Genomic DNA, 72089 nt, shown 5'->3' with positions numbered 1-72089 from the left:
GTAAGACAGTAGTCTTACTGTCTTCCTCTTCAACTCCCCTCTACCACCCTGGTCATTCCCAGGAACACGCCCACCACCCGCTCTCTGGGCTCACTTGTGCCAGGACGGGAAGGTACAGGATCGGGGGTGGGGGTGAGGTGTTCCTAAACAGCTGGTAGCAGGAAACATAGCTAAGGAAGGGAACTGAGGAAATGTAGGGCGCCAGAAGCCAGTCTGGATTGTTCTTCCACAATTGTTTTGGATCTTAATCACCTTTTCAAAATTTCTAATTTAGGGACACCTGGGTGGTTGGTTAAGCGTCCAGCTTCATTCAGCTCAGGTCATGATCTCGCGGTCCGTGAGTTCGAGGGCCACATTGGGCTCTGTGCTGACAGCTCAGAGCCTGGAGCCTGCCTCAGACTCTGCATCTCCCTCCCTCTCCCTCTCTCTCTCTCTCTCTCTCTCTCTCTCTCTCTCTGCCCCTCCCCCACTCATGCTCAGTCTCTGTCTCTCAAAAATAGACATTTAAAAAAATAAAATTTGTAATTTATTTTGATTGTTTCTCTTTCTAAGTAAATACTTTAAAACCTCATTTTGTGCTGTCATTCTCAAAGACAGCCCCTAAGATGCACAAGGGCCCCACAAAACCTTGCTCTACCCCTGAGGACAGGCTGCAGAAGGACAGGGAAGGGCAGGAGGCTGCTGTGATGGCAGTGTCTGGTGGGGGTGGGGGGGGCTTGTACACCCACCATGCCGAAGCGGTCCCTATGGAAATGCCAAAAGCAAGAAGAGAGAGAAGGTCCAGCTGTGACACGCAGCCTGGGGCACTCATGGACCTTACATTGCTGGCCACGAAAACAAGGCACTGGCTGTGGGGGGGAGGGTATCTGGACTCTGACCTCGGCCCAGACTCAGGGACCAAAACCCAAGGACGTGACTCTCAGCCTCTGAAGACTCTGAATCTGAGGCACACAGTCTAAACCGGCTGTAAACGGCCAGAGACTGCCTGGGTCTCACCCTCCCAGGAGAGGGGAAGGGTTAGCCAGGGCCAGGGCTAGGAGAGGGGGCTTCTGAGGAGAGGTGAGTCTTGCTGGGACTTCAACCCCTGGCACCTGCCTCTGCCTCCAGGCCTCCACAGCCCTCTGCAGCAGGCCAGCAGCCCAGCCCAGGCAGGGGAAAAATGACTCTACTCCTGACCACCCACGGAGCCCCAGCACTGCCCCGATCTGCATGCATCTTGCCTGACAGGCGACCACTGGCCTGGCTGAGGCAGTTTTAGTCTCAGCCTCTTGCTGCCAGGTCCCTCCCTCCTCTCCACTCTGAGAGACCCCAGAAGGTTCTCCTGTACCTTATTTTTTTTTAAGTTTATTTATTCTCAGAGAGAGAGAGAAAGAGCAGGGGAGGGGCAGACAAGGAGACAGCAAATCCCAGGCATGCTCCACACCGTCAGCGCAGAGCCCAACACGGGGCTCAAACCCACAAACCACGAGATCACGACCTAAAGCAAGATCAAGAGTCGGACACTCAAGTGACTGAGCCACCAGGCACCCCTGACTCCTGTACCTTTAATCTACCACTGGCACTTCCACCAGTTAATCTCTGCCAGGTACTTCCTGGTGAACCGGAACTGACACAGGGCCCAAGTAGATTCTTCTTCTTGCCACAAGCAGAGTAATTAAAGGAGATGAAGAGCCAGTAACTCTTGCATCGTGTGATTCACCCTTTTCCAACGTGCTATCTAAAATGATACTGCATCTCATCTGATGTACTCATACTCAATCTTAGGAAACACAACTCTAGAAAAGAACCAGCTCTTCCCGAATGAATTCTTGTGCCCTGGCCTCACCACCAAGTTCCAGATCTTTCCATGAAGTAGTTCTCCCTCACTGCCACAGAAGAGGTGGGCTGGGGGGCCTCTTAATGGACCGAACAGACCTTCTCCTTTGAGAAGGGGTCTCCTTGCTGCCTGTCTCTACTTCTGGGCCTGAGGCACCTGCTCTGGTGCCCAATCTCTTCCCAGCATAAACTCACAAACTGGGCACTACCTCCCCCTGGAAATACAGGGGCAAGACCAGAGGGCCCAGCCAGACTCCCAGGTGCCCCTGAGCCTGGCTATGGATTCCAAACACCAGCCCTGTTCCAAGCCCTGAGGCCCCTTTTGGTACATGCTGGCTCTATCACAGCTTTGGCCTACTTCCCATTCTTGGCCACGATGGTGGCCTGTTCCTCAGCTTGCAGCGACCCCACTGTGACTCCACACCACCGGCCGGCTGGGTCCAGGCAGCAGGAAGAATGCAGCTTCCCCATCATGCAAGCCTCTGTCCTTCCCAGAAAAGCCTAGGTGATCCAGCCCAGGGGGCGGCAACCGGTCACCGTCGGTCTCAGCAGCCCTGGAAGCTTAGTGTCCCTGTGGTCTGCTCAGCTAAAGGGACCCAGATGAGCAGATGAGGTCACAGGTTATTGGATATCAAGGCACGAACCAGTGAGACTTTGTCCAACATGTGGTCCACCAAGAGTCAGAGGCACCCACCACCTGCAGATCCAGACTGGCACCGTCTTCTGGGTGTCCCTGGCCGCAACCCCAGCCAGCCCTATGGATCTTTGTCACTGACTCTCTCCATCCCGCCATCCCACAAAAGAACCCGCAGGCCCCCGGCATCAGAGGACAGCGGTTGAGACCCCCTTTCTGGGAGAAGGGTGTCTGGGAGCGTTCTCTCTGCAGCCGGCCTCATGTGCACACCCCGTCCTTTCCCCCAAGTAGTCCTCCCCACAGACCAGACGGCAACCCCTCGCGGGGCCAGGCCTGACCGGTCCCCCAGCCTCTTTCCACTTGGGAAAGTGCTTCCTTTCAAGAGCTGCGCTTAGCCTACTTGCTATTTAGTTCTCAAAAAAACGGTCCTTCTAAAATGCAACCTTAATCCGCTAGGCACCATGGTTGCCAAAGCCATCTGTAAACAAACAGACAAACAAACGGAAAGCACTGCCCAGGGGGCGATGGTTCAAATGAAAAGGTCTGCAAGCAAGGGTATCATCAGCATTCGCGGAGGAACACTCAACAGCCATCACAGCACACAACACACACCAAAAACCATCCCAGCAGCAACAAACCCCAGACAGCAACATTTCACCCCTGACCTTCACCCCTGCCTCTCGGTGCCGCTGAGTGGTTTAATAATAATTCCCTTCACATGCAGAAGAAACAGAAATAGCTTCCCCAAGCGCCACAGGCCGCTCAGCACAGTTGATGAAATCCTGGGGCTCTAATGCTCCCAGGCTCCCAAGTTTCCATTAAGCAGCTGCCAAATGGCTCTATCGTGGCCGGAAAGGCACCCTTGCCTCGCCTGCCTTGGTCCCTCCACAGACAGGCCAGAGGGGCGGACACATGTGTCACTCAGCAACCACGTAATGGGGAAGAGGTCCCTCTGGGGTCCCGGCCCTGCCACCTCTGCCTGTCAAAGCCAACTCGGATCCCCTTTATGATCTTTTCCGAGATTTAAATGTATGGGTACACAAAGCTCCCTTAATGGAAGGTCGCTCTGGCTTGTGTAACAAGCTGTGTAAACTTCATCTCTGCATTTACTCAGCACCAGCCTTGTTTAATTTCCTGTCCGGGGACGTTGGGGGAACGTGACTGCCCTCCCAGGGCTCTGAACATCTTTTGGAAAAGAAACAGTGCCCTCCCCACTTCGAGACCAAAAGACCCCCAAAAAAGGGCAAGATGCCTTCTCCAACTTTACCAAAAGGCAAGGCAGTTTGACCACATGCTTTTTTGCTGAGTTTCTCATTAGAAGTAGCCTAAGACCAAGGAGACGGGGCACCTGGGTGGCTCAGTCACTTGGGTGTCTGACTTCGGCTCAGGTCATGATCTCATGGTTTGTGAATTCGAGCCCCACATCGGGCTCTGTGCTGACAGCTCAGAGTCCGGAGCCTGCTTCGGATTCTGTGCCTCCCTCTCTCTCTGCCCTCCCCCTGCTCACACTCTGTCTCTGTCTCTGTCTCTCTCAAAAATAAATAAATGTTTAAAAAAATTTTTTTAAAGAGGGGACAAGTACAGGCTACAGAATGTCGGCTCCCTTGCATCCTGACCCAGCTGTGTGGCCTTGGCACATGGTGTCACTTCTAGAAGTGGCAGCTTCCTCCTTAGGGAAACGGCGGGATGCAACAGTACCTGTCTTCCAGGTCCCTGTGAGGAGAGAGATCACACCGAAGCCCAAGCCGGAGCTCGGCCTGTGGGGAGACGTCCGTGAATGGCAGCTACCCGCACCGCTCTGCCTTCGGAGGCGGTCACGCGGTCACGGCAGGGGCGAAGGGCGTGGTGAAGTGAAGTCTGGCTGCCCAGGTTCAAGCCTCAGCCCCACCACTCACAGCCTGCAAGCCCTTGCAAAATGCAATATGTTGCTGAAAAGCAGCAACTGTGGGGAAGGAATGAGCGTGTCGGGGACCCCAGGCTCAGGGATTTCCCCTCCCCCCATCGAGAGCAGCGGTACCGCAGAGAGGCTCCATCCACACCAAACCCTTGGCGGACGCCCCTGCTCCATGCTGGCTTCCTGGATGCTCACAGCGTGTTGCCAGAGCAGGACCAGAAATCACCTACCATAAACCCTCATCTTACAGCCCAAAGGGCTGGAGCCTGTCCTAGACTCTACTTAGGACCTCTCCACTGAGCCGCCCAGACTGCCTGCCCTAGCCTCGTGTCTGACCTGATCTCACGCGTGGGGCAGAGAGGAAGTAGAGATAGCAGGGTCTTGCTACCCCCCGTACAGAGGCAAAGACAAAATTCCGGGCAAAATCCCAAACCCAACTACTCCAGCCCTGCAATTCAAGCCTCACCGAGACCCAGGGAAATAAGACAGCAGTGGCTTCACCTGGATAAAAACTCTTCCATTCAACCCACACGCTCTCCCTCCCCCTGGCTGACAGCGTCAGTGAGGAAGCCTGTTCTGAGTTCACATAATGTCCCCTGGGACCCTGCTGCCTGAGAAAAATGCTGTCCAAAATAGGTCAGGCCTTCCAAGAGAGGGAAAACCTCCCCTCACCGGAGTCGCCCACTTGCACGGCTACTGCCTCACTTTCTTGTGGTGGCCGTCCTGTGCTGACGTGGGTAAACCCCGCTCCCCTCAGAGCCAGCTTTCCCATCTGGAGAATGAGGGGTTGACCCAAGAAGCATCAGTCGGGCATCAGGGCTCAGCGTCTACACCCTAGGAGGACACTGGACAGCTCCTCAGAACACTGGGCAGATGAGGCTGTGCTGCATCCTTCCGGGTCCTGCTGTCCCCTCCATCCCACACACATCCACCTCCTGGCCCCGGGGGGGCCCCCAGACGACTAAGAGGGAAGCACTCCGAGCCGGAGGCCTCGCTCAGCAAGCAGTTAAACACCGTGTAGGGTTGGGACTTGGGACCACAGTTTCGATGTCAGACAAAGAGGTTGCAGAGGTGTTTCTCCGGGGCTCAGACGGGATTTATGGGAATGAGCTCTGGCCAAGATTGGCCTTGCACACCTTGGTTTCTCGTATTGTGGCTGTGGCCAGGTGGGAGGGGCGGTGAGGGCGAGGGGGACTAACTCACTCATCTTTCCCCCTGTTCACTCAGCCAGTGCTCACCAAACTCCCCCATGCACTGCACCCCTTGATGGGATAAGAGACATAGCTATGAACTTGGCTGAGCCTGTGGGAACCTCGGGAGAGTGACCAGGCAACAGAGCTGAGACTACGGCGAGGGGTGAGGTCTCTAGGGTGCAGAACTTCACAACTTCATGCCCCAGGCCTCTCACCCGCCTCCCGGTAATTCTGGTCCTGTCAGAAGATGACAGTCCAGGCTGACCAGTGCTTCTAGAGAAGTGCAGGGGCTACCGTAGCCAGGGCAACACCTCCCATTCTAGTCTGGGGGGGCGGGAGCTTGAACAGTTTCTCAAAGGAAGAGAGGAATTTGGACCAGGAGAACCCCTCAGTCCCCCTGACTGCTCACTTCTGTTCTGGCCACCAAGTCTTTGCCTGGAATGGCAAGGGCAGGTGGGCCATCGCCACTATCACAGCCTCCTCTGCCCCCCTGTGCCAGAGGAGAGCTGGCTCACAGTTGGGGGGGGGCACATGTGCCCCCAGGGCACAGCTAGAGAGGCGCCTGGGCCCATGCAACCAGTCCCATCTAGTCTCGGAGTGCCTCTGCCACCGCCCGGGGCCTCCCCCAGAGGCAGTGTGCCCTGCCTGCGCTACCCAGCAGCCAGTGGGGCTCCGCGCCCACCCGGCCTCACCGGGAGGGAGGATATCGAGGAGAACGAAAGCAGGTGTCCACGTCCAGCCGCGCCCTGCCTCTGAGTCGGTCTGCTGTCCACAAGTCTGTTTTGCGCGTGTCTCTGTTCACAGGTCTGTAACCGTTTCTTTGCCCGTCAGTCTTTCTGTGACCCTGTTTTTCCTCCCTCCCTCTCTCTGTGTGTCCCTCTGGCCGTAAGTGATGTGAGGCCGGGCCGGGGCAGTCGCAGCCTGTCCCCTCTCGCCCTCATTGGTTGGCAGCCGCTCCCCGGGGGCAGCCGCTGTCAGTCCCGCCCCCCCTCCCGTCCCCCGCCCGGGACCTGAGCGCGCTCAGAGCCGCTTCGGAGCGCAGTCTCCTGCTGAAGACAGGAGCGAAGCAGCCAAAGCGAGTGGGGACAGACTCGCCGCACACCGGGCATCTGAACAGGGACTCGCGGCTGCAGGACCGCCTGCTCCGAGACGCAGCAGCCGCGGCGGCGCCGGAGGACTCCCCGCCACCCGCCCTCGGTGCACCTGGCGTCCCGGCTCCGAGCAGGCACCCGAGCTGTGGCCGCACTCCCCGGGCACCTCCCGCCGCCGCTGCAGCCTGGGGGAGCCCAGAGCCCGGAGCTCAGCAGAGCTGGGGGCCGGAGCCGAGAGCGCGGCTGCAAAACCGCAAGCCGGGTGATTGGGCACGGCGGGTGGCGACGGCAGGACACAGGGAAAGCCCGAGGGTCGCGCACTTGGGGCCGCCCGGCTGCGACCCGCAGGGACGGCAGCTGAGCGCGGAGGCGAGGGAGCGGCGCGGCCCCGGCTGACCCGAAGGCACCGGCTCCCGGTCAGGTGCGCGCAGCAGGGCGGGAGGGGCGCGCCATGGAGGCGCCCGGAGGCGCTGGTCCGCGCGACACCAAGTGAGGCGGCCCGGCCGGGGTCGGCGGCCTCGCGGGTCATGTACGGCGACGTGTTCAACGCCACGGCCGGCCCGGAGGCGGCTGGAGGCGGCGCGCTGGCCCTGGCGGCCACGGTCAAGGCAGAGGGCGCTTTGCCGCTGGAGCTGGCCACGGCGCGCGGCATGCGGGACGGCGCGGCCACAAAGCCCGACCTGCCCACCTACCTGCTGCTCTTCTTCTTGCTGCTGCTGTCTGTGGCGCTCGTCGTCCTCTTCATAGGCTGCCAGCTGCGCCACTCGGCCTTCGCCGCGCTGCCCCACGACCGTTCGCTGCGCGACGCCCGCGCGCCCTGGAAGTCGCGGCCGGTGTAGCTGCGGGGTGAGCCAGAGCCGGCCGGCGCAGTGTCCCGGTCTCACCCCCGGCCGCCAGTAGGAGCGGGGCAGGGCGAGCCCGACGCCGGGGGTCGCTGGCCCCTGGGCACGCCGCGCCCTGATCCAAAGACCCTTTACGACCTCGAGCGGCAAGGCGGGCGTAAAGGGAGTCGGAGGCTTCGCAGGCTGCGTAGGGTCCCGATCCCAGCAGCCGCGGGCTTCCAAGGTTCTGATCCCCTGGAGGAGTCTCTTCCCCCTCCCCGGACAGCGGGTCTAGCCGGGGTGCCTTCCTGGAAGACGGCGCGCCAGCCCAGACGCAGGAGCCTTCCCCACCGCCTGCTGACTCCCTTACTTTGAACAACGGAGGGGCAAGCATGGCTCGGCGAGAGCGTAACTAGCCAGGGGGGCTGCCTAATCCAGACTCCCTGGCCGGGTGGCTGTCTTCCCGCGGCTGCTACCGCCTCTTCCACCCCTCGCCACCGAGGACCCCAGTCCCCCGAGAATCCGAGAGTGAACTCAGCCGGACTTGCAAATGATGGCCTTTGGGGGCTGCGTCTCCTCAGGGAAGTGAGGGGATGCTGACTTTAAGTAGGTCTCGCTCAGGTCCAAGGGTTCAGTTTTCTTTGTGGGCACGGGAGGGGAAGCTAGTCTAGAGGCACAGGGTCGCACCTGCAGCACCCTGTGGTCGGAGATCCGCATCCCGCATCTCTAGGGACCACATTTGTACAATAAAACCTCACCGAATTGGACCCAGTGCTGAGTACGCTCTGGTCATTGGTCGCGCCACTTTGGAAAGGGGGTTAAGGGCAGAGCTAGCGGGCAACACTCAAGCTCAATCTGCCTCCTACTTCGCCGTGAGCCAGATCAGTTTTAATGATACTTTCTCCTCTCTAGCTTTTACTCAGCGTCAATCAGGTAGTTGTTCTGCGAAGTGTTTTCTCAGAGCCCCTCTCAAAAAAAAAAAAAAAAAAAAAAAAAAAAAAAAAAGGAATCGCTGCCTTATCTGCAGAAAAAATTCCCTGTAAATGCTCCATGGAGACCTTCTCTACAGGGCAGTTGCTTCCACCTGGCCCTCTCTTTTGCTCTCAGAGCCTTTTGGACCTGAACCCTTCTAAGAGCCAGTTGTAGACCAGCACCATGTGATGATGGAAGGGCCTGAGGGTCCAGCAATGGGATCAGCTGCTCACGACTTCTTCCCATAGTAGGCAGGGGCCAGCGCTGGAGAACATGGGGTTGGGGGGGGGGGCGGTGCGGGGAGCAGTGGATGAATAGAGCCAGCTGTGAGGAGCTGATTAGAAAGACCCTGAGAGGGAACAGAAAGATGTGTGATAACCTTGGCCATTTTCAAAGTTAACCTAATTCTAGGGAGTCTACTTTATGGGGGTTTAAAATAGTTTCAGGAGGTACCTGGCTCAGTAGGGGCACTAGAGCTTAGAGAATGTTTCACTAAAAATAGATTTGGTAGGTTATCTGATTCAGTAGGGCTAAACCATTGGGGGGGGGGTCACTCGGGTTTTGAGAACCTGAAGAATGCTAGGATGTTTCATCAGGCAAAATGCAGACAGGCACACAATTCCGCACACCGTTTGTGACTGATGTCTAAGGACCCAAGCTGGGGGGGATGGGGGGGTAGGGGAGATTTGCTAGGGCCAGAGTCCTCGGCCAGTGAGCGCCCAAGATCCCCTCCTGGCCCCTATCCAGGAAGCAGGACACATGAGCTGTAGACAGGGTCTCACCTGGATTAACCACGTCTTGGAATGCTAACCCCAACCACCCCCTGATGGTGTTAATTCTGTGAAAACCTCACAGAACATTTTAGTGAGGTCTTTGGAAATGTAGCCAAACCTCTCCAGCCTACAGTAATGGTAACCCGGCTAATCTGCATGACCCTCGGTTGCAGAGAAGATTAAATGGAATAAATGTAAGGAAATATGAGGGCCCCTGACTGGCATCCTGAAGTGGTGCCCAGCTGATAAGAGGAACCCCTTTTTTAGCTGTGATGTGGGGGACTGGGAGGGGGAGGAGACTGTAAAGAGACAGGACTCCTCCACATCTCCCAATGGGTACATCTAAAGGCAGTATGCAAAGTAGTCAGAGCACAAGCTCTGGAGTCTGAGCGGCTTGAAATCCCAGCTCCTCTGTTTGCTGGCCGTGGGACTCCACGCACATCATTTAATCTATTTCGGCCTGTTTTCTCATGTGTGAAATGGGTGCTCTTTCACCTAGCTCTGCAGGGTTGAAAATGAAATGTGCTAACAAACGTGAACACGCCAGCTAGCGTCCAGACGTTAGCTCGTCCTCTGAGCCTCAGGCTTGAGGCGGCAGTGCTGAAAGGTGAAGCTGAACCCAAAACAGGATGTGCTCTCACTAGGGCTCACTGTCTACTGTGACCACACACCAGTGTAAAGGGTCCCTGTAAGGGAAAATAGGAGTGGATGACTGGCTTAGAGGCTGCCTAAGCTTCCTGGGCCAGCATCGGCTACAGCCAGAGAGATCCCACGAGGCGCTTGGGATCCCTTGATACAATACAGGCCCAAGGCCTCCAGAGGTTAAAGCTGAGAAGTGCTAACGAAGACGGAGACAGCTGGCAAAGTATCTCTGTCTGCAGCCTTGCACTGGTTTCAGCCACCTAAATCAATGGCCTGGCCAGTTCAACTACACAGGCACTTTTTTTTTAATGTTTATTTATTTTTGAGAGAGAGAGAGAGAGCACAATTCGGGGAGGGGCAGAGAGACAGGGAGACTCAGAACCTGAGACAGGCTCCAGGCTCTGAGCTGTCAGTAGAGGCCCACGCGGGGCTCAAACCCACAGATTGAGCCCCACAGAGTTCACGACCCGAGTCAAAGTCAGGCACTTGATGGACTGAGCCACCCCGGCGCCCCTACACAGATACTTTTGAAATAAAGTCGTAGGTAACTGGGCCTATGTAGAGATCGAATCTAGAAACCAGGCAGGGTTGGTGAGAGGGACTGGACTGGGGCTCCGCTTTTGCCAGCACTGTGACCCTGAATAATTTCATTCGCTTCTCTAGGCTAGAGATAGACTGGTTGAGCAGTAATGGGCCTAGCCCCACATTCTCCCCTGGAAAGCAGGGATGTGGCTGAGTTCATGTCTGCCTTCTATTGATACGCAGGGTAAGCGCACTACAATGCGGCAATTGGACATTTAGATGGATAGCAGGGCGGTAAGTCTGTACGCACACATCCTTCTGCCCTTTGCTCTTCCATCAGTCCCGTGAAGTCTTGGAGCCACCTCTGGAGAGCTGGACCTGGCAGGCTAGAAATATGAACGGGACCCATGGCATAGGCATTTGGGCCGCTCTGCCCATAACCAGCCACTGGGAGCAGACAAGAGGGCTGAGCACAGGTTTCTGGATGGGGGCTTAGGGGGAGGTAGGGTGGAAATTAGGGAAGGTGCCTGCAGATGCCAGGGACCAGGGAGAAGCAGCATAGGGCAGTGACTAAGAGCTTTAGCCCTGGCACTAGGTAACCTGACTGTGGCCATCCATGCTACGCCTGGATTTTGTTTCTGGATTTCCGGGAGCCTCGCTTTCCTCACCTGTAAGATGGAGATAATAACAGGACCTGCCGCACAGGATTTTCAACATCGCGTGAGACATCCCGAGCTCATGTTTGACATGCAGGAAGTGCTCTGAAGGCGAGCTCTTCTGATCATTAACCAGGATGACCATTTCAGAAGTGTTGGCAGCAGCACTAACAGCAACTGCTCTTCCTCGGTGAGTTGAAGTTCTTCAAATGGGACATGCTTTTGCCAACCGGTAAAGGAGCCTGCCCCTTTCCGGCAGGTGTGCCCAGAGCAGGAAGGCAGCTGTCCCCGGTCTTTTCTCCCTCTGCACATTCTCACTGAACTAGCTCCTCCACTCTGATGGCTTCAGGTGCTTTTCAAATGACTCGCTCCAGACCTGTCCCTGAGCCCATTCGATTATCTTCATTTGGACAGCTCACAGGGAACCTCAAGCTCTGAAACTCGTCATCTTTCTATAAACATTAGATCTTCCTTCAGTCTTCTCCATCTCAGTAAATTGCACCAGCACCTGGTTGCCCGAAGTGAAAGCCACAGTGGTCCTTCTTGACCCCAAACTCTTCATCTTCCCACATGCAGTCTACCACCTTCCACAAACCAGCCCACTCCATCTATCCCCTCCATCTCCACCATCGCCACCCAAATTTGAAGCCCAACATTCATTTTTTTCCTCTCTCCGATCAGAGCAACATATGAGCCCAATGTCTGCCTCGGGCCCCAGCTTATACTCCAGTGGCTTCTCTTTGCCCTCAGGATTTGCCACAAAGCCCTAATCTTGGCCTACAAGACCCAGCACCATCTGCCCGTCCCCCCCCCCCCCCTGCCCAACCACTGCAGCCTCATTTCCTCATACTCTTTTGTACTTTTAACCCCTAGGGTCTCCCTGCCTGAGCTATTTGTCTCCCCTCCCTCATCTGGCGAATACCTTCTTATCCTCCAGGAGTAACTTAAACATCTCTCCTTCAAAAGGATGCCTGAGTTCTCAGAGAAGATCAGTTCCCTTCATTCATAGGCCCCAGTCAGCTCCCTTATCAGTCAGCTCCCTTATCATAGCTATTAAATAACTGTGTAATTTGGAGCCTCATGCCTCTCTCCCTGCTACCAAGTAAGTTGTATGAGGTCAGGGACAACATCCACTGTGTTCACTGCTGCCTTCCCAATGCCTAGCATAGTGTTAAACACAAAATGGACAATGAGTCTTTGTTGAATGAATTACAGTGGAAAGACAGAGCTAGCAGGTAAATTTGCCTGTGGGCTCTTCACCTGCACCCTTTGCCTTTCATTTTCGGCCTTAAACTAAACTGTGAGCAACTGACATCTCCTGTCTCCATCTATGTAACACCACAGTTATTACTGGGTCTCCCGCAGAGACTAAAGAACATGCAATTTAAGTTTGTACCCTTAGCTATTTCTGCTTGAATCACTCCTTTGCCTGCAGGGAAGTGGAGAGCTACTTTGTAGGATCATTCATGCTTTCTGGATTGTCTTGACTAAGAATCAATTAAATCGCTGCTTCACACATTGAGTTCCTCACCTCTTTGTGAACTTTATCAAAGATTTCCTTCTCAATGAGACCGTCCTGGATCCTTGATCTGAAACCTGAGCTACCTTGCCCAACCCTAGATGTTTCAAAGCTCCCTTTCCTCCTTTTTCTCCTTAGAACTTCCCACTGCTCTATATATTTCATTGTTCTTGTTTTATGTCTCCATCGACTAGAATGAAGATCCTTGAAGGAAAGAACTTTGGTTTTATTCAGTTTACCCTACACCTGACATCTAATGTTACTCAAATGAATGAGCAAACCACCTGGTTAAATGCTCAAAACCAGAACAAAAATAGAGACATTAAAAAAAAAAAGGAGCAGTCTTTTTCGTAAAGTCTCCTTCATTCTTCGTTTCTGCTTCTTCTCCACCTTCCAAACTGATCCGATAACCCTAACCAGATAGGGGTCAAAAACACTCAACTATGTTATAGCTTTGCCTCCCATGTGACAACGGACTCTCTTGCCACAGCTCTACCGCACTGCCTGGCATAAAGCTCGACTTGTAGTAAGCACTCGGGAAGGATCTGGTGAGAGTAAGTGAATGAGCAAGCAGTATGTACAGTCTGAACTGTCATAACAAAGGACAATCCCCACCCCTAAGTTTTTCATGTAACTTTCCAGGAGAACAATTTTGTCATCCTCACCCCTTGGCTTCCGTGTCCATCTCAAGGTGGCTTCTCTAGCTCCTGCCACCATATCTGCATCCTAGCCATTGGGAACGGGAAAGGGCCAAGGAGAACATTCCCCTTGGGAGCACGGCACTGAATGGTACCTATTTCTGCACCTATCCTTAGTCACGTGACCATCAGCTAGCTGAAAGGGAGGCTGGGAAGTGTGGTTTGCAGTTGGACACAGTGCTCCATAATTAAGGATGGGGAGGATGGGTATTGGTTAACTTCTGGCAGTTTACTAAACAGACAGTAAAAGGAAAATACCTTTGTTTTCGTATGAAGATCTTTGCAGTCTGACCATTTATACGTAACTAGCTGGTTTGTATTCACCATCTTCCCCCTCACTGCTCTACTTTGGCTGAAGCCAACTCTGTAAAATTTAAAGAATTTTATGTGAAGAAAATGCAATTGGGGAGTGTTTACCATTAATCTTACTAACGGATGCTGGGACAGCCCTTTGAACTCCTCTGTGCTTTTTCACCGCCTACAATCCCACATACACTCTTCAGCAAAATTAATCTTGTATTCGGAAGTACAAATATGGTCACTATGCTCTGTCTCTCAAAGGTGTTACTTGTGGTACCCGACCCAAATGCAGTTAAAGGCCTGTCCCTCATGCACAACTGGGGGTGCTATTATGAGATCTAAACGAGGGTGCTAAAATCAAGCTACAGGGTTCGTAACACTGCCACCCTCACAAGCCACGAAACATAAAAGCACTTCTTGGTTATTTCTCTGGTCAAACACATCCAGTAAACTGTGCCCTTCGACTTTCTGTGGGAAATATTAAGTGCCAACAGGGTAAAGCTCCAATTAACAGCGTTAGTTTTGTAGTTTCTCTAACCAACGATTCCGGGAACCTGGTAACTTTGGGGCAAAGATCTCAAAGTTCAAGGAGAAAGAAGAGATACTGGTCTTAAAATTTCTGAGTCTCCAATGAGGCCTGCAAATAAGAGATCTGATATTTAGGGGTGCCTGGGTGGCTCGGTTAATAGTTTGACTTAAGCTCAGGTCATGATCTCCCAGTTTTTGAGTCTGAGCCCCCATGAGGCTCTCTGCTGTCAGCACAGAGCCCATTTCAGATCCTCTGTCCCCTTCTCTCTACCCCTCCCCCACTTGGGCGTTCTCTCTCTCTCCCCGCCCTCAAAAATAAATAAAACACTTAAAAATGTTTAATTACAATTAAAATACTTAGTGCTGAGATATAAACCATTCAACTGAGATCACATTACATAATTGAAAAGATGAATTCTATGAGAAATCATAGCTTACTCTGTATTCTCATTCATTCCACAAATACTGGAGGCTTAGAATTTGTCAAGAACTGCCTAACAGTGGGGACACAGGCCTGGCCTCAGACAGCTTCTATTTCCATGAGATGAGACAGTCTCTAAACAGGGTAAAGAGATAAAATCGGCAGTATGTTAGATGGTGACAAATGCAATGAATGAAAAACTTGTTCTCCCAAACTCCCAAGGTCTTATCTTCCTTCTTTCTGACAGGCTGTTTCAAATCCCAATTGGCTTGGTCACTTCAGCAATCTCATTAAAATACCTGGATAGCTAAGCTTGATGTTGTACATTTTGCAAAAAGTCTGCCATTCAACAAAAGAAGACAGTTAAGAGAGGACAATATTCTCTTGGGCATATCAAATCCAAGAAACGCTCTCGAACCAACTTCTGAGAATTCTTTCAAAAAACGAAGTACAGCTCTGTTCACAATCAGCTCAATTTTTGCCAAAGAAAGGAGAAGACGAACTGGAGGGCGTCTACCCCAACAGGTTAGAAGGGTACACGTGCTACAACACGTATATGTGTACCAATTAGCTACTGGTTTGTGGTTTTTTTAGTTTATCCTTTTCTGTACTGTTAAAACCCTCGGCATGGAGCACAGACAAAAATAGTATTTAAAATGAAGTAACATTTGAGGCACCTGGGTGGCTCAGTTGGCTAGGCGTCCGACTTCAGTTCAGGTCATTATCTCACGGTCAGGGAGTTCAAGCCCTGCATTGGATTCTGTGCTGACAGCTCAGAGCCTGGAGCCTGCTTCGGATTCTGTGTCTCCCTCTCTCTCTGCCTCTCCCCCCCGCTCACACCCTCTCTCTCTCAAAAAAAAACATTAAAAATTTTTTAAAAATGAAATGAAATAAAATAAAATGAAGAAACATTAGGTGAGATTTTTATTGGATAGGGAAAGGGGTAAGGGATAAAAACAAAAGTATGAGGAGCTTTCAAAATAGATCCCTGAATATCCAAAAACTGGCTCAGGAACCGCCTCTCACAGAAATTTTACACACATCCAGCTGACACCATACAGATAATGAGCCTTGGGCACCAACCTGCATGCCCCTCCACCTCCCATCCCGCATACCCTAATACGGAGATGGTTACAAAAGTGACCGACAACTCTCCCTTTGATACCTTCCCTGTAGTCCCACCTTCCTTTCTTTAAACTACAACCACAAAATGACTTAGATCAAGGGAACACACAACCTTTTAAAAAAATCAAATCTTTATTAATAATAGGCTTACCAATTCAACAAATAGCAGTAGTTAACATGTTAAATTGAGGAACTTTAAAAAAAAATGCTTCCTTCTTTGAACCATATATACTCCAGAGCTCTAAGTACTTTCTTATAAGCTTGCCCTAGCCTACTGACAGCCTCCTTATAAATATGTATAAAATCGGAACTGCATCGCAACTGCTGTAAATGTGGAACAGCATTAGCTATTGAGTGTCATATCTGAAAGAAAAATGAAGCAGTTGTCACAGCTGATCCCCTCATCACCTGAACTGTTTGGGCTGCAGCAATTTGAAAACTAATTATCTTAAATCAGAGAGAAGCCAACACCTCTCACTGTTCAGTGAAGGAGTATGCCAGAACAAATGCTTTTGAAAATGCTTTAAAAAAATGTTTCCAACACAGCCACTGAAGTCACTACTAAATACCTTATACTTAAAGTAAAAAGGCATAGGGAACTGATTTGCAGAAATGGATTCTTTTGATAAAGGCTTTTCTCCAAAAAGAAAAATAAGAGCTTTTGGATTTATTCTTTTGGGTTGAAATATTTAAGTGTGAGTTTTTCTCCTCTTCTAGTGGGGAGCACAAAGATTCACACCATCCTCTTCTAATTAGAATGAGGTTGCATTTCTCCTATATACAACACAGTGGTGGTAAAAGTATGTACTCGGTGGGGCTAATAAAACTTAACGTGTGATTAAAAAAAAAAATTTTTTTAAGGAGAAAATAATAACAAAGCCACCTGGCAAGGCGGCTAATCAAGGGTTGATCTACTGAAGTCAAGCAGCATCAGAAATAATTCCTGTCAATTAAAGAAGAAGAAATACAAAAGATAATAAGAATAAAAATATGAGTTCTTATGTGCCAGGCACTGCTCTAAGTACCTTATTTGTATTTTCTTTAATCTTTCCCAAAATACTATACAGTAGACTTTCACTTTACAGATCAGGAAACTGAGGTACAGAGTGGTTAATCAACTTGCCTAAAGGCACAAAGCGAACAGAACTATGAGGCCCAGGACTCCCACGGAGGCAGGCAGAACCCATAGCTACTACTCTACCTCCCAATCATGCAGTCAAGACCGCTCTTTTACAGATAGATCTACAGAAGGGAAATTAGCGGTTAAATGAAAATACCCCAGACTCTAGATCTAAATACTTTTTCAAAATCCAACTAAACTACACTAAGCTAAACAAAGAAAACACATCAACTCTCTTACAAACAGAATGAAGAAACACTACATTCTGAGCCAATCTCCCACCGAGGAAGGAGGCATGGTATATCCATTTCCTATTGTTAGCGCACACAGATAACACAGCCAGTCACAGCGACTGGTCAACTCACCCTTTTTAAAAGTCCATTCAGTCAAAGACGTTATGTCAAAAGAAAGTACCAAAAGAAACCCCCTTCCCCCCCAACACACACACACACACACACACACACACACACACACACACACACACAAAGACCCAACAGACACATAAGCAGGTTTTGAGATTTATTAAAATAAAGTATTAGCAAACAATATGCAAAAACAAAGTTCTTAAGAGTTATGGCTTTGAAAAAGCACAGTATAGTAAAACCTAATACATTTTTATAAGTATCAAAAAGGTAACAGAATTGAAGCATATTGCTAGAATTTCATTTTCTACCACATAAACAGAAGCAGAACAAGAAGCGGACCTATACTGCAGCCACTGGTTTGGTCTTTATCATCTGCATATGAGTATCTTTTTAAGAGAAGATGGGCAGGTACACACATACATCCAGTTCTCATGATTACAATCCGATCCAATTTTAAAATAAGTGATCCTTAAAATGCAATTTTAACCAAACAGATTAAGAAGACAACAGCTTGCCCAACTATTATCTTCAAGAGTCCCTACATATAAAATACTTCGTGAATAAATCAAAGCAACATTATCTCCAATGATATTAGAAAGGAATATCTGACTCTAAAAATGTCTTCTTTATAAGGAAAGTGGGATTGTTTGGCCTCACTGTAGTTTTATTATAGTTAATACCAGCTAGTATCAAGAAGGCACTACTTATTAATGGGGGGCAAGAATCTACCTGTACACAAAATTCTGAACTTTTTAATAACAGTATCTTCAAATAAATCCTTAGAGGACAATGGTTTATAATGATTGCTAACAATTTCAAGAATTGAATTATTTGGATGAAAACCATGCACACCTTTTTGACTCTGCCATGAATGACAGAAGAATCCTACTCTATGGCTGGATGTTTTCACCCAAACATCCCATCATTTGTTTAACAGCAATTGCTACCAGCAAATATTGTATCACACGCTCTTACTTTTTAAAAAAAAAAAAATTGCTATGTAAAATACCTCTCATTGGTTTTTACAAACCATCCAATCTTAGGGTAACACTTCAGTTGTAACACAGTAGTATTTTAGAAGTTAAGTTTCTATTGTGAATAATCCAATAAAACAAAGGCTTGATAAACACTGTTACCTCTCATAATTAGGAAATGCTGAACTATAACCCAGTGAATTCCAAAGAACTGTCCAAGCTTCTGTCCAGCAGGCAAAAGTCTTTATGCAGAAGAAATGCCTTGAAGTCTCACTTTCCATACATGCATCTTCTGTAAGAAAACCTCTCCCAAATCCCATCTCTATCAAAGAGGAAAATGCTGCTGCTCTGGAGGAAATGGGTCTCAAATAAGAGCCTGCCCCCCAGAAAGCTGCCCTAGTTAGTATCTCAAGAGACCACCCACAAACCAATGTATAGGAAAACTACCTCCCAGAAAAATCACCAAACATGCCTGAAACCACCATGCTAACTACTATCTTAGAAGATCCTTGCTTATCTAGCTGATGGGTATGAAGAGAACACATATTTATATTCCTACCTGAGAGAGTGAACAAGGATTTAAGTAATACAACAAAGAAGGGCTCTGATCCTCTTAAAGGTTAACAGATCCAAAACTGAAGTCATCATCGGAAGCTCAATTATCAAGAGTCTTCCTTCTTCAGTAAGTATAAAAGACATTAACACATTTTAAGTGGGGAAGTGATAACGATTCAAAGGAACACTGAGCAAACAACCATAAAGAGAATAAAGAAATGGATCCAAGCTGGCATATCAGATGCTTTCTAGAACAGAAATAGAGTACTTAAACAGGTACCATCAGACTTCCTGGAGGTTCTCTGCTACTGGCAGGAGTTCATATTGTCTACAAATCTTCTCCTTCAACAGAACACTGTGACAGAACTGTTTCCCACAGGTACCCTGTGAGCCCCAGTTCTCATCTTGACAAGAGATTTCAGATGGGACCACGTCTTGATCATTTTACATCTTAAAAGGATATCTTACTCTCAAATGTTATGAAAAGTATCAAGTAGCTACATCCTCTTTCTATACTATTAGGTATAGCTCACTGAACTACCTAGGAATCTTACTGTGGATTTCAACTAAGAAACCCAGCCAATTCTATTACCATAGGTTCCTTACATAATAATAAAATGTGAGAAATGATTTATATTCTGATGTATATACTTGGCATTTTGATTGATGTCTTAATCTCTAAAGAAAAAGTGTTAGCTTCAGAAGATCAATAACATGCCTAATAGTTTACATTCTAAAATATAAGCCAGGCAATACCAAACAGACCATAATACTTCATTATACAAACACGCTGGTCCAAATGCAACTCTTAAATTGTTTTTCCAAATATTTTTTTCTTGGGTTAATTCATTACTCAGATGAATTTTCATTCTATTTCTCTTTTTGCATTTACCAACCTGGTTGTAATTTTATTATTCCCAGGCTCTACTCTTTTCAGCTTGCAAATATTAATACGAAATGTCTGATTGTTCTAGTGGTGATGTTTTCATAAATTTGACCATGAAACATTCCAAAGTCTAAATAAAAATTTTAAACTGTAATTTTCTGAAATGGTTTCTTTCAGAAGTGTCTTCATTGGTCAGAATTTTAGTTTTTAAAATCTTACTGGCAATTTTTACTTCCCATCCATAGATTTTGGACACCCCTGGGAATTACAGAAGCAACTGCATAAAATTTTCAGTTAAAATCCAGGGGTATATAGTAAATGACTTTTAGTTAAGACCACAGGCTTCTACTCTTCCATGGAACTCTGAATGGTCAATAGCTTCAGTAATGACCTTCATGAGACACAACTCCTTAAGGAAAACACAGAAAAGACCAATCGCATAAAATCTCAACAACTCTAAAGACCATAACATGAATAAAAACAATTTTTAATTAAATCAATTGAAAACATCAATAAAACAATTCAACAGTTTCCACCAGTTCAAGTCCATGGAAGTTGATTACACGTATCCGTCATTCAACCTGGGTGGTTTCTTCCTACACATTTGTTCCAAAGATTATGCCATAAGCCTGGTAAGTAAAAGAACGACGTAAATAGCTAGGTTCTAACACTAGGCAAATAATTCTCTTTCATGTGGCTGACACAAGTGTGGAAGATTAAGAATGCAGGTCACGTAAAACTTACTTACGTTGAAGGCTCAGGTGACTGTCAGAAAGTATCCTTTGACCCAGCAAAGGACTGTGAGCTGAAACATATATGGCACTTCATCTGACAGAACTAAAGCCACCCACTGGCTGCACTTTGTAAAAGCAATAAATAATGTCACAGAAAAAAGGAACTGTACTCTCCTTTCCTCAAAAAATGCAGAAAGGGCAAAGGAGAGAAAGTCAAACCAAACTAGCACTTTAAATAGAAGACTGACATGGCTCCATATACTTTCAAAAGGCACCAGAAAATAGCTTTCTCTGAGAGGTAAATTAGGTCACTTTTTTTCAAAATAACATCTTTGTTCTCATGCCATAACCAAGTGTCCATTTGGCTGCTCTCTAGAAAGAGAGGTTAAAAGTCCTTCCCTCAAGCATGACTGAACGAACAGGTATTTTAGAGTTTTCGTGTCTTTCCTCTCCGAGGACTAGTGTTCTGGGACATTAGCATCCATGGAAGTGCTAATAAATGGGAAAAAACAGAGCATACGTGGGAACTGAGAGAATAGTCTGCATTCTCTGATATGTGACTATTTCAAAACCAACTATCTCAACAACCACTGCTTACTCGTTTAAGTACCAGACCAGCAGCCCCAACCTAGGGTCAGACCGAAGAGGTTCTTACGGCTACCGTACACAGGTCCTTTCCTTACTAGGGGCAACTGACGCCAGTAAGAGCGATGGGAAGGGTGTGTGACTTTCCAACACGAGTGACACCCAGAGAGTGGTAGGCAATTAGAAAGGCACCTTACATTGGAGCTACAGAATAACAGTCTTATAAACTAGGTCGAAAATACAAAAAAGGTAGAAAAAGTCTAACTTCCTACAACTGTAATCTATAAACCGCAGTGTTTGTTAATACAAAAGGGGTACCAAGTAAGTAAGGATGAGCATCGAAGTCCAAGTCACTTGAGTGTGTTACGCAAAAGGTTACACTAAAAACTGTCACCCATCAAAGTGCAAAACAGAAGATTAATGCATGTCAAAGTTAGAGTTCTTGCAACAGTGGCCAAAAGTAGCCAAGCTGAACAAGGCCGCGCATGCACTAGCTATAAAGTAGTACTCGGGACAGACTCGGAGTAAATAACATATACTGGAGATCTGGTGTTTACAGTAATTTTTCTTAAAAAAAGGAAATGTTTTACAAAAGATATACTGAATGAAGCCACAACAGACTGACAAACACTTAGCTGTAGTAAATGTACATTTTATGACATCATCTAGAAAACTATCACTTTGCTTTTACTGAACACTACTTGTGAGAGCAGTGCATAGTGTTCCTTCAAATAGAAGATTTTTTTTTATAGTTTCTTTTCAGCTCCTACCACATGCTTTCAGAAAACAACGAACTACACTTTCTTAACACTGGTAGGACAAAGAAACTGGAAAAAGTACATTTCCTGTAGGGTTAAAAGTAGAAGGGAAGAATTTTCACCACATACTTTCTTTTTCTATTATAATTTTTCATCATGTGATGCATTATATTTTTCCAAGAAACTGAACAAATAACAGGTTGTTGGGACAATAAGGCAAAATTATGTTCCAGTTTAAGATCAACGCCAAACCTGTGAATTTGGGGTACAATACTTCTACTTTACATTTTTCACAACACTTTTGAGAGTTAATCACATGAACACGAATAACAAACAAATGTAGATTCGTCACAAAATACAAATGTATTGGTCACAATTATGTAGAAAAAAAAAAGCTGTAATATCTGTTTTCCATGTAAGCTCACAGTATCTGTACTGAAAAGTTTCCCTAAAATTAAAACGAGTCCACGAATAATATAATTGAAAAGACTACTTCTGCACTATGAGACGGAAGATATGGGGTTCAGAGGGGAACCCATCTGAGTAAGGACTTTATCCAGCCACTGAAGAGGCCCATGAAGATGAATCTCAATCCAACACGGGGTGCTGGTAACATCCTGCCGGTGATATTCTGCTCCCCAGCCCTAAGAAAATGAAAAGATATCACAGCAAAGCCCTCTTTAAATTGTAAACCAGTCTAAACCAATTTTAACATACTAACAAAAAGATACTTTAACAGAGATCACAAAACCAATCTTAGGATTCACCATGGAATTCAAAGCAACAGAGTTGCAGAACTTTTGGAAAGAGATAGGAGTCCCTTAATAGAAATCCTTGGAGCAAGATAGGTTTCAGAATTCTTTTTTTTTAAGTTTAGAAAGTTAATACAGTACAATATCTCATAATTAAAACATAAGTATTTCTGCAGTGAGATACATTCTCACTTAATGAGATAAACAAAACTTACAGTCTCATGTACATTCACATCAGATTTTGTTAGGAAAAAAAGCTTTTAGTTTTTAGGTTTGGGGTTTTTTTGTGTGTGTTTTTTTTAACTATCAGTTAAGGAAGGCACTGTAGATCTCATCAATGCATGCAAATGTAATTAATGTAGCTGGGATGAAGGAAGCTGGAATATTTTAACCTAAAACTCTAGATAAAGATTAAAATATATTTTTTCACTTTTATTTGCTTGGATTTACCAAATCCTCTGCTTTACTGCTTAAAGTAGTGCTGGCATGGATAAATTAGGCTTAGGGGTGGTGGAGTAGAAATTAAATATACAAAAGTTAGGTTTCTATGGAGAGGGGCATGCCTTCGGGGCTGCTGATAAAGTGATGCATAAAACAGACCTATAGCAAAACAGTAAGGAAACACTGGACTATTCTTCTGAATGTCAAAAAAAAAAAAGTCCACATGCAGCATTTCACAGATGCTCTTCTTTGGCTAAATCCGTAAGGACCAAGTGGATGTAATACAGGATGCTTAAATGTGTCAACTAAAACTCTTCCCTAATTTTACCCCTAATTTGGGGTTTACTCATGAACCATCATCTTTGGAATGCCAATGAAATCAGGCCAAGAGCAAATGATAAATTTGAAATATTCAACTTTGCAAATCCTTAATAACAGAGGTTAAATACCTGGAAGATAATATTAGTATTCTGAAGAATTTTTTAAGTCACTCCAGTGGGATCTAATAACAATTGAAATTGCAGAGGTTAAGGAACTTGAAAAGCAATTTTAATGTGAAATGCTTTCTAGCAATTTGGTCTTTAATTGAAATTCTTTATAAATTCAGCCCCTATTCATATCAAAATCATTGTCAGTATTATGCATTTTATAATGTCTGGATTATAAAATTACTACTTAGACCTATTGAGTGGTTAAACCCTTAAATTCAACAACATCATTTAAAAACCTATTAAGTCAAGTCAAAAGTAAATCCCACCTTGCATTTTAAGAATTACTTTTTAGAATCATAACCTATAGAAATATGAACTACATATTTACAGTGACTCAAATTTAGCTACAGCTTACAACCCACTCACCTTGACAAAACTCATTCGAATGGTACACATTTTGGTGAGCTCATACACCGCCTCAAACCCATGGTTGACAGACTGAGCCAGAAGCTGAGCAAACTCTTGATTGTTAAAAATTTTGAGGCTGCAACTGCTGGGAATCTTACAGACAGTGGTAGGATGAAAGCCGTGATGAAAGTTGCAGTTCCTACTCTGTACAAATATGCTGCTGTCACTGAGGCACTCCGCATACACCTCGCCACCAACGTAGTACAGATGAACACCTTAAAAAGACGAGCATTCCAAGACTCACCTTAATAAATCAGTATAATGAAATCAAAGAGGCTGTATGGGGTGCAACCAAGAACACCCACTAATCCACAGCAACCGCACAAAGTCTGGAGGTAGAAGCTACCACTAGAGGGCCTATGGTGCCGAAGATAAGGAAGAGGTTAATGTCTGCCTAAATTCTACAGTGGTCCTCAGGTAACCAAGACTTAACCCTCAGTCTGGCAGATTATTACGTTTATCAGTTCTTAGGTTGTCTTCTCTTTGCCAACAATCACTTGTTAGCTCTATGAGAGAAAGCGAAGGCAAAAAGACAAAAAAGGCACCTATGATGAGTCCTTTTAAAGGAAAGCTGGCGCTCTTAACTATCATAGAGTCAGTTGGCAGAGTGTTTTGCACTTTTTACTAATGGAGGGTACAGCAGCATTCAAAGACCCTAAATCCTCTCTGCTGTCAGCACAGAACCCCCCTGGGATCCTCTGTCCCCCCTCGGGATCCTCTGTCCCCCCTCTCTCTCAGCCCCGCCCTTGTTCGTTCTCTCCCTTTCAAAATAAATATATAAACTAAAAAAAAAAAAAAAAAAAAAAAGAGACCCTAAACCACATATGTAATTTCAGTTCACAGGAAGGGGTTCTAAACAGCAGATTTATTTCACTTCCCCTAAAAAGAATGTTTTTTCTATTTAAAAAATATATATGTAAATAATATATAAATGTAATTTCAATATTAAAACTTCAAATTATGTAGTTAAAGTTTAGGTTATTTCCAACTTTTCACTACCCAAACAGTGTTAATAAGACCATCTTTATAACACATACCCCATACACATGTGAGTCACAGACTTGTATCAGGCTGTGATACGAAAAGCTGTGTTTTGTTTCTGAGCAAATAAAAATGGCACATAGAAGAAGGGATCCTAGAACTGGGTACTAGAAAAAAAGGGAAAACAGATTCCAGAACTAAGAATTCACCAAGTAGATTTCTCTTAAATTACCTTACTGTAGTGCGAAAATCAACGCATAGAAGTGAGGCATTTCACCTACAAAATTGCACCAAGATGGCAAGAGTCAAAAAAGAATGGAAACTTTCTTTTCAACTTATTTTTGGCCATAGTATTTTGCTGAATCTCTTCTACAAGAAATCACTTTACAATGATAATTATGTACATCTTCTCCTAACTTGAACTAAGACTTTCTCAAGTCAAAGAAGCCAAAAACAGCAAATGGTAAAAACTACACTTCTTAGGAGAGAGGTAATACACTCCACCTGGGATAGGTTTCCTTCCTGGCCACTTGATGCATGGGACTCTGCCCTTTCACGGAGGTGTGGAAAGTTCCTTGTTTGTTGTGGCAACTGCCTTGCAGGATGAAATATAAATAAAACCTTGTTACCTGAATTTAAAAGGCAGGAGGAATAGTGGTGAAGCCACTGGAAACTTGTATCATTCAAATTGGATTCCCTACCTGTAACCCGGCTCCTCCAACATAAGAGAAATTCTTACAAGGCACTTCAACTCAAAATACTCCACAAATACCTCAATTAATAAATTCTACTCTTCCACCAGCACTCCTATATTTCACAAATATTTGCTGTGTATTTACTATGAGCCAGGCACTGCTGAAAATACTGCTATGAACAATGCGTATTTCTGTAAAGCTTACATTCCAATCAGGAAGATACTCAAAAAATAAACACAGAAATAATATAATTTCAGATCCTAAGTACTAAGAAGTAAAACTAAGCAGGATAAGGAAAAGAGGACTGATTAGGTCTTAATACATTCACCAGCAGAACTGGAGAGCAGCACCCATGCTCTAGGCTCATCTTACGCGCCAGCACCTTCCATGATACATGGTAAACGGCAAGTACAGCAAAGGACTCATTTCAACTGAACGCAGGGAAATGACAAAATTACCTTTTCCAATATGTCGCCTAGTGTTTTCAATTGTTGAATTACGATTAACGTTTGACAACAGCCCTAAGCAGAATCTACTTTTGTTATTTGAAGGGTCTGTGAATCCATCCACTAACACGCTAGTAGAAGATGCATGAAAAGCCTCCCCAACACGATTGTTTAATTCATAGTAGACAATTGAACACCAATGTTTGGGCTCCTCATAGGCAACAGGCTGAACATCTGTAAACAAACCAGACAAAAATACAAAAAACAAAACATTTAATGAGTGAATTAGAAACCCCAGATTCTTTGTTTCCCTTTAACCAAACCCAAGCACTCTATGAAAAATACTTTCAGATATTCCACTTAAATCTCATTGTTCCTCCCTGGCTTTGAGTCTGTATCAAAAAAAAAAAATGCCTTGAATATGATGATTTGAAAAATTATCAAATACAAATACAAGGATAGGCAACATCACATTTATTTTTTTTCTTTAAAATTTTTATTACTGATGTATAGTTGACATACAACATCACTTTAGTTCCAGGCATACAACGCAGTGATTAGATAATCCCTATACATTACTCACCACTCACCACAATACGAGCAGTTACCACCAGTCACCACACAACATTACACAACACATGTGTAAAATCATATGGTATTTGTCTTTGTGACAAATTTGTATTTGTGACTTCTGTCACTTAGCAGAGTAACCAGCCTCTAGATCCATCTATGTTGATGCAAAATGGCAAGATCTCATTTTTATGGCTGAGTAATATTCCACTGTGTATAAATCTCCTTTATCCACTTATGTACCAATGGACACTTAGGTTGCTCCCATATCTTGGCTATTGTAAATAATGCTGCAACAAACACAGAGTGCGTGCAGATATCTTTTCAAATTAGTGTTTTCAAAAAAAAAATAGTGTTTTCACTTTCTCTGGATAAATAACCAGAAGTGGAATTACTAGAAAATACAGTGTTTCTATTTTTAAATTTTTGAGGAATCTGCGTATTGTTTTCCACAGTGGCTGCCCCAATCTACACTCCCACAAATAGTGTACCAAGTTCTTTTTTCTCCACATCCTCGTCAATCCTTATTTCTTGCCTTTTTGATACTAGCTGCTCAGCCTGGTGTGGGGTGGTGCCTCACTGTGATTTGATTTGCATTTCCCTGATGATTAATGACACTGAGCATCTTTTCGTATGTCTGTTGCCATCTTTATGCCTTCTTTGGAAAAATGTCTATTCAGATCCTCTGTCCATACATGCAAAAGACATATCTGGTACAGGACTATTATCCAAAATATACACAGAACTCTTAAAATCCAACAAGAAAATAAATAACCCAATTAAAAAAAATGGATTAAATACATAAACAGCCACCTCAAAGAAGATAGACACATAACAAATAAGCATATAAAAGAGGCCCCACATTGTATGCCATCAGTAAATGCGAATTAAAATAGCAGTAAAATACCACTATAGATGGCAGTGACATTATAGGGACATATAGGGACATTAGAATGGCCAAAATCCAAAAGAGGGCCAACACCAAATGCTGGTGAGTATGTGGAGCCGTAAGAATTCCGATTCACTGCTAGTGGGAACGTAAAATGGTACAGCCACTTTGGAAGACAGTTTGGCAGTTTCTTACAAAACTTAACATACTCTTACCATATAACCATATACCAGCAAACACGCTCAGTATTTACCCAAAGGAGCTAAAAATGTATTCCACATAAAAACCTACGCATAGATGTGTACAGCAGCCTTATTCATATCTGCCAAAACTTAAAAGCAAGCAAGATGTCCTTCAGTAGGTGAGTGGATAACAAACTCTGGTACACCCAGATGACAGAATATTATTCAGCTCAACAGATACATGAGCTATCAAGCCATGAAAAGAGATGAAACTTAAATGCATGTTACTCTGTGAAAGAAACCAATGTGACGAGGCTGCATACTATAGGATTCTAATTAGATGACGTTTTGGAAAAGGCAAAACTATGGAGACAGAAAAATTACCAGGAGTCAGAGGGAATGAGGGGTGAATGAGGGATGAGCAGGCAAAGCATAGAGGATTTTTAGGGCCGTGAAACTATTCTGTATACCATAGGTATACTTCCATATACTTCGCTACTACATTCATTTGTTACAATCCACAAAACACACACCAAAAACGGCCTCTAATGTAAATTATCAATTTGGGATGATAATGATGGTAAAGGCAGGTTCATCGATTGTAAGAAATGGACCACTCCAGTGTAGGGTTTTGGTAGCTGGCCAGGCTGTGCATGTGTGGAGGTGGGGGTGGGAGGTGAGAATGACCTGTACTTTTATACTCTTATTTGCTGTGAACCTAAAACTCATATAAAAAATAAAGTCTGTTGAAAACACACACACACACACACACACACAACTAAGTGAGCATTAACTTTGGTAAAAGGTGGTATACATACTAATGTTAAAGGCCAGAACTGCCTATGGAAAAAGATTTATACATCAACTATCGGCCAAAATCTTATTGTTGTGAAAGTCAACAATTCCTAATGGATGCAATGGACGGGAGGGACACATGAAACTCTTCTTCCAATGCTCACAGGGTTTCTTTCTTGAGGCTGAAATGCGGAAGATAAGTGATGAACCCTCAAGTTTTCTTTCAAAAAAGACAGACATAAAAAAAATGTCCAAAAACCCTTAAGAGCGGCTATGTGGCCGAGGCAGGCCATGCAAAAGAATTGGTTAACTTTTATAAACTCAGCACTGGTTATTCAACTGCAAAGAATTCAGATAAGCAGGACCAGAGAAAAATAAACCAATGTGGACCCATAAAGAGAAGTCCTAAGAGGTCAGAATTTAAAGAAGTTTATACAAAAGATGGAACAGGGAGGGGCCCATAACCAGACGCAGACAAATGAGTTTCAGGCAGTTTTAAGAATAGTATCAGGAGGGGCGCCTGGGTGGCGCAGTCGGTTAAGTGTCCGACTTCAGCCAGGTCACGATCTCGCGGTCTGTGAGTTCGAGCCCCGCGTCAGGCTCTGGGCTGATGGCTCGGAGCCTGGAGCCTGTTTCCGATTCTGTGTCTCCCTCTCTCTCTGCCCCTCCCCCGTTCATGCTCTGTCTCTCTCTGTCCCAAAAATAAATAAAAACGTTGAAAAAAAAAAAAAAAATTTAAAGAATAGTATCAGGAAAGCCAGAGCCAAGCAGAAGCTTGCAGAGAAAAAATGCTAAGCACAACTAAAAAGACAATTTTGGTTTGGAAAAAAAGAATGAAGAGCTTTGTCTCTGCTCAAGGCAAGGGACACACTGTCAACTGGCAATTCAAGGTGCTACAGTTTAACTCTGAGTTCCCTTCTGTCACCTATCTGTCAAAGAAAACAGAGAGAAAAAACACAAAATAGGACTGAAATGACAGGAAACTTCGGTGAAAAAAGACATCTAAGGAGGGCAAGAAGACTTGAGTGCCAAGTTCCTCTAAAGGGACTAAGCTGTTAGGCCGAGACAAACAGTACAGCAAGGAGTGTCTCACACACAACAGCAGGAAACTGCACTCCGCCCTCTGCACAGTCAGGTGAAAGAGGAAAAGGAAGATGACAGGTGAAGTAAATCCTCTCCGTATTTTCAAGGATGATGAGAACACCATTCACTGGGTATTTCCTGACGCGGTATGCCATGGTCATTACACAGAGCATCTAATCCAATCAACAACTAACAATTCCTGTGCAGACATTCTCTCTGTTTAATTTACAAATGGAGAAAGGGAAGCTGAGAGATTTAAAAAGCCATCTTAGGCTGCAAAGCGAATAAGGGGAGGTGCAAGAATTCACATCCAGAAATTGATGTCTGAGACATTTTGATCCAAATGAAGGGAGATTCTATGAATTACAAGAAAATTAGTATGACAAAATTCCTAGATAAATTCTAGACCTTGAAAAAGCAAAGATATTACTCACACATTAACAAAACTACTAGGGAGGCCTGAAATTTAACTATCTTGAGAAATGTGGGGGTCCTGGGAAAACACATGTGACATACACTCATATGGCATCATCACAAACACATGCAAAGTACACAAAAACACCATCCTTTTAAGAAATGTGTAAAATGGCAGTACCTTACTTCTTCTAACTGGTCATATACCAAGGAGTTTAAGGTCTCAAAACACAGTGACTTTAGAAAGACAATGAGATACCACTTCACACCCATTAGGATAGCCATTATATAAAAAAACAAAAATGAACCAAACAAGAAACATGGAAAATAACAAGAGTTGGCAAGAATGCAGAGAAGTGAGAACTCTAATGCCCTGCTAGGGGAAATGTAAATGGTACAGCCGCTGTGGAAAAAAAGTTTGGCAGTTCCTCAAAAAGTTAAACAGAATCACCACAAAATCCAGTCATTCTACTCCCAGGGATAGGATCCAAATGAATTAAAAGCAGAGAGTTGAATAAATACCTAGACAACAATATTCATAGTGGCATTATTCACTATTCTACCGAAAGGCAGAAACAACCCAAATGTCCATCAACTGATAAATGGATTAACAAAATGTGGCACAGAAGTGCATATAATAACGGGCATACGAGAGAACACATTCAGTCTTTAAAGACATGAGATTCTGACACATGCTATAACATGGATAAACCTTGAAAAGATTAGGCTGAGTGAAAGAAGTCAGCCACAAAAAGACAAATATTGTATGATTCCACTTAGATAGGCAAATTCAGAGACAGAAAGTAGAATGGTAGCTACCAAGGAGCTAAGTGGAGGGGGGATGGGCAGTTACTGTTTAATGGGAAGAGTTCTGTTTGAGATGATGGAAAGTTCTGGAAATGGATACTAGTGATGGTTGCACAACACTGTGCATATACTTAAGGATACCAAATTGCTCACTTTACCAACAGAGCCCTCAAAGTATATGAAGCAAAAACCAACAGGAATGGAAGTAGAAATAAAGGATTCAACAGCAATAGTTGGAGATGCCCCAACCTGCAATCTCACACTCTCAATCACTGATAGAACAATTAGAAAGAAAATAATCAAGGATAGAGAGGACCTGAACAACACTACTAACTTGATGTTACTAAAATCCACAGGTCTTAAGACATCCTGCGGTATCAGAATATACAGTTTTTTTCCCACATACACATGGAATTAGTCTCTAAAATAGACCACTGCTCTGCCAGAAGCTGGCAAACCTTTTCTGCCCGCTAAATCCGGCAAGACACAAGAAGGATTAAATTCCATGACCAAGTGAGATGCAAATATTTTAGATTTTGAAAGCTACAGACTATCTTTGTCACGTATTCATCTTTAACAACTCTTTTTTTTTTTCATTTTTTTAAATGTTTATTTATTTTTGAGAGAGAGACAGAGTACAAGCTAGGTAGGGGCAGAGAGAGAGGGAGACACAGAATCTGAAGCAGGCTCCAGGCTCTGAGCTGTCAGCACAGAGCCCGACGCAGGGCCTGAACTCACGAACCGTGAGATCATGACCTGAGCCGAAATCGGACGCTTAACCAACTGAGCCACCCAGGCACCTCAACGACGCTTTAATAATCTAAAAACCATTCTTAGGTCACAGGCTGTACAAAAACATGCATAAAACAATTCTCAGTAAGTTTTAAAAAGAACGGAACTCATACAATTTAGGTTCAATGCTTTATATTCCCACAATGGAATTAAATTAGGAACCAACAGAAAATACTGGGGAAATCCTGAAATATATGGAAACTGATGAACATGTTGCTAAATAAACAAAGGGTCAAAGTAAGAAATCACAAGGGAAATTTAAAAATATTGTGAACTGAATAAATCTGAAAACAAAATGTATCAGAAGTTATGGGTTTGAACTCCTATGCTAAAAAAGAAACAACTCAAACCAATAACCTAAGATTTCACCTTAAGAAACTATAGAAAGAGAAGCAAACTAAGACTAGAGTAAGCAGAATAAAGAAAATAAGACAGACTGGACTGGAAATCCGTGAAAAAGAGAAAAGCTGGTTCTTTCAAAAGATCAACAAAATTACCAACCCTTTAGCTAAAAACCAACCAAGAAAAAAAAGAACAAGACACAAATTACCAAAATCAGAAATGAAGACATCACCACTAACCCCCACAGAAGTACCACAAAAAACTTTATGTCAACAATTAGACAATCTAGACAAAGTGAACAAACTCCTAGCAAGATACAAATTACCAAAACTGACTCAAACAAACAAACAAACAAAAAACCCAGAGACTCTGAAGAGAATGACAGAATCAAGGAAATTGAACAGGAATTAAATTTCCCCACAAAGAAAAGTCCAAGCCCAAATATCTTCACTGGTAAATTCTATCAAATATTTAAAGAAGAAATAATACAAACAAACTCTTCCAAAAATAGGAGGGAACAGTTACCAACTCATTCCATGATGTCATTATTACCCTGATATCAATGCTGAATAAAGACAACCCAACAAAACTACATACCACTATCCCTTCCTCATGAATACACAAGTAAAAACACTCAACAAAATATCAGTAAATCTAATCTAGAAATATGTAAAAAAAGATTATACACCATATGGAAATATCCCAGGAATAAAAGATTGGTTTCAAGTTCATGTAATACACCTTACTGTTAGAAAAAAGAACAAAACCTCATCTGATCATCTCGACAGATGCGGAAAAAGCTTCTAACAAAATCCACCATCCATTCATGGTAAAAATTCTCAGAAAACTAGGAATAGAAGAGACCTAGTAGTTTACGGCCAGAACGGTGGTAAGTACAAGTGGTGAGAGCAGGCATCCTTGTCTTTTTTTTTCTTTTTTAATTTTAGTTAGATAACATGCAGTGCAATATCGATTTCAGAAGAATTCAGTGACTCACCACTTACATACAACACCCAGGGCTCATCACAAGTGCCGTTCTTAATACCTGTCACCCACCCAGCCCATCTCCCACCCACCTCCCTCCATCAACCCTGTTTGTTCTCTATCGTTGAGTCTCTTGTGCTTTATTTTCCTTTTTTCTCCTCCCCCCCCACCTTCCCATATGTTCATCTGTTTTGTTTCTTAAATTCCACATGAGTGACCTCATATGATATTTGTCTCTCTCTGCTTATTTCGCTTAGCATAATACATTCTAGCTTCATCCACATTGTTGGAAATGGCAAATTTTCATTCTTTTTGATGTCTGAGTAATATATTCATAAATATATTCATAAACATAAATGTGCGTGCGTGTGTGTGTGTGTGCGCATGCGCGCGCCACACACACACACACACACACACACACACACACACGCCACATCTTCAATTGTATGGGGAAAGTAATCTAGCGTTTTACCATTAAAGATGGTGACAGCTGTAGGTTTTCATATATGCCCTCTAATAATACTAATGAGAGAGAGAGAGGTTAAAAGGCATCCACATTGGATAGGATAAATATAATGCTGTTTTTTATTTACCTGTTCCTGTATTCATAAGACCCTAAGGAATTCGCATACACACACAAAAAAACCCTACTAGAATAAATGAGTTCAGCAAGGTTGCAGGTTACAAGATTAATACACGAAAATCAATTGTATTTCAATGTATTTAATTAAGAAGAAACCAAATATGAAGTTCTCAAGAAATTCCATTCCCTCAGGAATGCATCTATAAAGAAAAGCAAAAGTAAAACAATACTGAAAACTGGAAGATGTAAATAAATGGGAAGACATATCACATCTGTGCACTGGAAGACGATGGCAAACCTCTCAAACTGATTCAGAGATTCAACATGATCTCTATCAAAATCCAAGGAAGGAATTTTTGGGAGGCAGAAATTTACACACTGATACCAAAATGATACGGAAATGCAAAGAATGCAGAAGTGCTAAACGATTTTGAAAAAGAAAAAATTCCTCTCGCTTTCAAATTTCAAAAAAACACTTCTCGCTTTCAAAATTTACTATGAAGCTTTAGTAAGTATCCTAGACTATGAGATATAGATATACAAGTCCTGTAACAAACTCTTACATATATGGTCAATTGGTTTCTGAAAAACATGCCAAGGCAATTTGTTGGAGAAATCGTAGATACCTTTCAACAAAATAGTGCTAGACACAACTGGATATCTACATGCACAGAGAGGAATTTAGATCTTTACCATACAAAAAGTTTACCTCAAAATGAATCACAGACCTAAATGTAAAAGTTAAGGCTATAAAATTTCTAGAAAAAGACGAAATAGAAACTATTTTCACAACTTTGGGATAGACAAAGATTTTCTAAATGCAGCACCACAAGCATGATCAAGAAAGAAAGAACTGACAAACTGGACTGCGTCAAAATTAAAAACTTGCAGCTCCTTCTGCCGTCTTGCAGCCTGTGGAGGCCTGCTGGGAACAGAACTCCTAAAATGACAAATATGTCTGAAGGCTGTGGTCCAAAGCCATTTTTGCTGGCTCTAAGCGGGGTCTCCAGGACCAGAGGGAGCACAAAGCTCTTCTTAAAACTGAAAGTGTTTATGCTCGAGATGAAACTGAACTCTACCCTGGAGAGAGATGTGCTGATGTGTACAAGGCATAGAACACAGTGACTCCTGGTGGCAAACTGAACGAAACCAGAGTAATCTGGGGAAAAGTTACTCATGCTCATGGAAACAATGGCATGGTTTGTGCCAAATTCGAAAGCAACCTTCCTGCTAAAGCCACTGGTCACAGAATCCATGTGATACTGTACCCCTCAAGGATTCAAACTTACTGAAAAGTAAATAAATAAAGGTATAGAAAAAAAATAAAAAATTTTCATGCCTCAAAAGAAAATCCAAAAACAAGCATTAAGAAAATGCAAAAATAACCCACAGACTGACAGAAAATGCCTCCAAATCATACATCTAACAAAGGAATTCTATCCAGAATATATAAAGAACTCTTACAAGTGAACAGTAAAACAAACAACCCAAATAAAAAATGGGCAAAAGATTTAAGTATTTCATGAAAAAAGATGTATGAATGGCTAATAAGGACATAAAGAATGTTCAACAATCATTACTCATTATGGAAATGCAAATTAAAACAACGAGACACCACTTCACGTGCACTAAAATCGATAGAGTGGTGATAAAAAGATAAAAAGATTGACAATAACAAGTATCAAGAGCATGTGGAGAAACTGGAACCTCCTATGTTACTGGTAGGAATATGAAACAATACTGCCACTTTGGAGAAATTGGCAGTTTTCTTAAATAGTTAAATTTATCGTATTGCGTCAGAAATTCCATTCTTAGGCATTTATCCAAGAAAAATAAAAAGAAAGCCCATACAAAGACTTATATGCAAATGTTCCAAACAGTATTGTTCATATGAGCCAAAAACTAGAAATAAATCAAATGTCCATCAACTGATGAATGGATAAAAAAATGTGGTACATCCGTACCATGGAATATCATTCAGCAATAAAAAGGAACAAACTACTGATAAGTGGTTCAACGTGAAAGAACCTTGAAAACATTATGCTAAATCAAAGAAGCCAAGATGCACAAGACTACACATTATGTGATTCAACATACACGAAATGTTCAGAAAAGGTAAATCTATATAGACAGAAAACAGTCTAGAGGGTCTCTGGAGCTGACGAAAGGAACAGGGATAGACTGCAAATAGGCACAGGGGATCTTCTAAAAAGCTTATAAATACGTTCTACAAGCAGATTGTGATGATGGTGCCAAACTTTATGCATATTACTAAAAATCACTGCATCGTACACTTCTAATGGATAAATGTTAGGGTATATAAATTATGCTTCAATAAAGTTGGGTTTCTTAAAAGTGGCTAAAAAATTAAAAACAAACAAACAAAATAGCAACAACAATAAAACATGGTATTTTTCTCTTACCTCTGCTGGAGATACTGGGCATAATCTGAGGAATCATGTTATTGCTTGTATCCATGGGCTGAGAATTATCTTGACCCATTTGATCGTCTGGGGGCATATAGGCAGGAGGAGGAGTATCAGCTAAGAAGAAGAAAATGAGCCAAGTTAAAATCCCAAAAGAATAGTTAAAACCTTCATCCTGCTTACATGTATTCTTCAAGCATTGGGAAGTTCCTAAGATCACCAGCAGAATTTTTAGTGAACATTACAGACAAACAAAAATGTAGGACGCTATCTCAGGGCATGAGAAAATGAGAAAAGACAACACACCCATTAGCTACTGAAAACTGTTACAAGTCCACATGTATTTGGTCCAATCCAAGAGAGTAAGATCAGTGCTAAAATTCCCTAAAATAGAATTCAAGATCAAGAATTTTGTCCTTATGTGCTCAGAACTGTATGCTTGGAGAAACTACAACTATTACAAACTAATCTGAAGGATGCAGATTATCCTAGTTTGAGTACATACCCACAGAGACACTTTTATTTTTTATTTTTCTTAAAATGTTTATTTATTTTGAGAGTGTCAGAGAGAGTGTGTGCGAGCAGGGAAGGGCCAAGAGAGAGGGAGGGAGGGGAAGAGAGAGAGAGAGAGAGAGAGACAGAGACAGAGAGAGACAGAGACAGAGACATAGAGAGAGAGACATAGAGAGAGAGAGGCAGAGAGAGAGAGAGGCAGAGAGAGAGAGAGAGAGAGAGAGAGAGAGAGGGAGGGAGAGAATCCCAAGCAGGATCCACGTTCAGCATAGAGCCTGACACGGGGCTCCATCTCACAACTGTGACATCATGACCTGAGCCTGACTCAAGAGTCAGACGCTTACCCAACTCAGCCACCCAAGCACCCCTAGAGAGACACTTTTAAATTATCAAGATCATCACATACTGTGTATTGTTAATGAACACTGGAAAATACAATGGTCATACAAAATGTACCAACACAAACAGCAGCAAAACACCTAATTATTTTGCAACATCCTAAAATGGCTGTCATGTCTTACTAAATGACTAGGTAATTCTCTTAGGAAACTGAATGTTAACTAGAAAATCTTTTGAGTTCCAGCACTCACAGTTGACAATCATTGCAAAAACTAGTTATATCTTTGTCTCGGTAGCTATAAATACTGAATATAATTTGTCTCTCACCCGAAGGTTTGTACAAAATATATTTTGAGAAAGAACTGCCATCAGACTGAGTTTAGGACAAAGTACGAAAATTAGTTTTTAAACAAATACCTAACAGCAAGTTAAACAGCTGACACTTAATTCCTTTTAGAAAGACAAAAAATAAATAACTGCATCAACTGATATTTCACTGCAGTAGAGAAACCAGAAATAATATACTTCCCTATGGCTCCATCTGCAAGAGTAGGCATTCAAAGTGAGAAAACAATGTGTCCATATGGGACACGCCATTAACAAAATTTGGGAACTTTATAAAATCTACTTATGATCTTTCTCCAGGCAAACCAGTTCATCAGACCTAATTAGAGATAACTGGAGTGCATTTTAACCTTCCAAAGTCTATGATGATGTGACAATCACTAAAGTTAAAAAAGCAAAGACTTCAGAGTCTGAGAAACCTAGGTCTTAAACCTTAGGCAAGGTACTTAAACTTTTAGAGCGAAAATCAACTTCTTTCTCCACCTATAATAACAGGAACACTATCTCACATTGTTGTTCTGAATTAAATGTAATACACTATCTTTCATCATAGTTCCAGTTACACAAAAGGCACTCAATAAATGGCACTTCATATCATAAATTACATGAAAATATTTAAGTCAAATATGGTTACTTCCATATTTTGGTAGAACTTTTATTATTTTTTAATGTTTATTTCAGAGAGAGAGAGAGAGAGAGAGAGAGAGAGAGAGAGAGAGAACAAGCATGCACACACAGGGGAAGGGCAGAGAGAGAGGGAGACACAGAACTCGAAGCAGGATCCAGGCTCTGAGCTGTCAGCACAGAGCCCAATCTGGGGCTCGAACTCATGAACCGCAAGATCATGACCTGAGCCGAAGCTGGCCACTTAACCACCTGAGCCACCCAGGCGCCCCTAGAACTTTTATTTTTAATTCCTGGTAATACAGAATTTAGTTGTTTGGTCCAATAAATGATCCAGTGATAATTAAACATTTCTATTTTTCCAGATTACCTACTTTACTTCACAGTCATAGAACACAGTCTTTGTCTGTCTTCAGAATGTTGATAACCTATTAGAATACTCTGCCTTTAACGTGTATAGGACCCCCTATGAAACCTTTCAACTTAGCAGCATTTGGCTTCATTCTGAAGTCACAGTGGCAGCCACTCAGTGTAGTTAGTTGTACATATATATTTCTATAATTTCATCCATTCATTTAATAAATATTTACTGAGGGTCTATCACATACCAGGCTCTGAGGCAGGCTCTGGGGATGAAGCAGTAAATAAAAGAAGCTAATTACCCCCTTTTCATGGAGTTTGTAGTCAAGATAGGGAGAGGAGGGAAGGGCAGAATATAAGATCATCTATATTATGTTGGACTGTGATACACACTATATACAAAAATCAAGCAGTGAGAGACAGAATGTAGGATGAAAGGAGAAAGTGATTTTTGTTTCATTATTCTTAAAGGATTATCTCCCCAAAACTGTGTTTGCTTTTTTAAAAACATTCAATTTATTCAAACTAAAAAAAAACAAAACCAGTTCATCCATTTCTCCTACCCCTTGTCTCTGGCAACTACCAATCTGTTCTTAGTATCTATGATCTTGGTGTTTTGTTATTGTTGTTGTTTTTCAGATTGCACATGTAAGAAAAATCTTATAATATTTGTCTTTCCCTAACTTACTTTACTTAGCGTAATAGCCTCAAAGTCCAGTCATGTTGTCATAAATGACAAGATTTCATTCTTTTATGGCTGAATACACCACCATTTCTTTATCCATTCATCCCTCAGTGAACACGCAGGTTGCTTTCATGTCTCGACTATCATAAATAATGCTACAATGAACACAGGGGTGCATGTTTTCAAGCTGGTGTTTTTGTTTCCTGTAAGTACTGAGAAATGGAATTAACAGATTATCTGGCACTTCTATTTTTAATTTTTTGAGGAAACTCCATACTGTTTCTCACAGTGACTGCACCAATCTGCACCAACAGTGCGTGAGGATTCCCTTTCCTCCACATCCTCGCCAACACTTGTTATTTCTAGTCTTTTTGATAGTAGCCACTCTAACAGGTGTAAGGTGATAGATGACACATTTTGGTTTTGTATTTCCCTGAAGATTAATGATGTAGAGCATATGTGGCGGTGGTCACGTACATGTCTTCTCAGGAAGAATGTCTATTCAGGTCCACTGCCCATTTACTAATTGGAATGTTTGTTTCTGTGCTATTGATTTGTAGGAATTCTTTATATATTTTGGAGATTAGTTCCTCATCAGATAGATGATTTGCAAATATTTTCTCTCACTCGGTTGGCTGCCTTTTCATTTTATTAATGGTTTGCTTTGCTGTGCAGAAGCTTTTTTGTTTGATGTCATCCCACTGTTTCTTTTTGCTTTTATTGCCTTTGCTTTTGGTGTCAATCCAAAAGCCAGCACTAACCACTGTCAAGGAGCTTCCTGCCTATGTTTTCTTCTAGGAGTTTTATGGCTTAAGGTCTTAGGTTCAAGTCTTTAATCCACTTTGAGTTAGTTTTTGTGTATGGTATCAGTTAGTGGTCCAGCTTCATTCTTTCGCATGTGGCTGTCCGGTTTTCCCAACATCATTAGTTGAAGAGACTGTCCTTTCCCCACTGTACATTCTTAGCTTCTTTGTCGTAAACTAACCCTCCACCTAAGTGTGGGTTTATGTCCAGGCTCTCTCTCCTGCTCCAGTAATCTATGTGTCTGTTTTTATACCAACACCACACTGCTTTAATTATGATATCTTTAAAACTGTATGTTAATTATACTTCAATTTTTCAAAAATTGTTTAAAATATTACTGTAGCTCTTTGAAATCAGGGAGTGTGATGCCTCCAACTTTAGTCTTTCTCAAGATTACATTGGTTATTCTAGGGTCTTTTATGGTTCTATACAAATTCTAAATTTGTTCTATTACTATGAAAAATACAGCAACTCTCCTTTTTAGAAAACATATGGTCCATGGCAAAATAAAATCTAAAACTCTTCTGGATAGCAAACAATTACCAAAGGATATAGTCAAAAATAGCTACCTCTTAGCATGTAACAGTTCACCCAGAGGGCCAGTAGTATAAAAACAACTGCTGATTCTCGAGGAGTAATTTTTTTGTATCAATAAAATAAATTCTTACCTGGGAGCTGAAATGGACTTCCTGGTCCAGAACTTGCTGGGGAATTGGGATATGTGCTGCTAGCGGGGGAAGGCGGATAAGGGCTATTTGGAGATAAGGGGAAAGGAGTGTTGTTGGGCTGGTGGAAAGAATCTGGAAACGTTGCATTTTGTGGCATGTGTGGCTCGTTGTGGCTCAGGTTTCTAAACTGAACCAAAAGGCTGTGTTGTGGATTGAATTCATTGTGACGAGGCACTAATACTGGAGGTAAGACTGAAAGACAAAAATCAAAAGTCATCTGTCAGCAATAACTAAAGCAAACATCCCATACACACTAAAGGGTAGATAGAAAGGATTCAGTACAATTATAAGCCCATTAAAACAATTTACTTTCAGGAAGGGCTGCTCTGTAGAACCTTGAATGTTTATTTACATAATAACTAAACCAAAAACTCTTTAAGGATTTAGGCCTGTATACAGAACTCTGGAAAACAGAAAATACAGAGAAGACACCACTCCTGTTCAATAGGAGAGAAGGCATGTTTAAAAACAACAATAATACAGAAAATTTAATGCAGTGAGAATTCAAAGAGGTGAGCACTTCCAGCTAGCAAGGGATCAAACAACACACTATGGGAAAGACAATACCTGATGGGACCTTACAGAATGAGGGGTGCCAGGGGCAGAGATAGTAGAGGAGGAGATGGGGAGACTCCAAGAGGGAGACAGGAAGGCACAGACAGGTGCCCCAAACACTGAACTAGGAGCTGAGATTAGAGACAGACGTTGAGGTCAACTATGAAGATGCCTTGAAAGGCTCTATGTTTTCAATTTTGAACATTTCATTTTTCTTAGTTTGAGAGATAACACATTTTAGGTTCTTCAGTAAAGTTTTCCCTAGTGAAAACAGTAACATTTCCTAGGCAGAAATCTTCCATTCAAAATCAGTTTTCTAAACATGATCATAATGAAAATACATCCAACAAAGCCTAAGTATTTTAAGAGACGTATTTTTAAAGAGATGAACTTTATTCAAACATTCACTTTCTTTAGAGACCCAAATGACCAATCACATAGAAATGTCTACCTTTCCCTATAGGAAATCAAAACAAACCTAATTTCTTTAAACTCCTACTGGAAGTACCAGTTTATCTCTTTTACAACTTTCCCATATTTGTCAGTGCAATTTTACTTCCAACAATCTCACTTTGACTCTGACATCATTCAGCAGCAATAAAATCAATCTGTTTTTAAGTTAACTAGGTCATAGTAGGGATGTACCTGAGGAATCAGAGGCTATATAAGTCAGCATTTGTACTGTTTTTTTGTCTCTTTTCTTTGTACCGAATCAGTGTTGTAATTACATAGTTAACATCTGATTACAACTGTTTTGCTCGACAGTGTATTACCAACTGCTGTTCCCTCACAGAATGATGGGACAGCTGCCATGGGAGAGCAGGGCATTAGACAGTAAGAATTTCTATGTTTAGCTGGCTAGCAATCTGAAAGACTTAGTGAAATAACTATTTAAGAATTCAATCTAGTAAGGATTCCTTTCCTTCTTTTTTTTAGAGGCAGAGCTAAAATCAGTGACTTCTCTCTTTATATTATTTTTACACACTACTTATTTAGAAATTATTTTATTTTCATGCAAAATACATGGATAGTTTAAAAAGAAGCTACAAGAGATAAACACAGCAATTTCTAAGCCTTCTATACTGCTTTCAGAGACAACAAATTTAAACTCTTACCCATTTCTTCTAACATTTACTTTGTGCATTGCTAAATAGTATGCTTATATTGCTCTTATTAATTTGTGAAGACACTGCAGATTTGCTCTTGTGGCAAAGGAAGTAGCTTTCTTGTATCATTCTACCCCACTCCCATTCCCCTTCCCCACAATAAAGTTCCAAAAAAACTTTTGGTTAAATGTACAAATATTCAATCCTGAACCAGATATGTACTATGATTATATGTTTTCTTGAACAGTGCTTTTAATAAAGCTGATTATTGACCTGTTCCTTCATTTGTTTGATCTTAAGTACGTACCAATGATATTTCCAGGGTCTAAGAGTTTTGTCAAATTCCAGTCAATACTATTTTCCAGATGCTACAAATAAACAATCTACTAACTCATTTCTTCCCTTGGACCCTTCGCCCTTCATTCTTCTACTATCTACACTGGTTGCTATGTTAAGTCTCCTAGAGCTCTCAAGTCCTTAGATGTCCCTTCTCTTTTCTCCTGCTGGATCCCATTTCCTAGATCTCATCCTCTATTAGTTTCCTAAAGAAGGGTAAAAGGAAGGTGAATTTTCAGTCCTTGCATACATGAAAATACCTTGTCTTTTGTTCGTCGGCCGACAGATTCCAGAATAAACAACTTTTTCTCTCTTAATTTTGGGGGCACTGCTTCATTGCCTTCCAGAACCCAGAACTGCTTTGAGAAACCTAACAGTCTCACTTCCAGTCCTTTGTATATGTCCTTTCTTTTCTCTGTGGGAGCTTTTAGAATCTTCTTTTTTAATCGTGATATACCAGAATTTCACGTGTGGGTCTTTTTTTTTTTTTTTTTTTTGGATCTCTGACAGCACCATCACTGCCATTGTTTTTGCATTTTCCAGAGACTTTTTTTTTTTTTTTTTTTTTACCATTCTGGGCTTATATTATCTCCATGTGAAATCCAGATAGCCTCTAAGATGGCCACCGTGGTTCCCAACTCTCAGTATTCACCCCTGCATAATCCTCTCCCTTTGAGTGTGAGTATTGTATCTGTGACTTGCTGCTAATAGAATGTGGCAAAGGTGACAGGATGTATGTGATGACACAGTATAAGAATGTAATGCCCTTCCATCAAGAAGACCCTCTCTCTCTTCTTGTCTCTGAAGTGGGCTGCCATGAATGTGAGCCACCTATGAAAAAGTGGCAAGCACATGAAGGCAGCCTCTAGTCAACAACCAGCAAGAAGAGCCCAAGAGCCCACAAGGAACTAAACCCTGCCAATAATCACACGAGCTAGGAAGCAGGTCCTTCCCCAGCTGAGCCTCACATGAAACCCACGACCTGACCAACACTTTAAATACAGTCTTGCAAAGGACCCAACTTAAGCCATGCCTGGACTCCTGGCTCATAGAAACCGAGATAGTAAATGCGTATTAAGCCCCTTAGTCTGTGTTAATTTGTTATACAGCAAAAGATAACAAATGTACCAAACTAGTATCTCAATTTATACAATTCATTCATTAAAACAAAACACGAAACTTACTGTGCATCATCTACTGAGTGCAAGGTAATACTACTATTCTAAGCACTGCTGATGCAGTATAGAATGAGACAGAGGAAGTTCCTGCTTACATCAGTCAATAAATAAAAGAAAAAGCTAATTCGGCATCAAGTAGTGATGGGGGTATTTGAGCAAGGGCTGAATGAAGTAAGAAAATGTGCCATGAAAAGATGGTAGGGGAGAAGTAGAAGAAATAGAAAAAAAAAAAAAAAAAAGTCTAGCTGCAGGGGTAGGGCAAGTCCATCGAAGAGAGGAAGTCTGAAGAGAGGTTATGTAGAAATCTAAGTGTGATAAAAGTCTCTTAAGTGTTTTGAGCAGGCACTGACATGATTTGGCATCCTCTAAAGATCACTCTGGCTGCTGTGCAGAAAACAGAATGGGTTGGAGGGAAAGAAAAGAGGCAGAGAGACCTATCAGGCACTACTTAAGATGAAAGATGAATGTGGTCTGTACTAGAAGAGTGGTATGAGAGATGGTAAGAAGGGACATTATCAAGATATATTCTGAAGGCACGCAAATAGCATTTGCTCATAGCTCAAATTCAGGACTTCAGAGAGATAAGTAAAAGAAGACGTCAGTAGTGATTACATGAATGCTTGGTGCCATTTACTTCAATAGGGAAAAATGGAGGAAGAAAGCACTTGGTGAGGGAAAAAATCAAAAGTCCTACTGAGATATAGTAAATAGGATATGTGTATGAGAGGGATCAAGTGGAGGTGTCAAGTGGGCAACTGGATACAAAAGTCTAGAACTCAAAGAAGTACACTCTGGAGTTCAAAGTGTAAGCACGAGCTTTCAGACAGTTTTATGACAAGTGAGAGCTAACAGAGCCCATAGAGGAAAAATATGGATGTAGAAAATGTCTAGGAACTGAGTCATGTGAAAACAGGAAAATAAGCCAATGAAGAGACTAAACAAAAACAGCCAATGAGGTAGGAGAATGAGAAAAGGGTAGGGTTCCAGAAGCCAAGAAAGAAACAGTTGTGAGTGGGAAGGAAGGAGATCAACCATCAAATGATGTTGAGAAGGAAAGGAAGAGGAGGACTGGGAATGAGCCCTCTATCCAGAAGAAGGCATCACAAGTAATCTTCACAAGTCAAATGGTAGGGAAGAGAGACCAACTAGGGAGGGGTGTCCAGAACGAAGGGGAGGGCTAAAGTTCTGCGGAGGTAATAAAAATGGAGACTCCTATAAGAGGACTAGGGGAAAGAATGCAGGAGACTGGGGGTGAGGCGATGTAAATGAGGTCAAGACCAGCATTCTTTCTGAACTTTTATTTTAGGATGGGCAGTATCAGGACATGCTTGTGTGCTGACAGAAATAGTCTAGTAGGGAGGGGAAATATAATGCTGGGGAGACGGGGGTACCTGGAGGAACAAAGTTCTTGAATACACAAAAAGGAGTGGGATGCAGTACACACACGGAGCTCAGGTTTTAGATAAAATAGAAACATGTCACCCACAGGAAAGGCAGAGCACATATACAACTACCTCTGCCTGATTCACACACACATGACTGACTGCTTAAGGTGGACATGAATTAGAATTAGCCACTTGGGAGCTATATTATCTACATATAAAAAGCTAAATTCAAAAGCCACTATTCCTTCCGAGATTAAAATCTTTAAGAAGGAAACACAAGGCTAATATAGTCTTTTAACTACTAAATCACTGAAATGTAAATCAGCAAGAGACACGTTTGTTTAGTTCTTCTTAGAGTAAAACCTACCTGGACTCTCCACTCTCTTATAGTGGTATGGGTTGATACAAACTTCCTTTTGCTTAGATCCAAAAGGAAATTCACAAATATCCAATGGCTTTAGCTCGTGATGACTCTGCAAATCAGGCCAGCGCCAAACACGACAATATATAACATGGGGTAAGCCTTTTCTGTGAGAAACCTGCAGGCGTCCATCTAAAGATCTGGGAATAGTGACACATTTGCTTGGCTGTCCTGGACTGCTCAAGGCTTTCTCCAGTTCTTCCATGGCGCCCTTTTTCTTTTTTAGCTTTTTCACCAAAGCATCGACTGCCTTTTCTGCCCATTTCTCCTCTTCATCACCTTGCTTCCAGCCCAACAATCGCTTTACTGCTGGACTAGTAAAGGAGAACAAGCTGGCCATTGACGTCATTTGATATAAATCTTCAGAGACCTTCCTGCAACTCAAAGTCAGTGGCTACTCAAAGAACAGCTCACAGATGAAAAGTCATATACAGGTTCTAAGCAGAAGTTCCCATTAAAAAGGGAGGAGTGACATTTATCTTCGTAAGTGCCATAAGATTCTTTCATTGGTTCAAATCCTGAAAGAGAGAGAGGAAAAAGGGTAAGATCCCTAACTTAAATGAACACAATTAACACACATCTAAATCAATATAAGCGAAAGGTATATTGTTTTTAAATGAGAACAGAAAACCATTACAAAGCAAACAAACAAACAAACAAAAACCTAAGTCTAGAGAAAGAAATTTTCTCTAAAGTCCTGTGACCACTCACTTCCTTTCTTCATATGTGAACAAATAATTCACTGGCAATGCCAAACGATAACCAAAAGCAAAAACAGACTGCTTGCTCTACTTCCTATGTGTTATCCAAAAAAATAGCCTCTAAACGTTTCCTTTCCTCAGGCCAGTAAGCCCCCAAATGCCCTTCAAAACTTTTGATTCTGAAGTACTTCTCTTCACTGAAAGTCATGTCACATTATGTCAATTTTGAACATGACATGTCCTAATCTGAACAAAAGTCTTCACATAAATCTAGCTTTTCCCTAAGGTCATTATTGTCCATAAAATGTCTCACCGACTTTTAAGGTTTGGGCAAAAGCCATAGTACTACTTAAGTCCCATTATTAGGAACAAATTTTATCAAATTCTAGCTTAGTTTTTTTCTTAAGAGATAACAAGCCCTCAAATAAATCATAACACACATAATTGCCAGAAAAGTGGGAAGTATCTATTTTTAAAGCTAAGAATGCTGAGCAGATTTAAAGGGAATAAATGCAAAGTTTAACCCAGAAAAGGGCAGTTTATAATTTTATAATGCCCATTGCCTTCTGTGATTATTTTCAGCATATTAAGTTAAAGAACCTGCGCTAGGCAGATCGCCCCTCTGCACCCTTAAGAAGCTCTTGGCAATGATGACAAGAGGAAGTGATGTGCAGTGGCACTGCACTGATAAGAAGAATGGGTATAATTCCCTGTGGTCAATACACAGCCAAGTGCAGACAATGAGTAGCTGGTGAAACAGCACGAGTAATGTTTGGAAAAAGGATGTCAGTAACCAAAGATGCTTCCTTTCTTGTGCCCAACATTGCAAATAATGCCGCAGCTCTGCCTTTGACAAATTCTAGTCAACTCTACTGTCAAGACCATCCTGGATCGGGATACATCTTCCCAGAAAAGAATATGTGCGTTCAGTTAAAACCCAGGTAAATATAAATTAAAACAAAACGGAGTTAAATTCAACAAATAATTACTGACTGCTTGTTACGTGCCATGTATGGTGAACTGCCATGATGGTGCTTGAAGAAGTCACTTCCAATATGGCTTCATCTTAAGAGCCAACATGTACTTATTGAGAACCTACTAAGTGCCAAGCATTGTTCTGGATGCTGATCAACCAGCAGTGGCTATGCAGACTCCTATGAACCAAGGTTAGGACCTGGAACCATGCGGGGAAAGGTGTACAGAAGTAGAGGGAAACTCCTGTGTGGATGAACTTCCCCAGCCCCACACAGGATCATTTTAGCCAGGTAAGCAAAACTGGCTATATTAAACTAAAGAAATAAAGCGAGAGACTGAAAGTGTATTTGTCGGTAACAGTTCACAGACTATAAAGTGTTATGCGCTAAACATAAAGAAGGGCTGAGCTCAGGTGTAGCTACCTCAAGGAAATAGGATAAAAGCCATTTGGGCCAGAGAGTAAACATAAGAAAGTAAACCAAAATATGGTTTGCTTGTCAAGACAAGAGAAATTTCAAAGGCATAGGGGACACAAACAACAAACAAAAATACGTGGGCAGACAAGAATAGAGCATTTCCTAAAATAGAGTAGACAGGTCTGGCTGGATTGAGATCTTTATTGAGTAACAGTGGAACATAATGATGAAGGCTAGACAGGGTAGTGCATGCGTGTAGAAGAGAGAATAGATGAGCAATGGAGAGGTTAAGCTGAGAAGGGGAAGACGAATGGAGAGAAACTTAAAGACCAGATACCAGATTAGTAGTGAACCAACAGAAAATGCCTAATAAATTTTAACTACTTATCTAATAGCACTATCATCATCATCATCATCAAGTACTAACCATATTGCGTATTTTAAAAAAGGAAAAGTTATTTATGCATGTAAACACAGAACAAAGTCTACAAGGCCACATAATTAATCACTGCATGGAATGGAGGAAAGGAAATAGAAAGGGGTCGAGTGTGATTTGTTTTATATACTTCTGTACTGTTTTAACCTTTTAACAAAGGGAATCTACTGATGCATTATTTGCACGATATCAAAATAAAAACACTAAACTAAAATTATGGTGAACAGAATTGAGTTACGAGTGCTGGCACTACAAGGAGGTAAAACTCTTGCATGCTGTGCTACAAGTCAGGAAAGGACGGTGGTTTCCCTTTCAAAGGAAGGATATTAATTAGAAGGGAATCAGAGTTTCTGCCATCCTGGTGAAGTTTTACTTCTCACTATGGGGGATTATATGGGAGAGCTCAGTGTGTGAAAATACAGCTGGTGAGATACTTAAGATGTGTACTGTGCACTGTACAGTCTGTCTGGACAGACAAAAAGGATTGAGTGCTTAGTTTCCTTCCCATTTTTCTTCCCATCATCAATCAATTCCCCTTCTCAGAGATCATCCTTTTATTTTGTCCTTCATGGCCTTCCAGAGAAAATTAACACAAACACATACACATACACACACACACACACACACACACACACACACACCTCTTCATTGACATGAACTGTGGTATTCTAAAAAGAAAAAAGGTACAGAAAAACATATGAACGATATATCCTCCAGATCTTCCCAGAGCAACATAGAAAGAGCTCCCACATTCTTTCTTTTGTCAGTAACAGTTCACGGACTATAAAGTGTCTACAGTATTCTACACAGAATTCTAATATAAAAGTAACCTTCAAAGTATGTCAAACTCTGTCATACGTCTGCTCAAAAATTATTCTGTGGCTTCCCATCACACTTGGTATCCAAATTCCTTAACATCACTTTAAAGGGCCTACATGAGCTAGCCTTTGGCTTCTCCTCCAAATTCATTTCTTTCTTTGTTGTTGTTGTTATTTTTAATTTTTTTTTATTTTACACCCAAATTAGTTAGCATATAGTGTAACAATGATTTCAGGAGTCGATTCCTTAATGTCCCTTACCTATTTAGCCCACCGCCCCTCCCACAACCCCTCCAGTTGCAGATTCATTTCTTACCATTGTTCTAGCTAACTTAATCACCCTTGACTTCTTTCCATTTCTCAAGTGTTCCAAGATCATTTCTACCTCAGGACCTTTGCACTTGATGTTTTCTCCCCTGGAATTCTCCCTGATCTTATTTAACACGCTTACTCTTTCAATTAATTCAGCTACTCAAATGTCACCTCGTGAAAAAGGACTTCCCTGGCCACTTTATCTAAAATAGTATACATCACACTCCCACAGCATTCCCTAGTCCCTGATTCTACTAAATTTTCATGGTATTTATTCTAACCTGACCAAGATATCAATTTTATTTCTTTTTAGATATTTTCCCCACTGAAATGTTACTAGGCAGGTAGCTTTATCTTCCTTATCCACCATCATAGTCCCCTGGACCTAGAACAGTTATTTATTCAGTGAGTGAGCAAGCAAGTAGTGAGTGAGTGAACTAAAGAAAAGAAACTTGGAAAAAAATACATTCCTTTATAAGAGCAACTATATAAAAGTTAAAACATGGTATTTATGGATATGCACACATATGATAAGAGAATATAAGTATGAATAAAAATGATACATAACCAATCTCAGGACACTGAGTACTGGGTACCACTGGTGAAAGAAGGATGAAGAATGGAAAAGCTTAAGCTGTGTTCTTTTAAAATCAGATTTTAAAAAAACCTGGCAAGTAACCAGATATGTTATTTTCTCTCCTGTTTTCTATGTTTAAATATGTCATAACTCAAAACATTAACTATTTTTAATTTTTAAAAAGTAGTATGATGAAAACAGAAAATGACCAGATTCAGTCCTTTATAAGACAGAAGACCATGAGCAAGTATCATTCTTTCCAAGTCTACTAACTTATCTGTACAAAAAGGTAGATGGTTCCTAAGTCACTGAAATGTTTAAGTAAAAAAATATGTGTGTACATATGTGTACACACAGCACACATACAATAAATGCTTTATAAACTCCCAAGTGCTATTTAAACATGAATTATGGTCATTAGCATTCAAAGGAAGAGTCAAGACTTAAAAAAACCTAATGTACCCACCACTGTACCACTATACACACTTTCTGATCCAGCACAAATTCCTGTACTTTTGCCCATCAGTGTCCAAGAGAAATCTCTGTCATCCTTAATGATAAGCTCAAGTCCACCCCCCTTTGTGAAGAATTCCTTCACCACCCTATTCTAAAAAGGCTATGGTCATTGAATATTTATCATAAAAACTAATTAATAAGACAGTGACAAGGGGGCTCCTGGGTGGCTGAGTCGGGTGAGCGTCTTGATCTCAAGTTTCATGAGTTTGAGCCCCGTGTCAGGCTCTGAGCTGAAGGTGAGGACCCTGCCTCCTTGGGATTCTCTCTCTCCCTCTCTATCTGCCTCTCTCCAACTTGCACCCACCTTCTCAAGATCAGGAAGTTAAAAAAAAAAAAAAGCGACAAGAACTATCTTAACTTCCCAAATGGAGTACAAAATCCTTCCAGGAGGAAGTCTTCAGGACTTGGCACCATTCCGTGCATCTTATCACATACTAAGGGAGTGTTTAATGAATGGTCATTGATTTTTCTATCAACTATACCTTGAAATCAAAGATAACTTCAAATTTTGAACCAGGTGACTAAGATAATGATAACCCCATTAGCAGAATCAAGGACACTCAGAAGGTAGTTTAGTCAGTAGAGAAGAACGTGAACTCGATCAGAAAAAGTCATAACTGGACATATAGGTTGAGCAAGGAAAAGATGAGAAAGAGATTTAAGATTTTCTACAAAGAACTGAAACAGTAATATAAAATAGGTTTTCAACAGAGGGAAAAGAGCAACACATTAACACAGGCATATTAGGGAACATTCACTGGTAGGGAAGAGGAAAAAGTTACCGAAGAAGTATTGTTAAAAGGAGGAGATTAAAATTACATACAACAGTACTGCAGAATATCAAACACAAGGCGAAGTTTAAAGAGAATGTGAACAAAGAAAAGGCCAATGACTGGTGAATGAGGATATCATTAGTTCAACTTCAAGAGACTGATTTCAGGAAAAAAAAAAAGGGTGTCAGATTCCAAAAACTTAAGACTCAGTATTAGTGTTTTCTTAAAACGAGAAATGGGAAAGGAGTAGGGACAAATCATGTATTCAACTCTAAAAATGGAATGACTAAAAATTTCAGAAACCTTTCGTGCTATTCTTTCTAAAAATATTTTGTAACTTTGCAACATGCAGAAGTGATATGTGCAACTAATTCAAGTACTCATTATCTAAGTCTCACCTTACAAAGTCATCATAAGAATTTACTGGTGTTTAAACAAAAGAACTGATCAGGCATTTCACATAATACCACAATGGCCATTAGATGGTAAAATGGACTCAACATTGTTATCAGAAACAATTTTTTTTTTTAAAGAAAACAGTGAAATATCACTCCACATTACACATAAATCCCGATGACCCAGCAATTCCATCCCTAGGTATATATAACTAACAGAAACAAGTGCTAGCGCCACCAAAAGGCAAACACATGTTCACAACAACTTTATCTGTAATAGTCCCAAATTGGAAATAACCCAAATATCCATCAATAGTGGACTGGGTCAATAAACCATAGTAATAAATTCATCAAACAGAATACTTCACAGCAACAACAAAGAGCTAACACATGAAAAACATGGATAAGTCACTCATAAAATATTGAAGAAGTCAGATACAAGAGATTACACATTTTATCATTCCTTCTCAGAAAAAGGCAAAACTAACCTACATCATCAGAGGCAAGAAGGGTTAACTAAGTGGGGACAAGACAGAGTCTTCTGGGGAGATAGAAATATTCTACATCTTGATGTGGGTGATGATGACATAGATGTACACATATGTAAATTTCAATAAGTTATATACCTGAGATTTATAAAATAATCTTTAAAAAAATTTGTTTGTGAACTGATCACTTACAAAATTAGTTCCCATTCACTAACACTTCCCTTACCATAATGGCTTACAAGCCACCAGTGAAAGTACAAAGTTTGCAAAATACTCTAAAATTTTACAAAGTTTATTAAAATAACGGCCAACAATGTAGGGTCAGGGATTTAATTTTACCCTACCATTCCCCAACCCCAAGCAAGTAAGTTAGTCTGTTAACTGTTTCACGGATGCTGACGAAGGACATGGGACTCCAGATTCAGAGACAAAGGACTTTAACACTCATGGACAGACAGCAAGCAGCATAAGCATCAGATTTGCAGTTCCCTTCGCCTCCAAGAGACCCGCAGGAGTGATGTGATATTGCCAAGATGGATGGTACGTCTGCAGTGGGTTTACACTGATAGGGAACAATGAGCTGAAAGAATTCACCATGTTTACACTTACAGTAAGCAAGCCTATCTTAGTGGAGAGAGAACAACTTCACTGACAAAGGATTAAGAGTGATCCTTAGTAAAATCAGTATGTATTTTTTATGCATATTTTCACAAAAAAACACAAAAAAGCTCTTCATGTTAGTAGCACGCATGACAAACATAACGATGCCTTATCATGCTAAATTATCTTGTGAGAAAAATTAAGCCTATCCATCAAACTTGATCCATTCTTTGCTCATCATAAGAATACATGTTTACAACTGTAACTTAATGTTTTTCCCAAGTTTTAATTTTTGAAGATGAAGTCCCAATCAGACCTTTTATTCACAATTTAGTATAAAATACAGATCTAATTTTAAATGGTTTCATTTTAAATGGGTTTCTTTAGAGCCAATTATCATTAGTTCAGGAAGACCTAAATGTAGCATAAGCTTTTCTTAATGACTTAGTTATCCTTACGAAGCTCTCCATTGCTGTGCTGTGCTGGAAATTCTCTGTACAAAGCATGGAACATGGGCTGCAATGTTAATGACTGAAGCGACAACAGGGCATGAATGATCTTAAGAAGTTACCTACAGAGGTAGACTTTTGTGGGGCATTTGGCTTTCTTAAAAAGAATATAGCTATTTCAAGGAATCCAACAGCTTCCTTTCTACAAAATCAATTGCTAAAGCAAAAACATTAATATTCCTTTGATGATGATGATGATAATAATAAAAAACCACTAACATTTATCGAACACTATGTTAACACTGTTAAGGACGTTACTCTGAGAGACAAAAAAATCATTAAAATCTCGCAATAGCCATATCAGGTAAATTCCACTATTCTCATTTTACAGATGAGAGAACAAGGAAAGAGAAATTAAAAGTAACTTGCTTATTTATATAGATTAGAAATAGAGCCAAGAATTGAAACTTGGCAGGCTGGCTCCAGAACTCACGCTCCTCAACACTGTACACACGGTACCCTAAAAAGAAAAGTCTCCCACCAAAGAATATTCTTTCCTTAAAGACCTTCTCTACTGTTCTCCCTATCTGACTTCTCTAAAATACTCAAAGTGTTGTTATCACAACATTACATAGTTTCAGAGACCAAGGATAATCTTGTTCAATATGCTCACTTTCAAAGTGATTCTTTATACCACTTAACATACTTCATTAACCTCTTTATCTACTTCAACCCATTCTTCTCTCAATTGAACAAAATGAGTCAATATGTATGAAAGACTAGTGTTTATTACTATTATAATAAAATTATAAAAATAAAATTTATATTTTATTAAAATTTAATTAAAAATTTATATTCATTATGGTAGCCTTACTCCAAAGCCTTTTTATTTCATTAGGACATTTTTGCCACACTAATCACTAGAACACATAATTTTAACAGCCTAAATCTCACTCATTCACTTCATTAATATTTAACATTTAGGTTTCTAAATAAAATTGTTTTACTGGGATCAAAATTGCTGTACTGTACCCGTATGATAAATTTTCTCCTGTAAACTATTCTGTAAAAATCTATCAGATTCGAGACAATACCTTGATCCACACAAATAAAACTATCACAGTGCTTTGGATACAGCAATAGATTTATTTTACTATCTCAAGTCCTTGGTTATGAAAAGAATTTCTCACTACATACACAAAAAACAAAATAAGATATTATACTTTTTTCTAGTATGCATATATTAGCATCTGTAATATGAACCCCAAATAAACATTCAATCCTTTGAAAATCAGGGTATGACTAGGTTTTCTAGTAAACAAAATGTAGAATTTTGAATCTGTTCATGAAAAGTTGGTTCAATTTTTCACACCTCTTTTGCTTTTCACTAAGTAAAATGAATTCACAAACACAGAGAACACCAATTTCAGCTCAGTCAGCTGTGCATAACCATCCATAATACCTTCCTATAGTATCTCTAAACTTATCCTAGTAATAGAGGAAAGTCCCCAAAGCTATACTGAATAACTTCAGTCTTCAGAGGTTACATATTGCTAGGCAATTAATCTGGTTCTCTGTGCTCCCGTTCTACAATGCCTTCAGAGTCTACTGAGGCACAAACAGACATAACCAGTGCTAATCTTAATCTCAGACTCACGGTCTTATTTACACAACACACATTCACTGAGAGCACCTAAAAAGGGCAAACCACTAAGCAAGAAACTAAAAGGCTAAAAAAGATAAATCAAGTCCAGACTAAAACTTTAAAGAATTACAAATTGATAAGCTATGAAAATATGCCCATACCTCTCTGCAATACACAATGGAGAATGGCAGATGCCCTAAGGGTGTAGAAGGTGCTACAATAAATTAAGGGGATGGCCCTTTGGGCACAGGGGAAGGGAGACAAGAACCACCAAGTAGCCTTATCAGAGGCATAAAAATAATTGTGAGTAAAGACACAAAATCTGAGTTTTCATCCACCAGGATGAGAAAATAATTCAGTTTGCTAGAACTGAGGTGGTAAAACTAAAGAACTGGCTAGAAATATACAATAAAATAAGGCTAATCTACACAACGGATAACGATATATGCATTGTAACACATAAAAACACCAGATCTAAAAAGTCTAATAAACTTGGGTTCAAATTCTGGATTTAACATTTACACCTAAACCTCTATTTTTTCCTATTTTGTATAATAAATATCAGTTCTGAGAATTAAATGAGATACCCACTTAACTCAGTGCCTGGCATGGCACATTCTCAGTAAAGGAGAACTGCAGTTACTACTGTTGCAATAATCATGAACATTTCTGAGATCAGGCTGAGGATTTTAAATATATAGCTGAGCTACTTTATTTCAATGAATATACGAAGCCATCTACTTAAGATGTACCATTATTTTATTAACCTTGAAGGAAGAACAGGTTGCAAATTAAACTATCACACAGTGCTTTCTTACCGCTTAAAATTTTTCTTCACAGTATCAGTCTCTGCCCTCAGACTGCAGGTCTGAAGAGTGTCCCCGTACTACCCCAGTATTGTCATTCAAGCCATGGACATCCCTCCTGCAAATTCTGATACTTGCCTGATCTTCCCAAAGGGTGTAAATGAAAGAAATGACAGCAACATAAACAGAAAGGCAGAGTTTATGCACCTGCAAGGACAACTGCAACACAAATGTCACCCAGCTAAAACCAATACTCAAATGCCATTGATTATAAGACATCTCCCAATTTCAGAGATGTTCATTCCTCATAGTGTCTCGTTGCTTACCTCTGTGCTCTCCTCTAAGTAAAAAGGAAAATGCATTTCACAGCCCAGATATATGAGACAGTGTTCTACACGAAAACCTGGCTTCTAAGCAGATTCTATTTGTGCCTCCCATCTTCATCCTGGGCCAGTGATCACATTAAAGCTACCCTAATGTACACCAGTGGGAATAATACATATTTGCTACTATTTTTTAAAGGTGAGATAATTAACTCCTAGGAAAACAAGGAGACTTCAAGGAACTGAAATCATGGAATTACTTTCTTTTGCAATAAACATTCATAAGAAGCTATTTCAAATTTGTAACATTTAATGTTTAACATCTTTTACATTTTAACCTTTATTTACAAATATTAAAGCCTTATTTCAATAGCATAATCAGGGAGAGAAGACAAATTCTGTTTTCTCTTTTTTGCTCTGAGGTTGTACTATACCAAACTTTTACAACTGTAAGTGTCAAAATGAGCCTTTTCCTTAGAAGTCAAGTCTTATGACAGTAATGCATAGTGGGCTAACCAAGTAAAACAAACCAAAAAATACAAATTAAACTGAACAGTACCCAAAATATTCCTTTCAGGGATTTTCTATTTCTAGCTTTAAAGCCAGAGAATGTGTCCAAATCTAAAATCCTGTTAGGAAATACCTGTGACAACCTGTGTAAGTTGAGCCAGTTAATTTCCATCAATATTGCAGTTTGAGTAAATGTAACTAAATCTGGTGATCAAACACTGTGAAACTTAGATCTATTTAGGGGGATCATAAATAAAACAGAAAGAAAGAGGAATTATTCCAACATAACTGGAAAACAGGAGAGAAAGAAGGTAAAAAGATATATTTGTGAATAAGAATGCTGAAGAAAAAATTAACTAGGCTGCAAATGGCTAGTGACAAAAAGTGGAAGGCTTCGCCAGTATACAAAACATCTTAGCTCTGCCTAGCTCTGGGTCCTTCCCCCACCACATACATTGCAGGGAAGTGGATAAAAGTCTTAAGGATGAGGCAAGGATAACAGCACATCATTTCTGCACATATTTTGGGAATGCTTATCACAAGCTCAAAAGAGGAAGATGACAATCTATAAATCACAATACAGTTGTTAATAAAGAACAAGAATAAGAAAAACCAAGTATTATTAAGCCAAATGAGGCAGGAAGAGGACAATTAGTTTGTGAAGCAAAAGGGAAAGGCCCCCGAATGAATGCCAAACAGGGAAAGAATGAATACAGGGCTACAGCCCGGCTGCTAGAAGGAACCCTATGTGCAGTGTAGAGTTCTAAGCAGAAAAACACATTCAAAGAGGAATTTCGAGAAGTCAAAAATGGCAACAGCACATGACTAAGTAAGAGACTTAATTCAGGAGGCAGAGAGTAGATGGAATATATGGTAGAAATCCAACTATGACAGGAAGACACTCCAGCACAGTGGTACACAGACCAGGACAGGGATGGCAGTAGAGACAAAAATGAAGTGATGTGATGGGCATTACAAATAAAACATCAACAGGATTTGGTAACTACCCAGAAGAGACCAAGGGCAAACAAGAAAGGTAACGGTTTAAAAGCTGAAAAATAAAGACATCACTTACCTAAAAAGGACAATTCTAGATCTAGCCAAGAGGAGGCTGTGGAGGGCCAGGAGGAAGTAAGCACAGATACACGTCCCGGCAATAGTGAAACTAAAGCTCAAGAGAAGAGGGATGTGTAGATTTGGAGGACCATAGCAACACAAGGGAGAGCTGACTCTGAAAGGGCAGGTTTCATTGACTCAAAACCGGCTGAGTATCTAATAAGCCAAAAAGTCAGGCTGAAAAGACACTATCTGTAGTATCAAAGATCTTAAAAAGTAATGGAAAGAAGAGAAGGTATTGTGAACAGCTTCATATGCTGGTTCGTACACCACTTCATTTTCTTCTAGATTTACTTTCGTATGATAACCAAGAAAGATGAGCCATTAAAATAAAATTAAAAATATGTACAGCAAGCAGAGAAGGCCAGTAACTGAGCAGACAGGAATGTGTGCTACTTCTTATATCAGAACTTGGTGGGACTTGAGAAAATAACTATGACCTATTACCTACCACACCTTGGAAGTTTATAGTCTACCTCTGTTTATGAAGACCTGACTGGATGACTTTTTCATTACAGTGGGTTCTTTTTTTTATTTCTTGGAGAAATGACTCCTCCCCAGAGCTAAAAAACAAAAACAAAAACAAACAGGTAACAGTAAGATTGAGAAATCCTTGTGTGTTAAGTTCCCTGAAATTCTTCTGCGAACTTTCAATTAATAATGCAGAGTACCTTGGAAATACAAAGAAAAAGCAGTGGTACCTCAGAGATATACAGAGAACATTATACACATTATAAAATTAAGAAATATCATGCATTACAGAAGAATCTAGCATATTACAAAACACACACACACACACATTAATTCTATTTCAGCTCAAGCATCCCTTCTTCAGGAAGCCTTCCCAGATGGTGGTGCACAGACGAAACACCCCTCTTAAACACTCTTACTGCATCACATAACTCTACTTTGTAGCACTTAACACACTATATTTTTACATTTATCTGTCCAACTCCGTAAGAGTACAAATTCTGCAGGAATGTATATTAGAGGAACCATACCTATTTTCACTCATCACTGTAAGCCCGGTGATACACATGCTCAAGAAATATTTGTTTAATAAATGAAAGAGAATGAGCACAAAAAGCTTTTGAAAGGGCCTTAGCTGAAGGGGTAGTGTACTTCTCACTTTCTGCTTCATACAATTCTTTACTTCTTAAAACAAACATACTTCCAATATAGTCAGGGGAAAAAACAAATTTGAAAACCAAAGTGCAGCTATACCTCAGCCATATTAAAATCCTTACTAAAGAGAGGACTTATATGTCAAGAGACATTCATATTTCAAAAAAATTATCTCCAACAGATCTATCTAGGACTATTCAAATTTGGAAGCTGAAATTTAAGAAAAATCAATGAGAAACTAGGGGCAAACACTTCCTGCTCTCAAAAAATATTAGTAAGAATTCGTCTTTCAAAGGAATTTATCTTCCTATACTGGAATGTCTTTTGTACCTCCGAGATTTTACAAAGGCCATTCTCTGCCCAAACCACTCTCCTCAAGCCCCAACCACTAATTTCCAAGCTCTCTTGGCATTCAGACTTCAGCTTCAGTGTCATCCCAGAGACCTTCCCTGATCACCTCATAATCCTATATAAAGTAGGTTTTCCCCAATCCCTCATCTAATACCATGTTCATTTCCTTCAGTGTATAAATCAATTTGTAAGTGTTTGCTGACTTACATGATTTTTATCTCTCTCACCAGAGAATAATCTTTAAGAAACAATACTAAGCATATTCAGAGCACCTTTGAAATTTATTCAATTCATTCAGAAGGATATTTTCTGAGGTAGCATTCCAGGAGCTGGGAATATACACATGAATAAAGTGACCCAAAACGCTTGTCCTCGGTAGATTACACTCCAGAGGAGGGAGACAGACAAAGGCAATAAATAAGCAATACTGTAGTTTGTTTGGGGAAAAGTGCTAGGGAGAAAAATAGAGCAGAGGAAGGTGAATGGTAAGTGTGGTGGGAGAGGTGTGATTTTAAATAGGGCAGCTGAGGTGGGCCTCACTTAAGCAGACACCAAAGGAATCAAAACATGAAGGAAACAGGAGCAAGACAGGCAGACATCTGGGGGAAATCATGGCAGGCAAATGCAATAGGCAATGCAAAGATCTCAAGGTGGGAGCACGTCCGGCACATTCTGAGAACTGCCAAGACCAAGGTAGCATGAGAATAAAGTGAACGAGGAAGGGAAAATAATGAATGGGGTTCAGTAGGTGAGAGACCCAGATTGGACATCCTGCATATAAGGGCAATGGCTTTTACTGTAACTCAAATGAGGACCCATTTGAGAGCTCTGAGTGGAGACAGAACATTTTCTGACAAACATTAAAGAACTAACTACTCTGGCTCATGTGTTGAGAATAAACAGCAAGGGTAAAAGTGGAAAACCAGTTCAGAGTTGCAGTAAGCTAGGTGAGAGATGATAATGGCCTAGATCAGAGTGATGGCAGTTCAGTGGGGAGTAGACAACTTCACATGCATTTTAGGGAATAGTAGGTTTCCTGATAGAAGAGATAAGGGGAATGTGAGAACACAGGCATCAACAATGATTCCAAGGTGTCAGCCCTGACAACTGGAAGAACAGGATTTGTCATCAACTGATTTGGGGGAAAACTGATAACAAAGCTAAAGGAAGATCAGGAGTTACATTTTACATACATTAAATGTATAAATAAAATGTTATTAAGCTTCACCAGGCTTCCATTTCAAATGAAATCATATTAATATGAAAACCCAAAGATCCTGTTCTTACCTCAAGATACCTAAGTAGGACCTCCTGACCAACTCCCAGAAGATATACACAAACCACCCTCCAAACTCATCCCTAGACACACACACACACACACACACACACACGGTTCGTGCCCAGACTTGACAAAACAATTCACAGAAACAGCTCCTTCACTTTCTGCTCCAACACCTCTCCAACTGCTTCAATCCAAAGTAAAAGGCAAGTGACCAATCCAAAACTTTCATCCAACACTGTTAGCCAAAACAAAATCTCCTGAGCACATCAACCCATGCAAATAAATGCCCATACAGTTGGGTCACAACCCACCATGATCTCAGCCAAACCTGTACAAAAGAATTACAGATGGGGGTCCTAAGGAAATGCATTTCTCATAACCATCCCACAAAATTCAGATTCGTTAAGTTTGAGATTAGAACCCTACCTCCCACCATTTCAACAAGAGTCTTAGGTTTTACAGCAGGTCTGAGAAACAAGGTCCTTAGAAACATGTAAAGAAGTCACTTGCAAAGGTAACTGTTTTTGTGGCTGGTGGGGGTAAAGCTCTAAAAATATCTTACCCTTATGGCTCTAACATCAATAGTAGTCACCATGTATCAGCACCACCAGTGTCAAACCAATCCTAGATCCAGACATACAATTACTAAAACACGTAAGCCACATCCCTGGCTGCAGGCAGAGAAGAGAAACAAACCAGGACCAAGTTTGCCCACAAGCTTGCTTGCTTTCTTTCTTTCTTTAAATTTTTTTAAATGTTTATTTATTTTTGAGAGAGAGAGAGAGAGAGCATGAGCGGGGGAGGAGCAGAGAGAGAGGGAGACACAGAATCCGAAGCAGACTCCAGGCTCCGAGCTGTCAGCACAGAGACCGACGTGGGGCTCAAACTCACGGACCGTGAGATCATGACCCAAGCCGAAGTTGGACGCTTAAACGACTGAGCCACGCAGGCACCCCTCCCACAAGCTTTCTTGATTCAGAAATCCTACTATTCTTTATGGGAACATATATGAGGAAGAGGGGATACAACCACATGGGCACCAAAATAACTTTCCTAGAGAAACATTTAAATCACTACTTTTCCAAATCGTGGCTCTCAATTTCCAAAGATATCAAAAATTCTCACGGTGGATTTCAAAGCCAGTCAGGAGCTGAACTCATGTTCCCTGACACTTCTCACAGATTATCTTGCATAGTCTCTCTTTGTGCCCACACAAGTCTCTACGTTTTTATCTCCCACATCCAGACTTTTGTTTCCCAGTTTTTAATCACTCTTTAAACTTCACCTGCTCCTCTAAGTCCTCTAATTAAGCAGAGCCTGATCTAGATGTATACTCACCCCCACAGAGCCTGCAAGATTTCCTCTATTACTACCAGATGTGTTTGAGTATACTTGCACAGGCCTGTAGGCACAGGAATAGACACAGAGCTGGTCAATCATTATGGTGCTTTCCTTTAAATTATAAAATCGTCAAGGGATACCAAATCATTACATTACCAAATGTGTCTCTGGAGCACCAAGCACTAACCTGAGTACACAACGCTTTAGGAGGATGGTCTCCACATACCTCACGTGCACCCCAGAATTCAAGTCACCTACTCAGAAGAAAAAGGAGCAAATATGGCTCTGGATACCTTTTCAGCTGTTGTCATCATTCATTTAATGTACACTCAGCTCCAAAGAGTGGAAATGGAAATGGTCAGTGAGTTAAGTAGGTACTCACTTAAGTGGGCAGATAGAGGTGAATAAGGGGGAAAAAAACAAAAGACTAGCTCTGAAATATTTCCACAGTACCCGCTTTTCCTGGGAACACAGAAACCAGAATAACTAGATCTCAAGTTATACAGCCCACCAGATAGGATGCAAGGCAGATCCTGACACATCATGAAAACAAAACTGAACAAAACAAAACTTGCCTTGAAAGCACCAGCCATATTCTGAGATCATAGTTAAATGGGCAAAGCGTAAGGCACTTCTCAGGACTCCAGGTGCTAAGCTCAGAGAAAAGTGGGATGGTGACACTAGCTTCTTTTCTTACTGTTATTTTCAGCAGTAACAAAGTAACACATATATACGGAAAGCAAAAGGGGAAATCCAGTTCAAATCAGACAACAGATCAAACCATTGTCAGATTTTCAGAGTATACTCCTCTGTAAATTGGATGAACATTACAGAGACTAGTACACCAGAGAATTCAAAAGCAAAACCTGTTCACAAAATGTACTTTAACAACTAGCTTCCAAAAGTGAATTTCAATTTTAGTCTTGTCCATACAGAACTGTCTGATAAATAATTCTTTCTTCTAAAATACTGTCACAACCAAGTCAGGAATATCACAGTAAAAGCAGGAAGAAAAGTCACTGAAACCACCTCCCTCCTAAGATGGGGCCAAAAATGTCTCCAGCTAGCTGCCCAAGGCAAACACAAAAAAACAAACAAAAAAAATATTGAAGAGCTGGAAACTAGGTGACTATTTGTGAAAAACCTACTAACTCTGTAATTGTCCCATCTTTCAAACAATAAAAATGTTAGAATGTAAACGTGATGTACGAAAATGGGAAATTAACTGGTCCTAACAACAATCAATTCTTCAAAACGAACTGTGTATCTTAACCTTCCAACTAGTACACATACTTCTCGGATTCAGAGTTCTAGATAACGACAATAAACTAGATAATCTAACACTAAAAATTTCAATTACTGTTATTCTATTAGGTTTGGAAGTGGAAAAACAAGGTGTGAAAAGACATGGATAGGCTTCCTGGGGTCGTGCACCATCTTCTTTGGTGGGAAAGCACCCTATCTCCCTGCAGTCTTCCTGGGTCCTAGCCTTCCAGATAACTCTCCTCTCCAGAATAATCAGACTGGTGGAGTTACAAATCATCTCTCAGGCTGCAACTGTCCTTTATAAAAGGAAATCTTCAATGTCTTTGACCTTGAGTCAAGTGGCACACCCATCAGATATAAGACACTGGTAACATGTGAAGAAATAAACTATTGTGGCTTCTTCTTTGTGATTAGTATGGAACATACACACACAAAGAGGGAGACACGTGGGGTGCCTGGGTGGCTCAGTAGCTTAGGCATCCGACTTGGGCTCAGGTTATGATCTCGTGCTTTGCGGGTTTGAGCCCCACGTCGGGCTCTGTGCTGACAGCTCAGAGCCTGGAGTCCACTTCGGATTCTGTGTCTCCCTCTCTCTCTGCCCCTCCCCAACTCACTCTCTTCTCTCTCTAAATAAACATTAAAAAAAAAAAAGAAAGAAAGAAAAATTTAAAAAAAGAGAAATGAACACAGACCCTCCAGAAGTAAAGAGAACAGGGAAAAATGATAAACCAAAGGAATAAAGGCGGCTATATCCTAAAGTACACTCAAGCAGACTCTGAAATTTATCCAAATGTGTGGCTCACTGCCTAAACCAACATATACATCTGGTAATAATAAACACTGATAAGTCATAAACAAAAAGGGCTTTCTTAATTCACACACTCTACAAACTACTGGTAAGATTAAAATTTACATAAAGCACTATCAAACAGTATGTAAAATAGATTTTTTAAGATAGCATTAGTATTTCAATTTACATTACTAATAAGTGAAAAACTGGTATTTTACTGTTTGGTCTTCAAAAACAGAGAATCCAGTATCTTTGATTTGACCAAGTTACAAATCTGTTTTCAGTAGACAGAGAAAACACACTGCCTCTGTTTAACGCAAAGGACAAAAAAGATCATCACTGCAAATCATAATGTTTGGGTTCATGATGAAAACAGGAAACAGACAGGCTGCCCAGGTATAATTATGGTTATAGTGTAATGTGCCTTCAGGTTCAGCCAAGAATTAAAACTCAGTGAAGAGTAAGCAGAATTTACTTGCCTCTACCTTGCTACAGAAGGCAACTTTTAATAATACTTCCAGCAACATGTTACATAACTAACAGTAAACAACATCTGATTCAAACCTCATTAGTAACAACATTCTGTCACTGTCTCCCACTGAAATTAATAGCTGACTTTGCCAGAGGGGAAAGAAATGCAGCACGTATCAATCTACCCATTTCTGTGGCGCCTACCGAGGTGAACCAGGCGAGCAGATAATACCAGCAAATCTGCACGTATTCTACAAAAACATTTTATTCTTTTTTCAGTCCACTGCTGACTTTCCTTTTTACCACACTGTATCATATGGATGCATTTAAAATCTAAGAGTAAAGTCAGTTGAGAATGTTCACCTAACATTTATTGCCAATTTCAGCTATTTCAAACCTGAAAGGAATGGAAGGATAAATAATGAATGAAATTTTGTAACAAAGGTACAGGGTAACAGTCATGCGATAAAAACACCCATGTCAAAAAGAAAGGCACACTGACCAAGGGTTCTGCAATAGAGAGGGAAAATAGATCTACAAACAAACAAAACAAAAATTAAAATTTAAAACTCTAAAACGTATTATGCACCACTTTTGTGAAGGTGAAATTTTGGTAAATTGTCTCTTATGATGTGTGCATTCTTGTCATCTTGGGGTTCCCCACAGAGGGAAAAAATAGTTACCAAAGAAGAAGTAAAAGAAAAAAAAGAAAGTTGTACAAATCTGTAAAATAATCCCTTACTTACTGACTCTGGAACACACTAATTTCACAACAGTATCCTGATCAATACCAAACTGTCACACTGTGTCTAAGAACTGTTTTGCCTACAAGGGCCACTTCCACATTGACACCTTGCAGAAATCTTAGAACTCCTTTCAATTAAAATTGAAAACTAACTTGCTCGGGGCAATTCGGGTCCTCTTAAGGAAATTCAAGCGCTCTATTTAAAAAGAACTTAAATAATTTTTAAAACAACAACCCAAGCATCCTTTACTCTCAACTTCTGTGAGGCCAAGCCACGACCTCCACCTACCCGGCCTCTGTTGCTAGATAAGAGCACTTTAGGCAGTGCTAGGCAACAGGCATGATGTGACAAACCCAACCAGACTTCAAAACTTTTTCCACAGAAAGATAAGGTAAACAAGATATACTTAGCACCACACCCATTTAAACGCACAAGCAGCCAGGAATGTTCCCCCCTCCCCGCCCCCCCCACCACCCCAACAACTCTAGACCTCCAGCTGGTCAGGAAACAATGTCTCTGCAATCAAGATAGCGATCTGGCCCAGGGTGTTCAGGCATTCCTCACCTCCAGGCTGGCCTACAGCTCCATTCTCCAATGCCATCAAAACCAGAATTGGAACATTTTGTTAGGAATCGGGCAAACGTCCAAATACCCGGACTATCCTCGCCCCAGTTCTTTTTTGCAACCAAAATCTGTTTTGGCTACTGAGCATGCTCCGACTTAAGACAGGCGCCACATGGGAGTTTTCAAAGCTTAGGCTCCAAACTCCACGTAATAACAGCAGCTGAAAGGGGAAGAGAGGAAAACGGGCGGGGGAGGGGGAGAGCCCGGAATATGAATTTGAGTACTGATATTAAAGTGAAAGACCGGGCAGAGGCTGAATGTGCAAACAGGCACGGCTTGGCGTTCTCCTTGCAGCAATGCAGAAGTTAACACGAAGGGGAAGGAATCTTTGCAATGGTGAAAACTGGCACGGCAACGGGCAGAAACCATGTCTAACTACCAGCTGAGTGCAGTAGCAGGTCACAAGTGCCCAGAGTGTAATTCCCACCGATAAGCGTGGATCCTTATCTTTGAAACACAAAGCGACGGCGGCACGGATTCATCAAGCCATTGGACAGCTTTGCAGTGTAGCAAGCAGACTGGACGGCTCGACCGAGCACGGCGATCCTACCAGGGGTGTGACTGAGGGTGGTGCTTAGATGAGGTAGAACAAACCGCTCCTCTGGACACAAGCAGCGCCGAGATTCCCCCCCCCCCCCCCGCCCCCACCACTCCTCCTCCGCCTCGAGGGCGTCCCGAGGGCGTCCCGAGCGCCTCCCTCCACAGTCCGGGCGGCTACGGCGGCGCAGGAACAAGGCCAGCCACCGGACGCCCCCGGCCGCTGTACGGCCTCCGCAGCGGGACGGGCCGCCCCATCCCCGGCCGCCCGAACCTCTGCAGGCCGGGAGTTGGCCTACCTCTCCCGCCCCGCAGGCCCGGGCGGTTTCCGTTCCGCCCGCGGCCCAGCGCCCCCACCTCGGCCGGAGTCCAGCCACTCGGGCCTGAGGGCGAGCTGCGTCGCGGAAGAAGCTGCAGCCCCCGGCCCGGCTCGCCCGCTCGCCCGCCCTGGGCCCCACACTCACTCACCCGCCGGCTGGACGCACTCCCCCGGCGCCGTCGCTGCGCTTTCCCTCAGTGCAACTTTATTAGCAGCTCGGCCGCGAGACACGCGCACGGCGCCCGCTCGCCCAGGACCCGGATGAGGGAGGGAAGGAGCCGGGGAGGACGCCGCTGGGGTCCGCGCATGCGCGTCAGGGGTCGAGTGACCGCTGCGGTGCCCGAGGGAAGGAAGCCTCCGCGCCTGGCTCCGCGCGGCCAAGTCCAGCTTCCGATCCGCCGGAGGCTCTCGCGGCAATGGCCAGCCCCAGAGTGGGAGTCTGTCAGCTCCCACCACCACAACGGCCACTAGTAGTCTCCACTCACCAAAGCAGCCCAGAAGATAACAAAATAAAACTATTGCCCTCGATAGGGACAATTGCGGATTTTCTCAACTGCAAAAACTGTTAAAAAAAAAAAAAAAAAAAAGATCTTCCGACACAAGTTTGCTGCTTTCATTGATTTTTAAAGTAACTATATAAATCTAGGTGAAGAGAGTCCTCTTCACTTAGATCTTTCTAGGAAAACTAGCTTCAAAACAAACTTGAGAACAGTTTCTTACTCAAGGCAGCCCTGAAACACCTCCCATTTGGGAATCTTGGAGCCTCTACTTTCCCAACCCCTTTTGAGTGCCTGAACTTGGAGTTCCCCGAAGTAGGACCGTCCATGTTGGGAGATCAACCCCAGTAGTTCGGGATACACACACCCTTCTGGACAGGTGAGGCCAGTGAGGTGCACAGAAGTCACCAGTAGGCTGGCATCTCTCCAATCCGCCTCCTGGAACAAGAATCTAAGTCTCTTTCTTAGTCATTGGGGCTCTTCTCATTGTTCTTTCCCTCAAAATTCCCCAAAGCAGCAGCATTTACCAGACTATGATGGTGGCACTACCTAGGGCACCCATGTGGAAGAGTACTAGTGAAGAAAGACTTTTAAATGTTCTTATTTTAAGAGGTCAATACTGGTTTTCCAATACTCCACCATAGGTTTACTTTTGAAAGAAATTAATCTAAGTAAAAATCAAAATTGGAGTCCTTTCCAAATCCTCTCCCTCATAGCCTAATCCAATCCATCATGAAATCTTATTGACTCTACCTTCAAAATATATGCCAAATCTGCCCATTTCTCACTGCCTCTATTATCACCTCTGTGGCCTGAGCCAGCATCATCTCACACAAATGAGCAGCTGCTATTTTGCTCAGGGCCCCACCAGTTTGTTTCCACGGTGAGAAGACAAAGTAAATGTTGCCGAAGTCTCTGCATGAGGGGTGGCCAATCTTGAATGGGACAGAGGCCTGGTGAGGAAGTGTAGTAGGCCAGGGTGGGGACCCAGAGAGTGCCTGTTCTGATCAAAGGGACAGCTGCTGTTCCACTCCAGCCGACCACCACTGTAGGGAAACAGAATAAGGGCCAGTGTTGGCAGATTGTCGGATTTTTCAAAAACAGTTGGAAATCTGGATTTTAATGCAAAAAAAAAAAAAAAATCTCTGTTATCTAAAAGCTTAGCCACTTCTCTCATTCTTTCTCACTTTTTCTCCCTTTCTTAGACACGCTGGAGGCCAATTCTCTCCAAGCCAAGCAAAACAAATCCATGGTCCTGATTTAGTCCTATTGACCATTGGTTTGCAGTCTCGGGTCTCCATCTTAAACCTCTTTACTATACCATAAATTTTGTGAAAGTAATGTCTGTGTACTTTAACTCTTTGTCACACTCACTGATTATTTGTTGGCAATTCAGAAGTTTCCAGCCCTTGGAAGGCACATATTTCTGGAGCCTGCATGGGTTTACAACTCCCAGAAGCACCTATAACCCTGCCTTGGAGGGTGCCTTTTTTTCCCCTCAGAACTGATGTTTGCAGAGTGTTTTGTTGAACATTGTAAGACATAACAATTTGGTTTAAACATTTTGTACACTACAGCCATTCCTCACTTCAAACAGCTAGTAAAATCCTCCCCCAAACTGTTGGCCATCTTACAGTCACTGCACATTATATAAGGAACAATTTGTGATTGCAGGATTCCTTTTAATGCTCACATTTGTAACCTTAAAGCCAACAGTTGTGTTTCCTGAACCATGTACACACCTACTGATCACAGCAACCAGACTCCAACCTCTCCAAGTTGCTATGTGAGCTCAGCTTAGGTCTGAAGTGGGAAGAGATGATACCATAGAAGAAGGAATGGAAACTTGAACCGCACAAAAATGCCTCCCAAAGGACTGAGAAATTACCTAGGCTCAAAGGGTATAGAAAATCAGATCGCTAAATATCTAGATAGTTGAAAAGATTATCAAACGGGGAATGAACAGGCACACCAGAGCCATAGGAATGGAATAAGGAAATTCCTGTTTTTAACTATCAAAAGGATTCTAAAAACAAATGTAGAATGGGATGATCTGAACAAATAGACTTAGTCTCAATGGGGCATCACAATAGATAAACTGATTTAGCATTCCCCCATGAGAGCAGATAAAAGCAGCTTCAAACTTCAATCTTACTATACTTGTAGAGAAAGCTATTTGTGGATCATTTAGGCCAGTGCTTCTCAACCAAAGGCGACTGTCCCATCCCAGGGGAATATTTGACAATATTTGAAAACAACCATGACTGTCACATACAGGAGGGTGGTGCTAATGGCATCTACAGGGTAGAGACCAGGGAAGCTGCTAATTTCTCTGCGATATACAGGACAGCCTCCTTCTACCAAGAGTTATCCCGTCCAAAATGTCGCTACATACAAAAAGGTTTTGTGTGTGTTTTTTTTTAATGTTTTAAAGTTTATTTATTTATTTATTCTGAGAGAGAAAGAGAGAGCACACGAGTTAGGTAGGGTCAGAGAGAGAGACAGAGGGAGAGAGAATTCCAAGCAGTCTCCACTCTATCAGCACAGAGCCTGACAGGGGCTTCAACTCACAAACCGTGAGACGATGACCTAAGCCAAGAGTCTGATGCATAACCGGCTGAGCTACCCAGGCGCGGCTGTATGTATTGTTTTAAGCCCCAGATAGGTTTTCTTTAATTGGGGTTGATGTTTAGGGAGAAAATGGGCCCTTTGCTTGAATTTTTCTAATAAATAAATAAAAATAATTGCTTTAATTATTCATTAGGTGAAAAGAATCAGCCATAATGTTTAGTTCATGACCTACTCCCACCTTGAATTTTCCAGAACCAAAAAGGAAGTAATTTTCAGGAAATAGGGGACCACATATGGAACATGAAGAACTGGAAGCATTAATTCAGTGTTTCCCTATTTTTAATTTTTAACTGAAGGGTAATTGAGGCAAACTGATTTTGGTGCCAGTATCCTTAATAAATATGTCATTTCTATGCTTTGCTGCAGCTCAGAAGATTCTCCCTAAATGCCCAACACACACCCACTAGAATTGGAAGAACGTGATGGTGTTTCGAGGAGTCACCCGGCATAAAAGGATCAGTGAATGACCACAGAGATGCAAAGGGTCCCACCTCATAGCCACCTCCGAGACACTCACTTCCTCCGACAGTCATGGCAAGCGGACCTCAGAGGAAGAAATGCCTGAGTTTGAGTGACTCCTCTGGACAGTGTCCTGGAAATGATAAAGCTTCCTCTCCAAGTTCTGTATGTTCTTCAAAGGACAGACTAGCCCCACCCCCAATCCTTCATACTGGAAACGGTGCAGGAGGCAGAGCTAAGTGGAGAAGAGTGCTGAGAAGCATGAGATCTCAAAGAAACAGTGTGCAAAAATCTGAGAGAGAAAAAAATCATCACACAAAGTTTCCCAAATAAACTTCATGTTACAGAGCTAAGGTTCTGTGTGAACCAGAGAATACACTAAAGTGATTTGATTCAACATTTGAAAGGATTTTTTCCAGGGGTGCCAGGGTGGCTCAGTCAGTTAAGCAACTAGCTCTTGATTTCGGCTCAGGTCATGATCCACAGTCTTGAGATCAAGCCCCACATCTGTCTCTGTGTTGAGAAGGGATCCTGCTTGAAATTCTGTCTCTCTCTCTCTCTCTCTCTCTCTCTCTCTCTGTGTGTGTGTGTGTGTGTGTGTGTCCCTCCCCTGTTTGTGCTCGTGCTCTTTCTCTCTCTCTCAAAATCAATATTTTTTAAAAAGGACTTTTTTCCAGTAAAATTTGAGTGTTCTGTGGTGAAATGATCCCTTAATAGTCCACAGACCCTTTATTTTCACAACTCAGATGTTGAGAGTCTTCATATACTGAAAAAAAGAAAAGTAAAATTTAAAAAAAAATGACAACTGCCTCACGGAAAGCCCAGGAATCTCCAGGTCTTAGACCCCTTGAAGCTTCAGGGACCGGATGTGAGAAACTCTGTGACTCCCCCATCCCCTGGAATGAATATGCACATTTTTGTGTATATACCTACCTACACATTTTCTGCAGAAAAAGTCCATAGTTTTCATCAGCTTCTCAGAAGCTTGCCTGATCCCCAAATGCTTGCAGATGCTTAAAACACCGGTGACTTTACGTGCGGTGCAAATTTAATGTGTCCATTTTAAGTTCTCTTCTCTTCTCTTTTTCAGAGCAACATAATTGGGAGATTCCTCTCTAGGGAAGACCGCTTGATGCAGAGTGTAGGAACCTGGCTTGCCTGTCTCCAGCCATCTGCTACATTAAAGAAGGCCTCCTATGGCTGGAATCCAAAACACAAAATTAAAAGGGTTGCTTGCACCCAGCGTTGTAAAACAAAGAGGCTTTCTAAAGCAGGGCTTGGAGGGAACACTCATTTCTTCCTGACTTAAACAGCATCTGTTCTTCCTGACGGCAAACACCCTCCAAGTTAACTCGATGGAACGCCACAGTTCTACGTTCTCAATTTTCATCCTCAGAGACATAGTCTCAGATGAGCTAAACCACACGTGCATTCTGCCACAAATGCAGAGCAGCAGGTGAAAATCTGGGAATGCTATGAAATTGCAGGGACGGAAAGGAGACAGAAATTCACATTCCCTCCAATGCCTTTTTAACTGTGTAAAATCTTAGTCAAGAGAACTCTGAAGCCACACTTCCGGGTTTGAACATCAGCTGTCTCCCTTACTCCCTATGTGACTCTGCACAGGTTCCTGAACCAATCTGTGCCTTAGTCTCCTCGTCTGTAATTCCCTAATGGGAATTGCAATAGTATCAAGTTAATAGAATTATTATGAAGATTCAATAAATAGAAACTCGATAGGCACTTAGAACAGCAGTGCAATGGAAGGCATGTATTTTCACAGATACACCAGCAACCTCTAAAACAGTCCTAAATTTATTTGTTACATAAAATGTGCCTTCATCTTACCCAACAGTAGACCCTCTTCTCTTCTCACCATAGTAGGTGATCTCATTCACCCTCAAGCCTACGGTACTCTCTTTTGCAGACTATTCCCAAATTTCTGTTTCCATCTTGGACTTGGCTAATGAACAACAGACCCTTGAACTCCCTTCTAATGTCTCTACTGCACTGCAGTAATTGTGGATTTTGTCTGCCTGCCATACTCCCCAAACCCCTTTCTCCTGCTTCCTTTGTGATACCATTCCTCTTCGATATTAAGCATGGTCCCAAACTCCCCACCCCAGAGATGGGCATATGACCTAGGAGGGTTATCCTAGTTTCCCACTAGCCAGTCCATCATGAATGGTTCATAGGTGGACATATGACCCAAGCAAAGTAACATGTATTAGCTCTTAGACTGATGTATGGATGTTGGGAGAGAGAAATCTTCCTTACTGTTGCTGCTAAGCTAAGGCTGAGTCTGAGGCTGCCAGAGGCCATCTAACCACCAAGTAGAGGGAATTCGCTCGGCAATGAATCCCAAAGAGTGAAGCACAGCTGAAATACAGAGGAGAAGCCATGATAAAAATCCCTTGATCTGGCTATGCCTGAAGCTCTAAAGATCTTTCTTTGACTTCCCATTACATTAGCCTATATATTCTGCTTTTGTTTAGCTGGGTAGGCTTGTACTGCTTGTAACTTCTGCCCTTGGCAGTCTCTCTGGATTTATCAGGTACACATTTGAACTCCTGATATTTGTCATCCTTCCTTCCCAGGCTGGTCCTGCTCCTATCTCCCCCACATCAATAAATGGCAACTCCATTTACACAGTTGCTAATATCAGGCAGCCTTCTGTAGTAGATTCGATTATTGTCCTAAATCTTCACCCCTTCCTTGTTGTGGAATTATATATCTGCACCTTTTCCCACAAA

At 41.9% G+C, this 72089-nt stretch overlaps 2 protein-coding genes and 1 pseudogene across 2 annotated transcripts; 2 read left to right on the top strand and 1 right to left on the bottom strand.

Annotated features, from left to right (window-relative positions):
* The first annotated feature begins 7154 nt into the window (after positions 1 to 7154).
* SMIM32 (small integral membrane protein 32) lies at positions 7155 to 8220 on the top strand. The gene has a single exon (XM_049648835.1). It carries the CDS (start codon positions 7155 to 7157, stop codon positions 7464 to 7466), a length of 312 nt encoding a protein of 103 aa, XP_049504792.1. The 3' UTR covers positions 7467 to 8220.
* A 9010-nt stretch (positions 8221 to 17230) lies between these two features.
* On the bottom strand, positions 17231 to 65987 carry SMAD5 (SMAD family member 5). Its single transcript, XM_049649231.1, has 7 exons — positions 65899 to 65987; positions 44988 to 45559; positions 40001 to 40252; positions 35660 to 35779; positions 25808 to 26029; positions 23632 to 23888; positions 17231 to 22225 (listed from the first exon to the last, which is right to left on the bottom strand). The coding sequence occupies exons 2-7, from the start codon at positions 45388 to 45390 to the stop codon at positions 22082 to 22084; spliced, it is 1398 nt and encodes a 465-aa protein (XP_049505188.1). The 5' UTR covers positions 45391 to 45559; positions 65899 to 65987; the 3' UTR covers positions 17231 to 22081.
* LOC125935524 (60S ribosomal protein L35a-like) lies at positions 34182 to 34818 on the top strand (annotated as a pseudogene).
* Positions 65988 to 72089: the final 6102 nt, after the last annotated feature.

The sequence above is a fragment of the Panthera uncia genome (assembly GCF_023721935.1).
Source record: "Panthera uncia isolate 11264 chromosome A1 unlocalized genomic scaffold, Puncia_PCG_1.0 HiC_scaffold_17, whole genome shotgun sequence".
Lineage (NCBI taxonomy): Eukaryota > Metazoa > Chordata > Mammalia > Carnivora > Felidae > Panthera > Panthera uncia.
This window is presented reverse-complemented; position numbering and strand designations above follow the sequence as displayed.

What these genes read in the sequence shown, in the direction of transcription:
- SMIM32 (XM_049648835.1), top strand. Translation starts at nt 7,155, where the DNA reads ATGTACGGCGACGTGTTCAACGCCACGGCCGGCCCGGAGGCGGCTGGA.
- SMAD5 (XM_049649231.1), bottom strand. Translation starts at nt 45,390, where the DNA reads ATGACGTCAATGGCCAGCTTGTTCTCCTTTACTAGTCCAGCAGTAAAG. An exon ending in TAGGCGACATATTGGAAAAG is followed by an intron (nt 23,889 to 25,807) that starts GTAATTTTGTCA and finishes CGTCTTTTTAAG; the next exon opens with GTGTTCATCTGTACTACGTT. An exon ending in TTCGAATGAGTTTTGTCAAG is followed by an intron (nt 22,226 to 23,631) that starts GTGAGTGGGTTG and finishes TCATTTTCTTAG; the next exon opens with GGCTGGGGAGCAGAATATCA.